This window comes from Nicotiana tomentosiformis, chromosome 11 (assembly GCF_000390325.3).
Source record: "Nicotiana tomentosiformis chromosome 11, ASM39032v3, whole genome shotgun sequence".
Lineage (NCBI taxonomy): Eukaryota > Viridiplantae > Streptophyta > Magnoliopsida > Solanales > Solanaceae > Nicotiana > Nicotiana tomentosiformis.
In genome coordinates, this window is record NC_090822.1 from 67,173,923 (window position 1) to 67,246,011 (window position 72,089).

At 38.7% G+C, this 72,089-nt stretch overlaps 3 protein-coding genes across 3 annotated transcripts in view; 2 read left to right on the forward strand and 1 right to left on the reverse strand.

The window, feature by feature from the left end:
* The window catches only part of LOC104087848 (peroxisomal 2,4-dienoyl-CoA reductase [(3E)-enoyl-CoA-producing]-like), a 4,001-nt gene extending 2,704 nt beyond the window's left edge, over nt 1-1,297 (forward strand). Inside the window, exon 5 of the mRNA XM_009592409.4 lies at nt 853-1,297. Coding sequence (XP_009590704.1) covers nt 853-1,007 — 155 coding nt within the window. The 3' untranslated portion in view covers nt 1,008-1,297. The remainder of the gene's footprint in view (nt 1-852) is intronic.
* Nucleotides 1,298-15,442: 14,145 nt separating this feature from the next.
* On the forward strand, nt 15,443-19,416 carry LOC104087849 (peroxisomal 2,4-dienoyl-CoA reductase [(3E)-enoyl-CoA-producing]-like). Its single transcript, XM_033653892.2, has 5 exons — nt 15,443-15,723; nt 16,410-16,569; nt 17,237-17,406; nt 17,503-17,725; nt 18,924-19,416. Exons 1-5 carry the CDS (start codon nt 15,538-15,540, stop codon nt 19,076-19,078), a joined length of 894 nt encoding a protein of 297 aa, XP_033509783.1. The 5' UTR covers nt 15,443-15,537; the 3' UTR covers nt 19,079-19,416.
* Nucleotides 19,417-20,159: 743 nt separating this feature from the next.
* On the reverse strand, nt 20,160-24,781 carry LOC104087850 (uncharacterized). Its single transcript, XM_009592412.4, has 8 exons — nt 24,239-24,781; nt 22,766-22,825; nt 22,351-22,599; nt 21,975-22,051; nt 21,322-21,398; nt 20,973-21,105; nt 20,696-20,892; nt 20,160-20,596 (listed from the first exon to the last, which is right to left on the reverse strand). The coding sequence occupies exons 1-7, from the start codon at nt 24,663-24,665 to the stop codon at nt 20,737-20,739; spliced, it is 1,179 nt and encodes a 392-aa protein (XP_009590707.1). The 5' UTR covers nt 24,666-24,781; the 3' UTR covers nt 20,160-20,596; nt 20,696-20,736.
* Between the last annotated feature and the right edge of the window lie 47,308 nt (nt 24,782-72,089).

Consider the following 72,089-nt stretch of genomic DNA (forward strand, 5'->3'; position numbering starts at 1 on the left):
ACTACCACATCTAGATTGTCCTTTTCTTCAGGAAATATATGCTACCAATCAGGGTGGACCTAGTGTATATGTGTTGGGTCCAGGATAAGTCCATAACTTTTGACTCCAATCTTTAATATTTTAGGGGTAATCAATATTTGAACCAATTACTTTAAGCTCCGACCTTGAAATATGTGTGTTATAATCCATATTCAAACCAAACTGATTGTAGCTCCGACCTTGGATATGTATGTGGAATATCATATTCTAACCAATTGTTTTAGAACAGACCTTGAATTTGTGAAAATTCATTAATATTGGTATATATCAATAGAACCAAACTCCACTGGTTCAATAGAGCAATGGGTGCAGTAATTTATGTCGAAAACTGATAACACATCCTGAATCATAACCTGCTTCCTATGAAAAAGAGGGAGAGAAACCAACACCAACCATTGTTTACCCTGTACTTAAAACAGGTTTGTCCTTTTTGGTTACAGGTTGAGTTTCTTTTGAACTTTCCACGGTGCTCTCTCTGCCAAACTTGTTCAATGATCTCCTGTGTGTTTACTGTGAGATAAGAGTGTGCTACACTTGAAAGTGCATACCTTGTTCATAAACCTGCAATTATTGCTCTTTCTCCTCCTTAATTGTATTGGTTTTAAACATAGGGCAATTGGAAAAAACTCATTCTTTTACTGGAAAACATAATTTTCCCCCGAAAAGTATGCAAATTTCCACAAGGCATCAATGTGTAACATCCAGTCTACTTGCAGTTTAGGCTAAATCAAGACTTCAATTAGAAACCCACAATTTGCTTCTGGCTTGTGATAATCTCCATTTTTTTTTCTTGCATATGCTTCCTGCTTATAGGCAAATATATCAACGGAACCACCCTTATTGTCGATGGAGGACTCTGGCTGAGCAGGCCCAGACATCTACCTAAAGATGCAGTGAAGGAGCTCTCTCGAACAGTTGAGAAAAAATCAAGAAATGCACCAGTAGGAGTTCCTCCCAGCAAGCTGTAAGTTCATCAGCAAGACATTGTGGTTAAACAGCACTTGGGGAGGTATTACAGTTTTTAGCGCATCAAAGAGCTCGTTGAAATGCTCTACTAGTATTATTTATGGCTAATGTCCATTGACATACAATTAAATATATAACACAATTGGAAGCGAGTTTATCAGCAGGTTTAGTACAGTATTATCTTTTTACTAGTGATATAACCCGCTCTTCGCTCGGTTGTAAACGACATATGGCTAATAATTATTTTTAATACTATTATGACTAAAAAATCAATCTTTTACTCTTTGATCAATATTATCTTCTCTAAGCTCCAACTGCAATTCCATCGGTTATTCTACTTATATATTCAAGGTTGATAATACCAAATGGGAAAAGAAAATACAGCTCAACAAAGTCAACATCGAATGAATGAGAGATAATGCCTTCTCAAGATACTGTATAAGCCAAAATATATGCTCTCTATTACCAATTAAGTTCTCATTTTAAAACTACAAAAAAAAATATGAAATAAAAAAAGAAAAGTAAAATGAAGAACAAATAAATCTGAACCTCTTGGCCATCCCGCGTTAATAATGATACGTTAACAATCAAACAAAAGATCAAAGCCCCCGAAATCAGGGAATAACTGTACACCCTCTAGTGCATATTCCGTTCTCTATATTTCTATTTTATTAATTTTATTTTTTCATTCACATAATCACATCACATACCGTAAGAGAGAATTCCATACTCTAAGAGAGAGTTCCTCTCATAGAATCCTTTGAATGGTAACTTTTCACCTAGATGAAGGACACATAGACATACAATCTAAATTTTCTGTTTCAGAAAATAATTTTTTATCAATTGCATGTTCAATTTCGACGAAAGATACAATGCTATATGGACCGCTTGATTTATTCAAAAAAATATGTCTGAATAGTCTTGTAGTATACATAGCGCACAATATTCAAAAGATTTCTCTTACCTCTAATTATTAGTCACAAAATAGAAAATATATGTCCTTTCAATTATATAATCCCACTACACTACAAAGAGGAATTATTCTCTTACACACTTACGATTTGAATAACAAATATAACATTAATAATGGATTGTGAAGGCAACTTTTTCCACTCCAAAAGGGATGTTTAGCCACTCATAACGAGAGGTTATGAACGACTCAATCAACATCTTCCTTGCAGATTAGACCAGGACAAATCAATAGCAGGTGTCAAATGGTAATGACTGAACATCTCTTTTTCCACATTTCATCGTGTGAGGATACTATCTCACATCTAAAAAGACAACTAAGTAGAAGCGTTAGCACACTCCTCACAGAACATCTCACACAATAGAGAAAAAATCAATAGTCCCAATGCCTAGAAGAACACTAAAGACTTCATCACGATGAAATAGTGAATTCTATCAGAATTTCTAAGCAAATCATGCCAAAATTGATTGTCAAATTCAACTGTAAGCAACATGAAAGCTCTCTAATAAACTTATTTTGAGTTTAAGACTCAGTAAAACATGTTCACATAATTAATTATAAAGATGCAAATTCAATATCTGGATAGAATATTAGAGAAAAACTAACCCCATCAATTTATAGCAATCAATTAATAATAAATGTTATAGTCCAAATAGCTTACCGTTGGAAATCAATTGACTTATATTTTATCCTCCCTATAGACCCAGACTAAATCATCCTATACTCTATGAAAACATCTTAAGTTGAGGGCATTAGAAGTTAAGAAAAAAAGGCAACTCAATGCATTGCCCATAAAAGAAAAGAGAAGCAAAGTCCCAATAGCCTTTGACTCACTAACTACTCCAGTATTCCAGGTACGTAAATAGGTAAATGAAGATTAGAAGCGTCCAATCATTCCTTAACGACCCGCCTAGTCGTTTTGGAGCATTTGCATTCCGTTCAGCTATTTGAAATCTTGATTAGTTTCGTATGATGTATTATGACTTGTATGAATCGTCGGTTTTGGTTTTCAGGTGTTTTGGAATTAGTTTGGAAGAATGAATTTCATGATTGAAACTTCAAGTTGGAAGAATTGACGAAGTTTGACTTTTTAGTATTTAACCTCGGATCGGAGTTTTGATGATTCCATTAGGTCTGGATGATGATTTTGACTTGGGCACATGCCCGAAACTTCATTTGGAAATTTCTAGAAGGTTTCGGCACTAATTGGTGAAAGTTAAAAATTTGAAGGTTTGGATTGTTCATAAGTTTGACCGAGAGTTGACTTTGACGATATCGAATTCGAATTGTAGTTCCAGGAATTGGAATAGTTTCGTTATGTCATTTGGGACTTGTGTGCAAAATTTGAGTTCATTCCGAGTTGATTTGATATAGTTTGGCACGAGTTTTGAAAGTTAGAGGTTCAAAAGTTCCTTAAGTTCGATTTGAGCTGCGATTCATCATTTCGATATTGTTATGTGTGATTTGAGGCGTCAAGTAGGTCCATGTTATGTTATGGGACTTGTTGGTATATTTGGACGGGGTCCCGAGGGGCTCGGGTGAGTTACGGACATGGTTCAAATCATTTTTATCTCTTGTTGCATTACTGAAGATTTCTGGTGCTGGTGTAGCCGCATCTGCGGAGTCTTGGTCGCAGAAGCGACATCGCAGATGCGGACTATTCATCGCAGAAGCGGGAGAAGGCTGGGTGCGGAGTCTTCACAGAAACGGATGATTTGGGCGCCTCTGCGGCATCGCAAAAGCGAAAGTCTGGAACGCAGAATCGAGCTAGAGTGCAGAAGCGAGTTTCTCTTCGCACCTGCGGTTGCGCAGAAGCGGAAGGAGATCCGCAGGTGCGAGGAGTCAGGTGTTTAGTTGTTGTTGCAGAAGCGTAAATGTTGTCGCAGAAGCGACGTCGCAGGTGCGAAAATGCCTGGGCAAATTCTATTTAATTCGAGGTTTTGGTTCTTCTATCATATTTTGATATTTGGAGCTCGGATTGAGACGACTTTTAGGCGATTTTCACCATATGGATTGGGTAAGTGTTCTCCACCCGGTTTTGATTATATTTCATGAATCTATCCTCATTTTTGGCATTTGGTTGATGATTTCAAAAGAGAAATTGGGGGTTTTGTCTAAAATTTCGTAAAGTGAATTTTTGAGTTTTAAGCATCGATTCAGAATCAGATTTGAGTGAAACTAGTATGGTTAGACTCGTAATTGAATGAGTTATCGTATTTTGTGAGTTTTGTCAGATTTTGAAGTGCGGGCCCGAGTTTGACTTTTGGGTTGACTTTGGGCTTTTGATTAAAGATTCGACCTTTATTGATTGAGTTTGTTTCCTTAGGCATTTTTTGATGTATTTGAGTTGCTTATGACTAGTTTCGAGCAATTCGGAGGTTGATGCGCATGGGATGGTGTTTCTAGAGTATTGTTTGGCTTGCTCGATATTAGATTTGGCTTGTTCGAGGTAAGTAACACTTCTAAACTTGGTGTTGAGGGTATGAATCCCTTAATATACATGTTATATATTTGGTGTTGAGGTGACGCGCATGCTAGGTGACAGGCGTGTGGGCGTGTACTGTGTGAATTGTGTCTTAGTTGATTTTGTGGTACTGTGTAGCTACCTAAACTTGTTTTTATCCATAAAATTTTTACGTGCTAGAGTAATTGAGCTGTGATCCATGTTTAGGCTATATACTTATTCTGCTTGGACTCATTGAGGTCATTTCTGTTGTGGAGTTATTTGCTTAAATTACAATCACATACTCAGTCATATTCATTCATTTACATATTATATCTCAGTCTCTATTATCATTTGTTGTCACATCATGTTATCATTGTTTGGGCTGATTGGCATGAGATTTGTGAGCCCGGGATACTGGAGAGGTTGATGACTGAGTGAGGCCGAGGGCTTGTTTGTGAGTGACATTGATGGGATTGGGCTGCGCAGCGGGAACTATTGACGCATGATGGGATCGGGTCGCACGCCACAGCATGTCCTGTGGGCTTTATATATATTATTGATGGGATCGGGCTGCATGACGCAGCAGGCCATGATGGCTTATATTAGCGCTTGGTCAGGATCCGCCCCTCCGAAGTCTAACATACCAACATTGAGCGCAATTGTTATTGATTCATGATGGAATCGGGATGCGCGCCGCAGCAGGCACCGTACAGTGTTGAGAGACTGGGTGTGCTGAGTGATTGAGCGTGATGAGTGGGAGTGTGAGACAGTAAGATTGAGTACTCCGAGAGTATGAGTACATGAGTTCATCACTGGGATGCATTGCATTGACATGTATATTTGACATACATGCATAGAGATGCATTTCCTAATGCTATATGGTATTGTGACATTCATGACTTCACATGCATATTGATATGTAGTCATAGAGATGTACTTTCCTCATGCTAGCTGAGATTGAAATATCTTATCTGTTGTTGAAAGTTTTGGGAAAAATCACAGTTTTCTGACTTACTCATATTTTGGTAATTTCAGTGAAAGATTTATGTTTTACTGTTATACTTGAAAAACATATCTATTTCCCGTAACTGTGAACGAGCTGAGCATTATATCTTTGAGTTATTTCTTGTACTACTTTTATTATATTGTTGTGAGTTATTGTTGGCTATTGGTATTGGACTCTGACCGTTGTCCAAGCTCGTCACTACTTTCAACCTAAGGTTATGTTTGTTACTTATTAAGTACATGAGGTCGGTTGTACTCATACTACACTTCCGCACCTTGCATGCAGATTTTGGAGCTGATGTTGCTGTGTTTGGCAGAAGCTGGCAATGAATATGTACTTGCGTTCTGTTTATAGCTGCCTCTTATTCATGGTAGCTTTAGACTTATGAAAATCTATTTATGTACATTTCAGACAGATGATGTACTTATTTCATACTAGCTTTGTAAACTCTAAATCTTAGAAGTTCATGATTTGTACTACCAGTCATTAAGAAATTCTTTATATAAAAGTTCATTATATTATCATTATTTCTCTCGGTAAATCTCATTTGAATTAGATTGTTGCTAATTGGCTTTCCTAGCAGGTTGGGCTAGGGGCCATCACGACTAGTTAAATTTTGGATCGTGACAAGTTGGTATCAGAACTCTAGGTTCATAAGTTCTACGAGTCATGAGCAAATGTCTGTAGAGTCTTGCAGATCGGTATGATGACGTCTATGTCTATCTTCGAGAGGCTACATGTCATTTAGGATAAACTTTTCATCTTTCTTTCCTTATCATGCGGTATTGATTCAGCTTGAAGCGTATCTCTTTGAAGTCTTTCCACTCACTCGTATGTGTATGTGAGCGCTCGGTATTAGCTGTGCATCGACGGCTTGTGGAATTCCATGAACGGGGTACGAGATGTGGTTTCTGTGTTTTGGTGATGGACCAGTCTGGAGTACTTGAGGCCAGATTTAGACCGCAGCTTAGGCTCGATAGTTTCAGTTATGTAAGCATGTGCTTTTGGACTTATATGTCCGGTGGTGTCCTTATGAGTGGAATTTGTGGCTCGATGAGTGGTTGGATGGCTATATGATAAGTATGATGTGACTGCGGGCTGTATTCAGATGGTTTGAATGTGTTGGGAAAGTTTGCTTGAGATGTGAAAAGGACTGTTGGATGCTCGATTTCTTTGGATGTGTTATGCAATCTTGAGTTACGAGTGTTTTGAGGGACTCTTTCATGTTGTTCATTTGGGTAATAAAGTAGATTCTCATGTATTGCTATTGAGTTTAGACTCGGGAAGATTAAGTGTTGCATAGTAGTTGAGGCTGTGAAAGGGCGTAGATAAATTCTAGTTTGAGGCTATGCAGGTGGGTTACCTCGTGCGAGATGTTCTGAGGTTATGTGATTCTTATGCCGATTGAGGAAAGTTTCTTCTACCAGTGAGTTAGGTATTGCGATTTGGGTTTGGATTGGTTGAGAAAATTGACTTGACTGCCACGAAGGTGAATGCGAGCTTAGCAAATGATTTGAGGTATTATATGGTTTATGTTACCTGAGCTTATGAAGGATTTAGTTGAATCCCACTGCGGTATTATGGCAGTAATAAAGTATGGGCATTGTTAGTTACCGAGTGTTTTGATATATGGCTTTGAGCCAAGTGGGGGAGTTTGTTACCGACGATTTGATTGCATGGTTATGTGTTGTAGTGGTTTCGGTATGAGGTATACTTCTGTATCGGTTATAACTTGCAAAGGCTGGTTTTGAGGATGACTTAATGAAGGAAATATCGGGGTACATGGTGTATTACACTTTATGGGTCTTTGAGAATCATAGAATGATTAAGTTAAGATTCATGAAGGATGTGGTGCACATGGAGTAGGAATTTACTCGATTGATTAGAGGTGTGGATTACTTCTTTGGGTATTGCCGTGCTAATGGGGCACAGGTCGTTCAGCCTATTTGGGCAGTGCAATTGAAATTTGAGCAGAGTGGATGACTCTCGAGAAGGTTCTAATGGATTCGAGATTTATATGTAGCAATTGAGAATTTTTCGGATTTGTATATAGCTAGAATTTGAGATTTACATTGGATGGTGTCGAGACTCACGGTATTTCTATATAATTATGGATTCTACATTTCAGTATCAGGAAGGAAAAGGAAACAGTTTTAGGTTCACATAAGGTCTCTTCAAAGTGGGTATCTCAATTGTGGTAATTTGGGGGGTGCTAAGAGGAAATACAATGGCTTATGGGCCTTAGGGCGGTGTGGTTTTATGCTAGGATCTCTTGTGGTGAGTTTTGGGTAAGGATCGTATTGTTCTGACAAGGAAAAGTGTTAATTTGAGGGTAATTCGGAAAGAAATCAGAGAAATAGGAAAGCTTGGTAGTAGGTTGGATCAGCACAGTAATGGATATGATCGGTTCTTTGGGTACTTATGATGTGGTGAGTCTCTACAAGTGTTTTGTGGCAATACTCTTGGTTTGGCGACCATCGTGGCTTGGTTGAGTTAGAGAAATTCAGTTTTGATGGCTTGGTTATGTGCAAATGGGTTTCAAAGAGTTCCCAATGGTTTCTACCACGGTTTGAGATGGATATTTCCTACCGGCATGAGGAGCATGTTGCGTATTGTGATTTTCTCTTGGATGAGATCAAATGAAAGGTTTCTGACTAATCGGGTATGTATTCTGCTGGTGACTCGGAGTTGATTACGGGATTCTCATGTTTTTATATAATGGCCTGATAGAGGCGGTGCGTGGTATGAGATTGGGATTTGCATGTGCAAGTATACAGTTCAATTTTAAAAGGAAGGTCATGAATTCTTAGACAACATGGACGGTTTCAGATGATTAGATAAATGCTATTACTACTTGGTATTGCCTGAGAAGGGTATGAATTTCAGAAGGCGCACTGTGGTTTGACTTACGGATGCTTCATTGGTATTGCGGTACTCGCCTGGTTGATCGACTGCTGATGTTCAGATTTTTGCTATGTGGCACGAAATAATTATGGAAGTATTCCTCGTAGGATGATCGTGCATGAGAGATGTGTTAGATATTCAGGTGGTGGAGTTGGGATCAATTATGGTAATTCATGTGTTTTATGGATTTAGAGACTGGGAGATCTCAGAAGTAAGTTGTTTCGGGGTTGCGGACTGTGAAGATGTGGCCAAAGTTATCTAAATGATAGTACGTGCTATGGTTAGGTCATTGTGGACTTTTGGAGGACTATTTATCCATTTAGAGATGACCGGAGTTGATTTAGGGGCCCATTGGTAGGCCCGGGGAGGATGTGTATTCTACACCGGGTCGGATTTGTTGACTCGACACCGTTATTGCAGAGAGGTGTGTCATTCTATTAGAGTTGATCTTGTTCGTTTTCTGATATGTTCTATGTGTTACTCTTCTATGCAACGAGGGGTTGTGATTTGTTAGTTATATGCACGCATGATGTGGTTCTGTTCGGACATTGTAGCGTAATTTGAGCGAGATGGTTATTAGGGTATTGAATGGTTGATTGTGCCTTGGTTATGTTCTCTCTGAGTTGTGGTATATTGCGTGCTTCTCCATGGTTATGGTCATACAATTCGTGTATTTGATGTCGAATTGCGTGTAGTTGTTGATTTTGAGCATGGTGACTGGAGGTATTTCATTTGGGCTGGTGTTTAGATGGGTCACGTATTCGAGAGGAGCCTTAACTTGGCCACTTCTGGGGATGTCTGATCTCGGCCTAGAGGGGCCTTCTTCGCGGTAGAAGTTGGGGACAAGTGGCCTGATGTAAGGTTGATGCCGATCTCTGCCCGGTTACAACATTAGATGGCCTCTCCTCTTATTATCCCTGTGTTTCCTCTTGGGTTCAGACTGCACTGAGATGAGTCATCGGGTTGGCCCATTGAGGTCTTCGTCATCTTCTCTGACCTCGTCATAATAGGAGTTGTGAATCTCGTCCCAGGTGGCCGGTGTGTATTTCATCAATCGGTTGAGCAGCTTTTTGGTCGCCCTCAACCCTTCTCTGTTTAGCCCGTTCTGGAAGGCTGCTACGGACATTTCTTCAAAGACATTTGGTAAGGTCATCCTTACTCTGTTGAACCGAACAAGGAAGTCCCTTAGCCCTTCCCCTAAGGATTGTCTAATGGCAAAAATGTCGTTTACCCTGGTTTCGGGGCTGCTCTACAAACCTATTGGCGTCTCTCTTTGGTATTAATTTGGGGAGGCCTGGTATCTTATCTACCCATTCTTCATGCTCTTTCATATGTTCCTTGAGTGACATGTTCTCATTCTCTATCTCCTCTATTCTTTTTAATATGGCATTGAGGGCGTCATCACCTGCACTATCAACAGTTGTATGGGTATTACCTGGAGTTGGAGGATTTAGTTAGTAGTCCTGCCCACTCCTATGCTGGGCTGCATGGGTCTTTGGGGTTTCCACGGTCGTGCACGGGACCTGCTTACTCATCACGCTGACTAAGGTGTTAGTTAGCCAGGCCTCTAGGAGTTTTTTATGGCGGGTGGTGCTCCTTTTTCTGCGGACGTGGAAGATTCTTTTCCGTTGGGTTTGGTCGTTCTACATAAGGGTGTCGACGACTTCTTGAGCATGGGAGATGGCATAGGGGTCGTTTCTTCGTCTTGTGTTTCATACCCTTCGTCGATGGCACTCATTAGATTGAGCGGGATGATGTCTGTCGCTCTAGCTCCTTTTCCTCGGTCGGTTTTTCCTTAGTTACCTGCCATGGAGTCTTTGTATGCCAAGAGAAAGGAATAACCATGCAGTGTACTAGGTTAGCAAATTATGAACATTATAGATATGAATGAAAACTAATAGTGTGACTATGAAATCCCAACAGAAGGCGCCAAGCTGTATGACCAGAAAAATAGATTTCATTTTTATACAATTAGATTTGTTGAAAAATAGGGTTAATCATAGTCAACATTAATATCCAAGGATAGATCTAGTATTTTACGGTGAATATTTAATATATAACATTAAAGAAAACAACTTTGGACAATAATGGAGAAATAATGACTTGAAAATACAAAAGAGAGAAATAAATGACAATAAATGAATTTCAAATAATGAATGAGACAGAGATAACCCGTCAAGGATGAGTTCCCCAGATGTCTTTCTCCTAACGATGGATGATGATAAACAGCCGTATATTTCGATCTTTCTTGGATCGGGGAGGGATAAATGAAGGAGGGTGTTAAGTCAAGCTTTGTTTCGATTCAATAAAGTGAGAATCTTGTACAAAGAATGTTGATGAAATTCTTTACCAAAGATCCAAAATCCTTTTTTATAAACATCTCTTCCTATTTATAAGAGCGCATGGGCCACAAACCCTAGATAGTAAAAGGGAATCTAAATTCCAAGGCTGGCCATCACCTCATATCCAGGATGAATGCTCGTACTTGTCATCTTTCAAACCAGTTCGACCTCGATACCGCTTTATCCTTCACCTCTGACCTCGATATTTCGGAGTCATGTCGACACGTCACCACCATCGTATGCTTTATTATAGTTGACTGGGCCAAATATGTCAAATAAAGTTTTTACTCATACACATACCAGGATGGATAGGATAATAAATGAAGATATCTGGGCCAGAGTGGGAGTGTCTCCGGTGGAGGACAAGATGCGAGAAGCTAGGCTTAGATGGTTTGGGCATGTGAAGAGGAGAGACACAGATGCTTCACTAAGGAGGTGTGAGAGGTTGGCGCTGGAGGAGCTGTGGAGAGGTAGAGGTAGGCCGAAAATGTATTGGAGAGAGGTGATTGGGCAAGATATGAAGTTTCTTCAGCTTACCGAGAACATGACCCTTGATAGGAAGGTGATCAAGGTAGACGACTAGTAGGTAGTCAAGAGTATTAGTGTTAGACTTGTATTTCTTATTGTTAGATTTATTACTTATTGTTTCTTTCATTTTGTTTCTACTATTTTTTTGTTGTTATTGTTTGGTGTTGTTGCTTTTTTCTCGTCTTTTGTGAGCCGAGAGTCTATCGAAAACAGTATCTCTATATTCAAGGTAGAGGTAAGGTACACACTAGTTGAAGGACCTTACTTGTAAGTGGCCCCACCACATTAAGAGGAGGATCCATTTGCAGTATTGTGTGGTGTGGTGATAATCCCAAGGCGGATGTCCGTTGATTACAATTTTCATACACGAACATGCTAATAGTAACCCACATAACAAACACGTTCTTACATTTCCAGTTCCGTGGAATTCAACGGAAAACAAAAAACAAACAAACAAACAAAGAGGGCTTGTTGTACCGCCCCACATATTTTCCGACCAAATTTGCCACCTAAAGGGCTGCAAACCGAGCCAAACTTGGTTGCCAAAGACCAGAAGGTCTTTGCATATGGAGGCAACAATCCCACAGGCAGTCCGGACCTTTATGGAGGCCACAATGTGCCAGCAAAGTCACATGCAGCACAACTGTATAGGACCACAGCCTGCCAGGACAATCATGGAAATAACTGACTGCCAGCAACGGCATATGCTGCACAGCTGGGTAGGACCATAGCCTGTCTGGGCAATCATGGAGGCAACTATCTGCCAGCAAGAACTGGGGCACAACAGCTGGACAAGACCATTAGCACATGGGCTGCCAACATATTCATGGAGATCACATGATGCCAGCATAAAGCAGTGCACCACAGCTGGACGGGTCCACAGCCAGCCTAGCTGCCTGTGGACATTCATGGTATATATAGACATGTATATGCCTTGTTAGAGGGCAGATCTCACACACTTGTATTACTTTCTTTTGTATATGAACTAAACCCGAAAATTAGCCTTGGCCTCCCATCTTTGTGTGTCTTTCATTTCAATGTCTTCCAACCTTTGAGTTTGTGTGATTGCCTTGGTTCAAGCACGACACTGTGCTTATTATTGGTTAGGACTGAAGCAAGAGTAGTAGTTAGGCTATCTTGTTGTCCTCACGGAGCCCTCAGAAAAACGGTCCAGTGACAATTGGTATCAGAGTGAGGTTAGTTGACCATGGCAACTGATGGAGATGATGTTACCTTAGACAACATTCGTGGGAGAGACGAGTCACCAACAAAGAGACCGAAACCAAATAAGAGAGGAATGAGCAAAGTGCGAGATCCCCCATAGCCGTAACAAGTGAGGCGCCAGCTTTTGTGTTAGCCCCCACAACAGGTTGGCCGTGGTGAAGATTGTGAGGCTTCTACCTCAAATCTCTTAGGTGTAAGAATAGATCTCATTGAAGCTCGTTTAGATGCTTTAAATCAGCACATGCAAGTTGTTGAACACAAGTTCAGCTCACTTGAGTCTACTACCCTAGATGGACTAGGAGACGTCAAAGAGACGTTAGATTAAGTGATTGATGAGCAGAAGGAAGGACTGACCAACCTTGATCTTAAGTTGACCAAGGCTGTATCGGCATTGTACGGGGAAATTGAAGTCCTAAAGCAACAACTACAGGTAGCAAGGTTAGCCGGTGGCACTGGACATGTAATAGTGCATGAAACTACAATCGAGGGCCAAAACCAAAGGAGTTTAGGGGCAAACGAAATGCTCAAGAAGTAGAGAACTTCATCTGGAAGATGGAAGACTACTTTGAGAACCTTAGCATCGTTGATGAGGTTGCCAAGATCCGGGTAGCAATGATGTATCTTGCCGACACCGCTATGCTTTGGTGGAGGAGGAAGAAAACAAACATGGAGAAGGGAACTTGCTCCATCAAGAGCTGAGAACAGTTCAAGTTCGAACTGAAGCGCCAGTTCTACCCCCAAAACATTGTCAATGAGGCACGTAGGAAGTTGAGAGAGCTCAGGCAAACAACTTCCATTAGTGAATACATGAAGGAATTCACTAAACTCATCCTGCAGATTCTGAACATGGCAAGCGAAGACTTGTTATTCACCTTCATAGATGGCCTTCAAAACTGGGCCAAACAGGAATTGCAGCGGCGTCAAGTCCAAGACGTCGATGAAGCTATCGCGGTGGCCGAGTCCTTAAATGATTTTAGGACTGAAGCCACAAAGGCAAGGGACACCAACTTCCAACCTAGTGGAGACCATGGGCATCGAGACAAGGGCAAGTAAGTTGTTGCCTCGGACCGCGATTCCAGACAAGAAGGCAACAAGGCATCTCACTGGCGTGACCAGTATAATCAACGGAAGAAGGAAGTTGGTCCCCGCAATGGTTGTTACATCTGCAATAACACTAGTCATGGTTACAAGGATTGTCCTTCTTTGAAGAAACTCAGTGCCTTAATTGCGGCCGAGCAGAGGCTAACAGAGGAGAGAGATTCTAAGTTGATAAACAAGCCGAAGTAGAAGTTCAACAACCGTCAGGCATAGCTCATCTTGGCAACATGATACTGGGCGCGGTACTAGCCAAAAAGCCTGCTTTGAAGCAAGCTACCCAAGGAAAGCATGACATTGACAAACTGGTTCACTCATTAGGCAACGATGTGATTGGAAGGGAGCCTAAATCGAGAAAGCTAGGATCCCTGTTCGTGGATGCAAGATTGAACGGACAATCTGTTCGTATCATGGTAGATAGCGGCCCGACACACAACTTTGTGTCGGAAGCAAAGGCTAAGTCACTTGCCCTTGTGTTTGGTCCTAGCAGTTCCGTGCTGAAGACCATAAATGCCAAACCCACCAACGTGAAAGGAGTTGCCCGTAATGTGTAACTCAACTTAGGAGCTTGGCAGGGAAACGTGAGTTTCTTTGTCGCTTCCCTGGATGTGTTTGATCTGGTACTAGGGCTGGACTATTGGGATGAAGTGAAGGCCTTCATCTGCCCATATCTCAACCAGATCTACATTTATGACCTGAGGGGTCCATGTGTGGTACCGATAGTTCGAGTGCCACAAGTTGTTAGTCAATTGTCCGCGATTCAAATCGTGAAAGGCTTCAAGGAAGAGGGAGCAATGATTTTGGCAGTCAGGACAGAGACTAAGGAGGTCAAGGTGGACGAAACCTTGACTCCTTGTGAACAACAAGTCCTTAAGGAGAAGAACTTCATACCGTGGGCGAAGCCACCTGCCATGGGTCCGTACATGGCGCCTTCAGAGTTGGAGGATTCAAGGAAGCAACCTGAAGAGTTGCTTGGGTCGGGGCATGTCAGTCCGTCAGAGGCACGTTGTGGAGAGAAGGGTGATATGGAGCGGAGACAATCAAGCCGACCAAATATTTTCGTAACTCCTTCGGTCGTCTACAAGGAAGTCGAGGCCATTATCAACCATCGAGTGATACAAGGAGTAGGTTGGGGCAATTCAAGCGCCAATTTCTTGTCCGTTGGAAGGGGCAACCGCTAGAGGAGGCATCGTGGGAAACATATGAGGCGCTATGGCCGTTCAAAGATCAAGTTCACGATTACTTGAACCGTTGTGGCGCCGCGGTCGTCGCCATTTCAAGTGGGGGGGTGTACCGCCCCACATATTTTCCGACCAAATTTGCCGCCTAAAGGGCTGCAAACCGAGTCAAACTTGGCTGCCAAAGACCAGAAGGTCTTTGCACATGGAGGCAACAATCCCACAGGCAGTCCGGACCTTCATGGAGGCCACAATGTGCGAGCAAAGTCGCATGCAGCACAACTGTATAGGACCACAGCCTGCCAGGACAATCATGGAAACAACTGACTGCCAGCAAAGGCATGTGCTGCACAGCTGGGTAGGACCACAGCCTGTCTAGGCAATCATGGAGGCAACTATCTGCCAGCAAGAACTGGGGCACAACAGCTGGACAAGACCATTGGCACATGGGCTGCCAACACATTCATGGAGATCACATGATGCCAACATAAAGTAGTGCACCACAGCTGGACGGGTCCACAGCCAGACTAGCTGTCGGTGGACATTCATTGTATTATGTATATATATACATGTATATGCCTTGTTAGAGGACACATCTCATACACTTCTATTTTCTTCTTTTGTATATGAATTAAACTTGAAAATTAGCCTTGGCCTCTCATTTTTGTTTGTCTTTCATTTTATTATTTTTTAACTTTTGAATTTATTTGATTGACTTGGTTCAAGCACGATATTGTGCTTATTATTGGTTAGGACCGAAGGAAAGTGCTTATTGGTCAGGCTATTTTGCTGCTCTGACTAATCCCTCCTAAAAACAGTCCCGTGGCATTGTACTTGTAATGGAGTCTCCTTTCAAGTCAGACATACTAAAAGGGAAAGTAGCACTTTTGACCGGAGGCGGTTCTGGTATCGGCCTTGAGATCTCTACTCAATTCGGCAAACATGGTGCCTCCGTTGCCATCATGGGCCGCCGCAAGACCATCCTCTACTCCGCCGTCTCCTACCTTCAATCCCTTGGTATTCCTGTAATATTCTTTTTCCCTTTTCTCCTTTCCTTTTACCTAATCATTTTTGTTCATTTCTTTGTAATCAGCGCTTTTACCAAGCAGTAGCTGTACGCTGTCCTTTTACCTGATTTCGCTTGTGATCATTTAGGGTTATATATTTACAAAGTACAGTTATTTGGTTCTTTGCCTTCGTACAGATGGGTCAGCTTATTTATCAGACGATTGAATCAAAGTAATGTTGCTTTACCTTAAAAGTGCCACTTCATCAGTCGTTTAGATTGGATCTTTATCGTTTTTTATTTAGAAACTTTTTAATGTGTTTTTTTTTGTGGGTAAATAACAGAATTTTATTACCAAATGGCGTTCAGTATAGGTAACAATAAAATTGCATATGGACAACCCCAATATGCAGTAAAAAAAGAAATAGCAACAACTCATCAAAACTACCAAACAACTTATCTAACAATCTGCACCATCAAAGATAGAAGTTAACATAATCACTTTGTCTTTAATAACATGTTCTTATAGGAATGTGATGCCATAGAACTAAGGGTACTTTTGGTTTGTTATAATATTAAACTTACGAGTCTAAAGTCCATTATTACTTAAACTCCATGCACAGTCAAATACAGAGGGACAGTGAGTACTACTTCAGTTGTGATAGTGTCGTCTTACCTTCCTTTGTTTCCATTGCACATCACTAGGCAATTGGCTTTGAGGGGGACGTGCGAAAGCAAGAAGATGCAAAAAGAGTTGTAGAGTTAACTGTCAATCATTTTGGGAAGCTTGACATTCTTGTCAATGCTGCAGCTGGCAATTTCCTTGTATCTCCTGAGGATTTATCTCCAAATGGCTTCAGGACAGGTTTGTTTCATAAAGATTTTGAACAGATTATTAAGCTTCTTATGTATCAATGCACAAGTGAACCTTCTAAGACCTTAACATCCTGCTGATATGTGCAATAAAACAAACCCCATTCAAGTAGGAAGGAAAAGAAAGACGGACAAGATTAGATGACGAGTATTCAATAGATTCATAGCAACATTCGTGAGACCTTAAAATTCATTCGTAGTTTCTAGTCCTTGGTATATTAGGAGCTTTTCTGTTCCAGTAGCTGACTTGGCTTAAAAATCGTTAGAATCACCTCTATTAATTCTGGCCAGCTTCTTCAACATGGCTACTATTCTTGAAGTCGATTCAATGTTCAAAAAGGTGAGAGGTTAAACACAGAAACTAATAACTATGTCTGGACATGAGTGTGAAAAATTCCTCTCCAAACCTTCTGTATTGTCAGCTTCTCTTAATCTATTTTCCCAAAACAAGCGTGGAAGAGAGGAAAGTTTTCCTCTGTTTCTCCATTTATCTCGTGGGCTTATCAAGAAGCGTGAGGTATAAAATGGAGGTTGAGTGAGGGGAGTGCTTGTGTAAGAAAAAGGATAGGATTTACCTGCCTCTCTGATTTGAAGTGAGGAGAATGCTTTAACAATATTACGTATTGATTCTTTTGGTATGCTCATGATGGCTTTTGCAGTACTAGATATTGATTCTGTTGGTACATTCACCATGTGCCATGAAGCACTTAACTATATCAAGAAAGGAGGACCTGGGAGGAATTCGACTTCAGGTGGAATAATACTGAACATTAGTGCTACTTTGCATTACACTGCATCTTGGTATCAAATCCATGTAGCTGCTGCCAAGGTTTGAAGTTTTAGCCTTGCTTCAAGTATAGTTTGTGTTCATTTTTTATTTTTTATTTTTATTTTTAGTTCTCGTTTGCATCATCTCTCTCTGCAGGCTGCTGTTGATGCAGTCACTAGAAATTTGGCTCTAGAGTGGGGCACAGACTATGATATTAGAGTCAACGGTATTGCACCAGGCCCCATAGGTGATACTGCTGGCTTGCGTAAACTTGTACCGGATGAGATAAACATTAAGACCAGAGAATACATGCCTCTGTACAAACTTGGGGAGAAATATGATATTGCCATGGCTGCTCTGTACCTTGCATCAGATGCTGGTTGGTACCTGATGCTTTTTATACTCGTACTAATGTATGATGTGTTAAATGGGTCATATTGATATTGATGATACTAAATGAATTTCTAGATATGAAATATTGATCGGCATAGATATATTTTATCATTACTGACTTGGTTCATATTAGGTGACATACAGTTTCTACCTCTACCCTCACTCTTGCCTCACCACCATGTCCAAGTTCACTATTGCTGTGACCAGTTGGTGTCAATTCTTCCTATCCTCTCGTGGTGTGTCTCTTCCTGTCACTCATGTTCAGTAGCTTTTGTAATGAGGAATTCACTTTGCCACTCTTTTGCTCTGCACGGGATGGTTGGACTTACTTGATTGACTCCCGCTACCACTTCTACGTTTTCCTTTGCTTCGGGTAATATATGCTACCAATAAGGAGAATGTAAATGCATTCGGTCCGGATAAATCCACAGCTTTTCACTTCATCTTGGACATCTATGTGGAAATCCATATTTGAACTAAATGCTTTTAACTCCAACCTCGAAATTTGTGTGTGAAAATCCATATTCAAGCCTGCTTTAGCTCCGACCTTGAATATGTAAGCGAAAATTCATATCTGGACCCACAGCTATTAGAACTGACCTTGAATTTGTATGAGAAACTTCAAGAGAACCAAACCCACTGGTTCAGGAGAGCAATGGGCGCCGTGATGTCGGTCAAAACTTCGAACCTACTGATAATACATCCTGAATCTGCTGCTGCCTCCAACGAAAAAGAGGAAGAGAAACCAACCATTGTTTATCCTTTACTTAAAACATGTTTGTCCTCTTTGATGACTGTTGCGGTTGTATAGAACCTTGCAACTGTGTTCGCAGTTATTTGATGATCTTCTGCGTTTACTGTGAGATAAGAGCGTGCTATAGTTGGAACTTGGAAGTGCCTATCTTGTTCATAAACCTGCTTTTATTGCTATTTCTCCTTAATTGTATTGGTTTTAAAATGTTTATAAACATGGCAATTGAAGAAAGCACGTTGCATACTGGAAACCATATTTTTTTTCCTGAAAAGGATGCAAATTTACGTGCATGCAGTTACTGCATCAATATGGAACATCCACTTTACTTGCATTTTTAGGCTAAATCAAGACTTCAATTAGAAACCCTCGATTTGCTTCTTGCTTGTAGTAATATCTTTTTTACTTTCTTACATATGCTTCCTGCATGTAGGCAAATATATCAATGGAACCACCATTATTGTCGATGGAGGACTCTGGCTGAGCAGACCTCGACATCTACCTAAAGATGCAGTTAAAGAGTTCTCTCGAACAGTCGAGAAAAGATCAAGAAATGCACCAGTAGGAGTTCCTTCCAGCAAGCTTTAAGTGTATCAACTATATTTATAAGACATTGTGGTTCAACAGCATATCGGGAGGAATTAAAGTTTAGCTGCAGCAAAGAACTTGTTGAAAACCTTGACTACATTATTTCTGGCTAGCGTCCATTGACATAAATTTAAGTATATAAACACACAATTGGAAGTGAGTTTATTAGCATGTTAAGCAACTTCCTCAGCAGCTAAAGTTAGTACTGTCTTTCTCGTGAAGAAAACAGTTAGTACTATCTTTTTGTTTTGTTTATCGTGCACTAGTAAATAAAGACAGGTAGCCAACCAGTGCGTGTACATTTTTTAAGAACAAAAGATTTCCAGCAGGTGTTTCAATTCATGTCCCAAAGCATGCGCTATTCGATTTTCTCTTGCCCAAGGACTTCTTTTGTCCTTGCACCTGATCCAGAGATGCGGCCACATTTCAGGCACCTTCCCCTAAACAAAGCTGTTGGCAGCTAAGACGCTCACAATCCCCTCATCAGGCTAAGACGCTCTTAATGAGAGAAGGTCGCAAGATAAGGTTGAATTCAACAGTAATTTGTATGAATTATATTTCCAACTAAAGGAAATGAATAGTGTAATTGTAACAACACATTCAATAGGAAGACGCCAGATTTGGATTGACTACGGTATTATTACGTTCCAAAAACCATCATAGCTCATTCCCTACCCCAAAGGGAAGGATTAAGCAAGAGCTGAGATATGGTTGCCAAAAACTACAATAGAAGTCCTAACAGATTCCCAATCTACTATTCCGCAGAAGCATTGCTAAAACTAAGTGGGCTTGGGAACATAGTAACTCTTAGAAGCTGAAATTGTTGAAGGGAAAAAAGCAAGAGCCAAAAATTTGAACGGCAGACAGAAGAGAAGATGAACAGCGGACACAGCGCAAGCCCAGCAGCATTCGTGCTACTAGTGGACACAGCGCTAGCCCAGCAGCATCCACTAGCAGCATTCGTGTTGGCTGTTGAATTGAAACCTGTGCACGGACGTTCTAACAGTACATTGGCATGAAAAGATAATTATTTTCCCTCCCCTAACTCAGCCTAAACATCCATTTGCTTTCTCAGCAAATATAAGTCCAAAGAGGTCATTGCTTGACTTCTTCTGCTTAAAGTATTGAATGAGCTCAGTAGTTTACACTTTTACACTGTACAAAAAGAAATTACAATGAGACTTTTCTTTCTGTCTTTCCCCTGTTGTTCCACAGCATTCTCGCCCCTTATAAAAGTTAAGCCAAATATTTCCATGGAACAGCTATATCAGAGGATACTAGATGCAGGATTCTCTCAGTTCCTAAACTTTAAGATTCTACTCAGCTCACAGCGAAAAGCTGCTCACCCAAATTTTCATTTTCATAGGAAAATAGCATGTTCCTTTTGAGCAACTATCAATGTCAAAGCTCAGACATCTCCACGGGCCCAAAGAATGTTCGATCCTTTTCTACTAGCTCCAGTTGAGGCTTTTCATAGCAGTAAATATGCTTGGACAAGTTAAAACACCTCAACAAACCCTGCAATTAATTGTCAAAAAGAAATTATTAGGGTACATTCATATATTAACAAGTAGTATTCTGACTTTGAAAGGAAAGATGAAGGAGGATGAGAATCACCTCTTCTACAAATATCTATCTATCATTCTTCTCTTCCAGCTTCATTTTTTCATAGACATGGCTTCCTCAATTTTTTTAATGACCACACTCAGACTGCATCCACTTTCAATAGCTTTTACCGCAGCTCGATGTGCATGTGTGTGCCATTTCAGCAGATTATAAGATTGCAGAACCGACCACCTTGCTTGATTTGACATCTGTTTGAAAACTTTGAATGTTGCATTATAAAAGCAGAGTACTAGATAAGACAAGCAAGTAACTTCAATCAGAGAAAGACCTGTGCCACAGAGAGTGGGGGTTCTAGAAGAATACAGATGCTTCGGAAGAGATTTTCATCATTTTCTCCACCTTCAGCCTCTCCATAAATAAGAGCTTCAGCGGCAATCCCAGCAAATAGAACCATGCAGTACCTGACAGTTTTATCTTTAATTATTTTGGTACAAGGAACCGCAGTAAGCAAAATGGCTGAAAGGGTTTCTTGATCTCATTTTTGTAAAGATTTGACAAGATTTTGTGCAAAACAACAATTAAATGGCTCGCAGAAAATCCATAGAGCTGGTTCCAGGATAGAAATGTATTTTGTCCAGGGAACTATTGTAAGCAAAATGACTGGCTTGGACGTCTACCTGTCAAATGCGGTACTACTTAACCGGCCTTCAGCAAGCTCATTTTGCAGTTTCTCATCCCAAAACTGAGTTCCTGCCTGCATGAAGGAAAAAAGAAAAAGAAAAAATAGAAACGAGCAAATTTTAACTGTTCAAATAATTCTAAAATGGGTCCACAACCTTCTGTATCGAAGATGAAACTTTGATTTCTAAGAAAATAAGAAGCTACAGATCTCACTATTTAAATTGTGAATTCTTCTCATGGAACAAGCGCACCCGCTACTGAGAAAAAGGAAAAATTGAGGCATGCCTACATAATTATGTTTCATTGTGCCATGTAGAAAAGCAATATTATAGAAGCCATTCAACCACCGTTCTGCAATAGACAAATACGGACTAGATAGCCGCAAGAGTCTACACTACACATAGCTAAAACTTGTTCTACAACTGGTCCACTTGAAGGGTATAAATTTGGGAACTTATTGAAGACAATAAAAATAGGTTGTATCCTGTCACGGCTTAAATTGTGGTACGGTGTGCGACATCTAATGGAATACTGTTTGTGCATGTTTAGTTAGAAATAATTGTCTAGAATTCCCATCTGTATTCTGACAATTGGTCCAGCATTACACTGTGAATCAGATAGACAATAAGAAGGATCTACAGTGAAATACCTGTCCTTGAATGCCCATCTGCATTGCAACAATGGGGTCTAAAATTACACCACGAATTGGACAACCCATCAGGTATGCTGCATTCATATTAGTGAACAAATGAATTACTATAAGAGGAAGGTTTACATTTCTTCTAATGTTACAGCCAATAAAGACTGAAAGTAATAGAAAGGGCTAGAACGATATTCTATGCATTTGGTGTTTGGGAAAACAAGGCTAATAATATCTATGGGCACGTCATCGTACGAAACTTAAGATCCCCAGAAGCACACATTATCCTAACTTAATCTCATGAAAGATGGATGAATCTAATTTCTGAAGTTATTTCATTCTATTGCAGTAAATTCTGTCAAGTGTTTATTGAAACAAGGTTTACCAACAAGGAGATGGCCTGCTTCGTGGACACAAATTCGACGCTTATAGGGAGGCCAGAAGCTGGAGATTTGTGCTAAGCAGGAACCACCAAGAACTATAGCATCTAGCATGGCAAGCCCCAAGACTGCCGCAATGTTCGGCCTAATATCTATTCCTTGATTCAGCAGAAGCGAAACTCCAGCAAGAGATGCAGCCAAAAGAAAGCTAGACGTTCCAGAAAGACCCCACTTCTTTGGCGAAAGTTTGGTCACTGAACTACATAAGAGTTGAAAAGCATGTTACTAAATCAGTATTTTCTCAATCTTGAAAAAAAGTGAGAAAAAGTAAAAACCAGAGTTTTTTTGTAAATACTCCATGTAACATGCAAAGGCAGACAGTTTAAGTGCTTCAGAGAGGTGGTAAGGATTAGCACTCACCATCTAAACCAGTTGAAGACTTTAAGACGGTTGGTGTGACATCCCTTGGTCCTTCCAAAACTGCATATATAGGCAATGTTGTCTGAATTTGTGACAAAAAAATATTGCAATATGGTGATATTAAAGGTGACAACTCTTTTGGAATGTGAAAAATATAGGCAATGTTTTCTGAATTTGTGACAAATAATCTATGATAACAGAATTATTTGACAACAAAATCAAGAACGTAGTTCTTTAATTTATACTGAAGTACGGTTTTAGCTTTATAGTTTAGTGAAGGAGTTGAGTGTGTGTGACTCTAGACTATGGAAGTGTGTAACAATAAAATAAAGAAAGAGATTAAGAGAAGGAAGTTCACTCTAGGAACCAGCAAATGAGTGTTTCAAAAATTGATGACATGGGAGCAGTAACTTTCAAGCAATTGACTCGAAATTGCCGAGGTAGAAATAGAACAGAGTGAAGCAGTTCACCAGTAAGACATTGATGAATTTCGAGACAATGTTGGGATCTTTTTCTAAGTATCTGTGGTATCTCTTGGGCAATAAAATAGTACAAGGGGCTTACTCGAGTGCTGGCAAGGGCATAGGATTCAGAAAAGCTTGCAGCAGATTTGGAATACTATTCCTATATGCATACTTTGGATCTTATGGCTGGAGAGGAATAGAGCTTGTTTTGAAGAACAAAGAGACCATATTTCTAGAATCAAGAACAAGTGTTTGCAGAATCTCTTTTTATGGTGTAAGGGTAGTCTTATTGGTAGCACAAATGAGTATATGGATTTCTTGGACTTGCTAGGGGGCAGACAGTAGATTTAATCTTTATGTTCTGATCTGCATTCCCTTTGTTATTGTACTACTTGTCTTATTGGTAACACAAATAAAACTTTTACCATTTCAAAAAAAAAAGAGGCACTGATGAAATATGCTCACTATTATTAGAAATGCGCAGCTGTGATTTATTGTTGTTGTGCAGCTATGATTTATAAATATATAAGGAAAAGAGGTTCCACAAAAAGAATTTTTATTTTACATGTCTAGGAAATACTATATCAAATAAACCGTGACAAAGAAGGTGGGGTTTATATCCAATTCAGATCCATAACTGCTGCGAGACTCTAATTCAGATTAGTAACTGCGAGAATAAGCCTCTTAACAAACCAAAAATGAGCAATGTTGCTTGACCGCTACATATACCAGCAATTCTTTTATATACTTGGAAATGTTGCAGTTAGGTGTTGCAACCAGCAGAAATTTGACAAACTTCCTGGTACAATCATCCTTAATCCATCAATCAGCATTAGTAACTCCAGGAACGTACAAAAATTGAAAATCGAATAACTAATGAAAGGACTGTCAGAGCATAAATTTACTAATATCGTGGCATTTCCTTAAAAAGCTGATTAAACTGGTATGCAGCAGCAAAATGATTCACAGCTCAATTTAAATTGTGCAGAAATAGTGGAGTAGAAGTTACCAATATTGCGGTAATTTCCGAAATTAGGCAAGAGACCCTTGTCCTTGAGAAAAGCATAAGCACTTCCAACCAGCCTCATATCATCAGCATTCAAACATGTATCCAAAACCTGCCAGTCTCTTTCCAGCCGAAACCAATCCAATTCCCCACCACCGGCACGTGTTGACGAGTCTTTGGGTTCTTCAATTGGAATGTCTCTCAAGAATCGGAGAGCTCGAGACAGGTCTTTGTCCTTTACTGCTTCCTCGTACTCTTGCCACTCCCTAACAGCTCTAATTATTGGGCGACGTTGGCTTTTTCTATCATAGAATTGAGAAGAATACACCCGGCAAGGAGTTGGAATAGTAAACGCATTTGGGTAAGAGGTTAAATTATGCAGCGGAGTTAGGGCAGACCAATTTGGTGATGAAAAACGAAGTAGCATCATCGGATTGTTGTTTTGTGGATGAACGTACCGCGGAAGGACTAGCGTCAACCTCGACACAATTGCTGGTTCTTGATTCTTGAAACCCAAGCAATTTCAAGACCCGGTTCAACCCAAGCATATCATATATTTTCAGTTTAATCGTGTTATTCATATTTGTTATAAAATAAATATTATAATTATAAACTAAAGCACCAAAAGAGAAGTTGATAAGAATAGATAAGAGATGTAGAGAGGAGGAGGAAACTTTTTCTTATTTCAAGTATCTTATTATGTATATTCCATAGGAGAATAACATCCTATTTATAGGTTACAAATCTCTTCTCAAGTTACATGTATTAATGAACTCATTCGTTTAGTATTGAATTTGCCAAAGACAGTTACGAAGAGAACATCTACATATATTGAAAGTGACATCCACATACATTAGATTTATAATACTCCCCCTTGGATGTGCCTCGTTAAAACCTTACTAGGAAAACTCAATGGGAAAAATAAGCCTAGTGAAGGAAAAAGAGTACACATATCTTGTAATACGCATTGAGTGTTGCCTCATTAAAAACCTTACCAGGAAAACCCAATTGGGACAAAATATTGGTTAGGGAAAAAGAGTACAGGGCGTATTATACTCCCTCCTAATGAAAGCTTTATTTGATATCTCGGAGACGACGCATTCCAATCTTATGTCTCAGCTTCTCAAATGTTGATGTTGGCAATGCCTTAGTGAATAAATCTGTTAGATTGTCACTTGAACGGATTTGTTGAACATCTATCTCACCATTTTGCTGAAGATCGTGTGTGAAAAAAAACTTTGGTGAAATGTGCTTTGTTCTATCTCCTTTGATATATCCTTCTTTAAGTTGAGATATGCAAGCAACATTGTCTTCATACAATATCATTGGAATCTTCGTTTTTAAAGGAAAGACCACATAATTTTTGAATATGTTGAGTCACTGATCTCAACCATACACATTCTCGACTAGCTTTATGAATAGCTATTATCTCTGCATGATTGGAAGATATAGTAGCTAAAGTTTATTTTGTTGAACGCCATGAAATAGTTGTACCCCCACAAGTAAATAAATAGCTTGTTTGAGATCGGGTTTTATGTGAGTCAGACAAATAACCTGCATCTGCATAACCAATCAACTGTGAATCGGATTCACAAGAATAAAATAATCTCATATCAATAGTCCCTCGGAGGTATCTAAAAATATGCTTAACACCATTCCAGTGTCTTTTTATTGGAAAGGAACTAAATCTTGCTAATAATCTTACTGCAAAAGTTATATCTGATCGAGTATTATTTGCAAGATATATTGGTGCCCCAATTGCACTAAGATATGGAGTTTCATCACCAAGAAACTCTCCATCATTTTCATGAGGTCGAAATGGATTTTTATTTATATCAAGTGATCTCACAACCATCGGGGTACTCAATGGATGTGCTTTATCCATATAAAAATGCTTTGGAATCTTTTCGGTATAAGTTGATTGATGGACAAAAATTTCATCTTTTATATGCTCAATTTGAGACCAAGACAAAATTTTATCTTTCCAAGATCTTTCATTTCAAACTCTTTCTTCAAACAGTCTACTGCTTTTGAAAGTTCCCCAGGAGTTCCAATGATATTTAGATCATCAACATACACAACGATTATAACAAATTCAGATCCAGACCTTCTTATAAATACACAAGGATAAATTTGATCATTATTATACCCTTCTTTCAGCAAATACTCACTCAGGCGATTATACCACATTCGCCCTGATTGTTTCAATCTATATAAGAATTTTTGAAGCTTTATTGAACAAGTTTCCCGAAAACTTTTATTAGTTTCAGGAACTTTGAGTCCTTCAGGGATTTTCATATAAATTTCGTTGTCTAATGTGCCATACAAATAGGCTGTGGCAACATCCATTAGACGCATATCAAGTTTTTCATAGACTGCCAAATTTATAAGAGACATGAAAGTGATTGCATCCATCACAGGAGAATATGTCTCCATATAATCAATGCCAGGTCTTTGCAAAAATCCTTGTGCCACAAGTCGTGCTTTATATCTAACGACTTCATTTTTATCATTTCGTTTTCACACAAAAACCCATTTGTATCACACTGGCTTTATTCCTTCAGGTGTTCGGACTATACGTCCGAATACTTCATGTTTTTCAAGTGACGCTAATTCTGCCTGGATAGCGTCTTTCTATTTTTGCCAATCATTTCTCTGTCTACATTCATCGACAGATCTTGGTTCAAGAACCTCATCTTGTTGCATTATTTCAACAGTAACATTATAAGCAAAAATATTGTCGACAATAATATTATTTCGGTTTTACCTTTTTGCCTTAGAGACATAACTTATTGAGATCTGTTCATTCTTATTATTTTCAGGTACCTGGACCTTCTATGAGGTCTTATCATTTGTTATGTCACAGGGCTCTTTTTGAGCAATTACCTCCATATTATGATCTCCTAGATCATTTTCTCCTTTTCGCTTTCGAGAATTTTTATCTTTGGAACCAATTGGTCTACCACGTTTCAATCGTGGCTTAGACTCATTTGCATTTATAGATTGTCCAACCGGGACACAATTCGAATAGGAGCATTAACAGCTGGAATATGTGACTTAGGCACCCTTGGTAGGTTAGTGAATGCATCAGGTAGTTGATTTGTAATATTTTGCAAATAAATTATCTTTTGAACCTCGTGTTCACATTGATTTGTTCGAGGATCTAAATGAGATAGTGATAATGCATTCCAATCTATCTCCTTTTGCAGCTGCTTATTTTCTCCCCCTAATATTGGGTATACTGATTCATTAAAATGACAATCAACAAATCTTGCCGTAAATAAATCTCCAGTTATAGGTTCCAAATATTTTATAATAGAAGGAGATTCATACCCAACATATATCCCCAATCTTCTTTGGGGTCCCATCTTTGTGCATTGTGGTGGAGAAATTGGAATATATACTGCACATCCAAATATTCTAAGATGGAAAATATTTGGCTCCTGACCAAAAGCCAATTGTATTGGGGAGACTTTATGATAACTTGTGGGTCTGATCCGCACAAGAGCTACTGCATGCAAAATAGCATGGTCCCATGTCGAAATGGGAAGTTTTGTTCTCATAAGCATTGGTTTAGAAATTAATTGGAGGCATTTGATCAATGATTCCGCTAGACCATTTTGAGTATGAACATGAGCAACTGGATGCTCAATTGTTATCCCAGTTGTTATGCAATAATCATTAAAGGCCTGGGACATAAATTCACCAGCATTATCAAGACGAAGTGTCTTAATTGCATATCTGAAAACTGTGCTCTTAATCTTATTAATTGAGCTAGTAACCTCGCAAAGGCCAAATTGCGGGTTGATAACAAGCACACATGTGACCATCTTGTAGATGCATCTATCAAAACCATATAATATTTGAATGGTCCACATGGACCACATGGAGGGTGTATGGGCCCACATATATCACCCTGTATACGTTCCAAAAGTGCAGGACATTCAACTCCAACTTTAATTACTGATGGTCTAATAATCTTCTTTAGTTTGAAGAATCTTCTGGTTCTTCAATGAATGACCATGTGAATTCTCAATTATTTTGCGCATCATATTATAACCGGGATGGCCCAACCGGTCATGCCAAATAATAAAATTATTAGTAAACTCCTTGTTTACTATGGCATGTGATTCAACTATACTAATATTAGTGTAGTATAATCCGGAGGAAAATACGGGAAGATTTTCAAGCACATACTTTTTTTTCGCTTTTATTGTAGTAATATAAAGGTATTCAACCTTTTCTTCATTGGTGGTCTCAATATGATAGCCATTTTGGCGAATATCTTTGAAACTCAACAAGTTTCTTTGAGACCTACTACTATATAATGCATCATTAACAGCCAATATAGTTCCTCCTGGTAGTAATACACTCACTTTTCCAGAGCCCTCAATTAATTTTATACTATCGGATATTGTTATGATATTGGCTTCTTTCATAATTAAATAAGAGAAATATTTCTTATATTTTAATATGGTGTGCGTCGTAACACTATCCAGAAGATATATTTCTTCTTTATTATTTATACGGCCAACTGAAGATTGGAAAGTTTTCATATTCTTCATAAAGAAAAAAAAATACATCATAAGTAATATTGAAAAATTTAAGAACAAAAGAAACTATATTTAGGAAATTAAATACTGACAACATAAAAAGTTTTATTCAAAACATGAACTTCATAAAAAGAAATACATTTATTCTTATAATTTTTTCCAATAATAAGTCTTCAGTTATGATGCTCAAAAAAGTCTCCAGCTTCTAAATGAGTAATATCTGCAAGACCTTCAAAAATATCATCTTATAGGCAATGTTTGCTTCAACTTTATCATGATTATTCATAGGGCCTGCCTCAACATCATTTTGAAAAGTCAAGTGAGTCTCAACTTTATTTTATTTCCCTTTTATAGATGCTTGATAAAGTTTGACAAAATATTCAGGTGTACGACAAATTCGTGCCCAATGATTTTTCATACCACATCGGTGGCAAACATTACCTTTGCCTTTCGAAGGATTATTCTGAGAATCCTTATTGTTCTCTTGTTTATAACGACCACCATCATGGCGATTGTTATTTCGCCCCTTGCCACGCCCACGTATATTTATACGGCCACGATAATTATTTTGTCTTTTTTCAGACTTTGGACCTATCGTTCCCAGATTCGCTTCTGGAAATGGAGTTGATCCAGTGGGGCGGGCTTCATGATTTTTTATTAAAAGGGCATTATGTTGTTCAGCCACCAAAAGGCATGAAATTAACTTAGAATATTTCTTAAAGCCCTTTTCACGTTGTAACACCATATTTGAGACATAAAAAGTGGAGAGAGTCTTTTCCAGCATGTCCTCATCATTCATAGGTTCCCCACATAATTTTAGTTGGGAAATTATTCTATATACAACAGAATTATATTCACTTATGGTCTTATAATCTTGTAGTCGTAAGTGCATCCACTCACGACGAGCTCTTGGCAATATTGTGGCCTTTAGGTGGTCATATCATTCCTTCAAACTAGTCTATAATTGAAATGGATCTTTCAAGGTTAAATATTCACTTTTTAACCATTCATCGAGATGATGGCGAAGGAAAATCATGGCTTTCGCCTTATCCTGACTTGATGCTTCGTTTTCTTCTTTAATAGTGTCACCAAGACCTTTAGCGTCAAGGTGAATTTTAGCATCAAGTACCCATGGTAAATAGTTATTCCCAGAGATGTCAACTGCCATAAATTCAAGTTTTGACTAATTCGATATAGTGAAAACTATCATAGAAATAAGTGAATTAGAATGACAAGAATTATTATCAATTCAATGCAGTACATAATCGTGTATTAATATTCTACATGTAAAATTATCAAACAAACAATTATGTGCAGTACGATGATAAATTAGTATTTAATATTACCCACAAACTGTGACGTGTATTAATATTTGGATGTGAGCTTAATTAGTCTAATTATTATAATTCAGTTTTAATACTTATTTATTTATGTGTAGGATTAAACTTCTTCGTAGTTTATATAATGAAATAACAATTTAATCGAAACTTATTATTTTTATACCAATGTAATTATTATAATCATATTCAAAACAAGTTATGCATATGATAATTAAATTGCAGTTTAAAGAAGATCCTAATAGAAACGTTATAAACATAGGAATGTTTACCTGAATCGGAAAAGAAACTGACTACCTCTTTTAGGAAGAAGATAAAATTCGGATGAAGCACATAACCTCATTTGGTTAGAACCTCGTGCTGATAACGTGTTATAAAATAAATATTATAATTATAAACTAAAGCACCAAAAGAGAAGAAGACAAGAATAGATAAGAGATGTAGAGAGGAGGAGGAAACTTTTTCTTATTTCAAGTATGCTTCTTATGTATATTCCATAGGAGAATAACATCATATTTATAGGTTACAAATCTCTTCTCAAGTTACATGTATTAATGAACTCATTCGTTTAGTATTGAATTTGCCAAAGGCAGTTACGAAGAGAATATCTACATACATTGAAAGTGACATCCACATACATTGGATTTATAACAATATTTGGATAATACTATCTTTTAGTTATATATAGTTAAACATGTAATACACCAAAAAGTAAAAAGTTAAGTGAACCTACCCAACTTTACTCTTCTATGTACAAATTTAAAAATCAAGAGATTAGCATGTCGTGTCACCAGACTTAAATCAGTTAACTTGAAAAAAAATATGCAGAAGATGTGGTGTAGTGAATGAGACTAATCTTTCCTTAACCAGAGGTCTCGGGTTCGTATGGAAAAATCCATTATACGACACAATTTAGAAACAAACAATCACCATATCTCTATTGTGTCTATTGAACGAGTATAGAAAACCTAATATCAATTACCTCATTGAAAGATAATAAGTGAAAACTATTAGGGATATTTTCCTATATATACTATGATAGGAACTTATTAATTTATTTTCTCGAGGTTTTGTAGTTTTCAAAAAAGTATCTAGTTTTTTTCTACAAATTGTATACATTCCCCCCTTAAAAAACTCTCATCCCATGATTAATACATTCAATTAAGGGATTCAATTATATCCTTTTCTTTTTTCATACTTCTCCTCATTTCATGCGTCCTATTTTTTTCAGTACGCAAATCTCCTCTTCTCTCTCTTCGATAGTTGCACGTCTTCAACAGGAAGCTTGTAATTTTGCTTCAGTTGTTGAATGATTTTGGTTGGAACCTTCAAATACTTGATATAATGCCATACTACATATTCTATATTCCTATCATCCTTATAATGTTAGGAAAATGATACCTAATCTAACAAATCCAATAATACAGAACTGATTTCCATAATATATACCAAAAAATACTTTTTCTTTGCAGTTAGAAATCTATACACACGACATAAAATGTCATGAGATGACAAAAAAAATCAGTTGCTAAAAGTTTCTTCAACAATTCAAAAATTGTTAAACTCTAGTAAAATTATTACTAATAGGATAATGGCTCATATACAACCCAAATGTGAAATTGGTCATAAAGTTGCAATTACTCATCACCATATACAATTATCATACATTTGTGATACAATTTCTATAACAATTATGATACAGATACAATTATGATACAATCGTGATACAATTATGATCTTCATCTTCTTCAAGTTTCAATCACAGCTCTAAACTTAAATTCTGATACAATATTGTATTATAATTGTATTAGGTATTATTTTACATATTGATATATCAGATACAAGTCAAATACAACCTTGATATAATTGTGATACAATTATCATACAATCGTGATACAATTCAGAAACTTTTCTTCTTCGAGTTTCGATATGAAATTTTCCCTAAAAATAACTCTAAACTTAACCAATCTCCCTCATAGTTGAGATATAAACTCCAAGTTATATTCTCAATCGTTGGCAAGAGTACCCAATCCAAACAAATTACAAATTCGTAAAATCCAAATGTTGAATTCAAAATTTTGAAACTTTTTAATGGTTGTCAATGAAGAACTCTTTGCTATTGCAATTTTAGAGATAATGTCGATGAATTTATGTGAAGAGGATGAGAACAAATCACAATTTCGTAAAACCCAAATGTTGAATTCAAAGTTTCGAAACTTTTTAATGGTTGTCAATGGAGAAATCTTTGCTACTGCAATTTTAGAGATAATGTCGATGAATTTGTGTGAAGAGGATGAGATTTGGATTAATTTGTATGAAGGAGAGAAATATTTCAAAATCTTTTTGAAAATGGGAAGAAAACGTGATTTTAGGGGCTTTGTATAACTGATATACACGAGAGTGAGAGGGGCTGACGTGGGGGAGGGGAGAGGGAAGGGCTGTATCAGTTACATCCTAGTTTTAAGGATACTCTCTTTACGAAGGTTTTGTATATAAATAGTAAATATAGATAGAGAATATAATTTTTAAGGAACCTAAAAAAAAATGGTAAATAAGTTTTTATTATAGTATAGCAGATAAATTTCCCAAACTATTGAGAATCAGGGGCAGGCCCATCTTATAAGGAGTGGGTTCAGTTGAACTGAGCCAGCAAAGTTCAAATTTTGTCTAAAAGTAACGAGAATGAAATTTTGTGGAAGCAGTTTACCTTGTAATGACCTTTCATGAAACGCCCCTTGATAAAGTATATTCACAGTCGCACAATTACTGTTACGCGGCGCCTTCCTGAAGTTCCTTGGAAGGGCGACGTAAGGCTAAGCAACCGATGTCAGTATAGTTGTTGTCCGCCAACTGAGGTCCCCTCCGTACGCTAGACTAGATTGTTAGTGCCGTATGGAAAAACCAATGTCATGAGCAATTGAAAGAGAGCAGAAAAGAGAATTGAGAATGAAAGAAAGCTTGATTGCATTGAATGAAAGCTATTACAGAAAACAAGATGGTGTCGGGGGGGAGAGACACGGAGGGAGAGACACCAGTACAGAGAATTGTTTGCTTGCTTGAAAGTTTTGATTGCTTGGTCCCCCTTAATAATGCTTAAAAAAAATAAACTAAAGTTACATGACTAGATCTATGAAAGCTGGAAAATCGCACTTAAAGAAAATGCAGCAAAACTACTCTATATTTACAATGAAAAGGACTTAGTCTTCTACAAAGCAGCAACAAGTCCGTTGGCAGCAACTTTGTCTTTAGCATCAGGGTCTGCGCGCGCGGCATTATCTACGCGCGCGGCATTGTCTACGCGCGCAGCGCTGTTGGCATCTGCTTGTGGATGGGCGCTGGCGATGGCTATCGGTGGGGCGACAGAGACACATGCGCGCTTCTCACTTGGAGCTGCCGAGACCATGGGGCCGACCGTGGCGACGGGCATTGGGAGGCTGGCCAGGACGCCACGGGGCGCGTCCAAGGGGTCATGGGGCATGGTTGGAAAGCCGCCCATGACATTCTCCCCCACCTGAGTTGGCGACGTCCTCGGCGCCTTCCTTGCAAGGTAATCATCAATCAGGCTCTTGTAGGCTTTGAGGTTTGTTCCCCTCTCCCAAATATTCTCCTCTGCATCACATCCCTGCCATTTCACCAAGAACTCCTGGTGATCTTTTCTTGAGGCGTGAATCACTCGATCATCAAGAATAGCTTCAGCACGCCTTTTCCCGGTTGAATTGGGGCCTCGAATACTTGGTATTTTAAGTTGGCTTCGTGAAGGATCCTCCATATCTTCCCGAAAAGGTTTCAGGAGACTGACATGGAAAACAGGATGGATTTTCCACCAAGCTGGGGTATCCACCCGGTATGCAACTTTCCCAATGCGCCTTTCAATGGACAAGGGTCCAATATATTTTTGCAATAGGCGAGGGTCATGGACCCCTGCAAACAAGTACCGCTTTGGGATTTTGACCATCACTTTGTCTCCCACCTGGTATTCCACAAAGCGGCGATTCTGATCAGCATGCCTCTTCATCCGCTTTTGGGCTTTGACAAGATAGCTCCGCACTATCTCCAAATTTTGCTTCCATTCTTTTGAGAAGCTGGCAGCCCGAGGAGATTTTGACATGTTTGGTGCGTTCACTGTGTGTGGGAGTAGCGGTTGCTGTCCGGTAACAATTTCAAAAGCGCTTTTGTTGGTACTTGAGCTCTTTTGTGAATTGAAACACAGTTGAGCAGCATCCAGAAGCTTCACCCAATTCTTCTGCGATCCGGTCACAAAGTGCCGGAGATATTCCTCTAGCATGCCATTGAATCGCTCCGTCTGGCCATCAGATTGCGGATGAAAACTTGAGCTATGACTCAATTTTGACCCGAGGCACTTAAAGAGTTGGGTCCAAAAATTGCTAGTGAAGCGTGAGTCGCGATCACTAACAATGTCTTTAGGTAAGCCCCAATATTTGACGACATGAGAGAAGAATAGTCGAGCTGTATCTTCTGCTGATATATATTGTGGGGCTGCTATAAAGGTAGCATACTTGGAAAACCGATCCACCACAACCAAGATAGTTGTGAGATCTCCGACCTTGGGCAATCCGGTGATGAAGTCCAGGGAAACGCTTTCCCAAGGTCTTTTTGGTACAGCTAGTGGTTCCAAGAGCCCTGCCTGCGTCAAGCGGTCTGACTTATCTTTCTGGCATACTAGACAAGTCTTCACATACTGAGCGACGTCATCGACCATTTGAGGCCAATAATATGCACGGCGAAGTAATGCCATGGTGCGTTCCTCGCCGGGATGACCGACCCACAAAGTATCATAGCATTCTGCAAGAAGAGCCCATCGCAGATCTCCTCCTTTAGGAACATAAAGTCGGTTCCCTTTCACCTTCAGGAACCCATCTTCGGTGTAGAACTGGCGAGTCTTGCCCTGTCCTACCAAATCAACCAAATACTGTGCAGCAGGATCCTTGATGAGTAGATCCTGTATCTGGTCTTTTATGGTGGTGGTTACTTCGCTTCCCTTTAGGGCGGCGAGTACACACATCGATGCTAGATCAGCTCTCTGACTGAGTGCATCAGCAACATGATTGGTCTTTCCACTTCGGTACTCCAGGTTGAAGTGAAATTCTGCTAGGAGTTCCTGCCACCTAGCCTGTCGACCGTTCAGCTTTGGCTGGTTCATGAAATGGCTAACGGCTGTGTTGTCTGTCTTGACCACGAATGGGGCTCCCAGTAGATAATGCCTCCAAAGGCGTAAGCAATGAACGACAGCCAATAATTCTTTCTCATGGACGGTATAGCGCCGCTCTGCATCCTTCAGTTTCCGGCTCTCGTATGCTACGGGATGCCCTTCTTGTAGCAATACTCCACCAAGTGCATAGTCGGAGGCATCCGTTTGCACTTCGAATGGCTTGGCCAAGTCAGGGAGGGCCAAGACTGGGCTACTAGACATAGCCATCTTCAATGCGTCGAAGGCCTCTGCCCGCTTGGGGCCCCAATCCCACGGGGTGGCCTTCTTGAGAAGTTCTGTCAACGGCACTGCAATGAGGGAGTAACTTTTCACAAAACCGCCGATAGAAGTTGCATAGGCCAAGGAACGACCTCAAGGCATGTATATCCTTAGGAGGCGGCCATTCTGTAATGGCCTGAATCTTCTGCTGGTCCATCTTGATCCTCCCTTCCTCGATGACATGTCCGAGGAAGTCAATTTGTTTCTGAGCAAAGGAGCACTTGGATAGCTTCGCATATAATTCGTGCTCCCGCAATCGGGCTAGGACCTTCCGCAAATGCTCCAGGTGTTCTTCCAGTGTCTGGCTATATACCACAATGTCATCCAAATAAACCACGACGAATTCATCAATGTATTCTCGGAAGACTTGGTTCATCAAGGTGCAAAATATGGCTGGCGCGTTAGTCAAGCCAAAGGGCATAACCAGGAAGTCGTACGACCCATATCTTGTCATACAGGTCGTCTTGTGCTCATCACCATCTGCAATCTGAACTTGCCAATAACCTGTCCTCAGGTCTATTTTGGTGAATACCGTCGCACCACCCAGTCTATCAAACAAGTCTGCCATTAGCGGAATAGGATACTTGTTTTTCACGGTGATTTTGTTTAGAGCCCGGTAATCCACACAGAGTCGTAAACTACCATCATGTTTCTTTTAGAATAGCACAGGGGACCCGTATGGGGATTTGGAGGGCACGATGATCCCTGTGTCTAGCATTTCCGTCAATTGTCTCCAAAGCTCGGAGAGTTCGGGTTGTGACATTCTGTACGGTGCCCGGGCAGGTAGCTTCGCACCCGGCACCAACTCAATCTCATGGTCCACAGTTCGCCTAGGCGGAAGACGCTTTGGCATGTCTTGTGGCATGATGTCTTCAAATTCCAGAAGTAACTCCTTCACGGGTGCAGGAATGGGACCCGAGGAGCGTTCTATATCTTCCATGCAGAGGGTAGCCAGGAACGTGGGTTCATGTCTTTTTACCCCCTTCTTCAACTGCAAGGCCGAGATGTTCTCGGCTGCCATCTTCATGGGAATGCACGGAATAATGCAGGGCTTGGCCCCATTTGCTCCCATCATCAGTAGCATGTCTGCATACGGTGCGGGCATGGTATTGGTCTGTCTCAGGAATTCCAACCCCACTATTAACTCAAAGTCATCTATGATCACTACGCGCAGGTTGAACTTTCCTTCATAAGGGCCAAGCTTCACTGGTACTTCTTTGGCTATTCCACCCACTGGTTGAGGTGGTGAGTTGATAGCCTTCACACGACCTTTGCCCTTTCCTACAACTAGTCCAAGACGCTCCACCTGAGTCGAGGCTAAGTAGTTGTGGGTGGCACCCGTGTCTATCATTGCCCGAATGGGCTTGCCATTTACCTTCATGTCAACGAACATTAAGGTCCTCTCTTGATGAGGAGGAGTCCTCAAATTCGCCTTCTTATTTCCTTTCCTGGTAATTGGACAGGGGTCCTTCTTCTTGCGGATACCGGCACTGGTTCCCGCTAAGGGCTCAAAAATAGAGCCAATAATTGCATTGAATGCACCTACTGGCTCGGTCTGGCCCGCATCATCGGCGTCGTCATCCGTCCCATCCTCAAAAGCTTGATGGGCGTTCATCTGTGCATGTGGGAATTCATTATTCCAATGTGGTCCGCCGCAATGACGACATCCTGAGGGGGGCTTCCTCCCCCGATCATTGTTGTTAGATGCAGTACTAGTACTGCCGGGAGAGGGAGCCTTGGATTTGGGTGCACTCCGGTCTCCTCCACTTCTGCTAGGGCCACCAGTGTTTGGTTGGCCCCCTTTGTATCCTCCTCGGACAGGCTGTTGAGGCCTATCCTTCCGGGCTTCCACTTGGTAATCCCCAAGGCACTCTGCTGCTTGGATTGCCTTAGGCAACGTGTCTACCCTTTGTCTCTGCAACTCCATCCGGGCATAAGGTTTCAACCCTTCCAGGAAGGTGAAGAGTTTGTCTTTGTCCCCCATGTCACGGATGTTCAGCATGAGCGCGGAGAATTCCCGCACGTAATCTCGCACTGATTTGGTCTGGCGGAGCTCCCGCAACTTTCTCCTGGCATTGTACTCAACATTTTCGGGGAAGAACTGTAGGCGTATGGCTGCCTTCAGTTCCGCCCATGTGTCGAGGGCATCTTCACCTGCCTTGATGGCTTCGTACTTCACCCGCCACCAGAGTTTGGCATCACCCTGAAGATACATGGCAGCAGTTGCTACCTTCTTAGCTTCTTCCAGGCTTCCCACGGCATCGAAGTATTGCTCGATGTCGAAAATGAAATTTTCCACTTCTTTGGCATTCCGAGCTCCACTGTATGGCTTTGGCTCAGGAATTTTCAGCTTTTGTGCCATGGGGGCGAGGTTCACACCACCCCCAAATTGGTTTCCGCCTCCTCGAAGTAGGCCTTGTAAAGCAGCATTGACAACATTGAGCTGGCCTGTCAAGTTGTCAATGGTTTGTTGCATGGCAGTCACCCTGTCTGCCTCTTGTTCCCTGTTGGCTAAATCCTCGGCACGCTCCTGCTGGAGGACCTCAAATTTACCAAAAATTTCAGCTGCCTCTGTGGCTGCTGTTTGCCGGTCTCCTTCAGAGTCGCGGCTGATGTTTTCTATGTCAACTTCGGCCTGGATGAGTCTGCGGTCCAGGTCGTCCAACCTTTGCACTAGGCTGGTTTTTAGATCGGGCACCATTTCCACGATGGGCCGTAATGCGTCAACCGTTCCCTCAAGGGTCGCGATGCGATCCCCATAATTCACCATGGTCAGAAATGGTGGTAATTGCAATGTGATCCCTCGTCCGATGTCGAGCCTAGGCTCTGATACCAACTGTTACGCGGCGCCTTCCTGAAGTTCCTTGGAAGGGCGACGTAAGGCTAGGCAACCGATGTCAGTACGGTTGCTGTCCGCCAACTGAGGTCCCCTCCGTACGCTAGACTAGATTGTCAGTGCCGTACGGGAAAACCAATGTCATGAGCAATTGAAAGAGAGCAGAAAAGAGAATTGAGAATGAAAGAAAGCTTGATTGCATTGAATGAAAGCTATTACAGAAAACAAGACGGTGTCGGGGGGGAGAGACACCAGTACAGAGAATTGTTTGCTTGCTTGAAAGTTTTGATTGCTTGGTCCCCCTTAATAATGCTTAAAAAAAATAAACCAAAGTTACATGACTAGATCTATGAAAGCTGGAAAATCACACTTAAAGAAAATGCAGCAAAACTACTCTATATTTACAATGAAAAGGACTTAGTCTTCTACAAAGCAGCAACAAGTCCGTTGGCAGCAACTTTGTCTTTAGCATCAGAGTCTGCGCGCGCGGCATTATCTACGCGCGCGGCGCTGTTGGCATCTGCTTGTGGATGGGCGCTGGCGATGGCTATCGGTGGGGCGACATAGGCACATGCGCGCTTGTCACTTGGAGCTGCCGAGACCACGGGGCCGACCGTGGCGACGGGCGTTGGGAGGCTAGCCAGGACGCCACGGGGCACGTCCAAGGGGTCATGGGGCATGGTTGGAAAGCCGCCCATGACATTACTTTTGTTATACTCTAATTATTTTGCTTGCTGTTGTGATAAGACTTGCTACTATTTTTTTTTTCTTGTGTTATATTTTGAATTCTCTTAGCGTCCTTCGAGTTCTTCTTTTTATCCCTATATTCCTGTTATTTTTTATTGTTATTTTGTTTCGGTTTTCTGTTTGCATTACTTAGTGTTAGTTTTGTATTTTTGCTTTGGTTGTCAGATTCCCCTTCCCTTTTCCCTCCCTGAACCGAGGGTCTACCAGAAACAATCTCTCTACCTTTTAAAGGCAGGGGTAAGATCTGCATACACTCTACCCTCCCCAAACCCCTACACTAGGTTTGTTATTGTTGTTATTGTTGTTGTTGTTGTTGTTTGTTGTTGTTATATTTTGAATATTTGGTATAGTGTATAAGCTCATTTCGTTTATTTATTTGTATTAGTCGTAAGACCTTATATCAATGTATATAAAAAAATTAAAAATATGTAAAAATTATTAAATAATATATTTAAATTATACAATAAAAATTTAAAAAATTTAAGCCCTTAAAAATAAGAATATTGGTCCTATTTAGTCAACAAAGTAGAGAATGACCTAGCAAAGCATGAATATGACCAAGATAGTTTTAAAAGCTTAGTGATCTATTATGTATCTCTTTCTTTAATTTTAATTTAGTATCAACATGATCTTCTAGATACCATATATTCTAGACATGTCAACTAGAAAAAGAAAAAAAATTAACGATGGGTAAATTATATAGTTAATTTGACAAATTAGAGACAAATATTAATGATTGCTATTTTTTTTAACAATAATTACTATCTCAAAACGTAATGGTAGATATTTTTTTATAAAAATACTTGCCATAGTAAGTTTTAAAGAATAGGAAAAAAACAAATTTAATAACCAAACTTTTAAAGACATACTTATAATATAGATTTTAAGAACAACAAATTGTTCATATGAACGAAAAATAAAGAGGTAAATTGTAACGACCCGACCGGTCATTTTGCTTTCTAGAACCCCATTTCCCTAAATAAGACTTTCTGTACTTGCTTTTATTGATTTATGACTTGTGGGGATGGTTGGTTCGGGATTTTGAAGAGTTTGTGTTGAAATCGCAACACTTGGTTCCTTAAGGTTGGCTTAAAAGGCCAAGTTTGACTTCGGTCAATATTTTGAGTAAACGACCTCGAAATCTGGATTTAATGGTTCCAATAGGTTCGTATGATGATTTTGGACTTGGGCGTATGTTCGGATTGGATTTTGGATGACTCGGGAGCGTTTTGGCGCCTAATAGTGAAAGTTGGTTCTTGAAGAACTTTGAAGTTCTTTAAATTTGGTTTAGAGCGGATTTTTGTGATATCGAGGTCCAAATGGAATTTCGATATCGGAAATAGTTCCGTAATATCATTTAAGACTTGCACTCAAAATTTGGTCTCATTCCGAGTAGTATAAGTACGTTGCGTCGCATTGCAAGTAAATTGAAGAACTTGAAGTTCAAGGTTTGATTTAATTGGGTTTTGGGGTATGATTCTTGGTTTCGTTGTTATTTTTCGCATTTTGAGAATTCGAGCAAGTCTGTATTATGATTATAGACCTATTAGTGCCTTTGGATGGGGTCCCGAGTGGCTCGGGTGAGTTTCGGATCCCTCGGAGTAATATGCAAGAAACCAGAAATACCGAGTTATGGTTTCCTTCTTCGCGAACGCAAAGGGACCATCGCATTCGCGTAGAAGGAGTTGGGGCTGGGGGGAAAATGTGCTACGCGTTCGCGATAGCTAGTCCGCGTTCGCGAAGGTCTGGGCCGTGATCTTCGCGTTCGCATGAGGCGACTCGCGTTCACGTAGAGTAGCTGGGTTGGGCTGGGGGCCGCTTTGTCCTTCGCGTTCGCGAAGCAACCCTCGCATTCACGAAGGGTAGGCCAAGCCAGCCTCCGCGTTCGCGAGACCTTGGTCGCATTCGCGATGAAGGGCCATCAGAGGGCCTGAGTTAATTGCCTTCACGAACGCGAGGCCCCTTTCGCGTTCGCGAAGAAAGGGAGCAACTAGGCAGTGAGTTTAAAATTAGGACTTAGGTTTTTGTTTGGGTCATTTATTACACTCTTGGGCGATTTAGAGCTCTTAAGGAGGGAATTTCGACCTATCTTTGTGAGGTAAGTAATTTCTACCTAATGTGAGTTTAATACATAGTTTATGGGTATATTATAACATGTAAATTAGTGAAAATCATGGGTTTAGAGGAAAACCTAGGTTTTTGATAAAAATAAAGTTTTACCACGAAAATGGTTATGGAACTTAATGAAAATCATATATTTATGTTCCTAAGGCTAAAATTTTCGGAATCCGGGCAGGTGGGCCCGGGGGGTGAATTTTAGGAATCTTACATTTAGGGTTGAGAAATTACTTAAATAGTAGGGATATGAACTTTTAGGCCTATATTGATTAGTTTCTACACTATTTGGATTGTTTTGGATTGTCTGGCACCAAATTAAGGGTTTGGGCATAAGCTTGGACCGGAAAGTAGGCCTTAAAGCGAGGTAAGTCTCTTTTCTAACCTTGTAAGAGGAAAATTTCCCCATAGGTGAACTTGATTAATATATGATTATTTGTAGGAGCTACGTACGCACGAAGTGACAAGAGTTCATACGTAGCTACTATCCTTATTATGTCCGGGTAGTTCTAGGCTTACACCATACTTTGTGGGTGCCGTTATCTGAACATAATTGTTTATTTGCATTGAATGGAACTAAGTTGAGGATTTCAAGATTTCAAAGGTTTCAAGTAAATTAATATTTTGAAAAGAATTGAAAAAAATTACGTTATATTTATATTTAACCGCGTCACAAGTATATTCCGCGAGCGGGGTGATTATTTTCACTACTCTCATGGGAGCTGGCCGTTCGCCTCGACAGGTTAATAGATGCATCTATGTTTCACGCCATTCGACCCTCAGTAATGCACAATTTACAATTTTATGTTGGATCGGGCCGAACGTCCTCGATGGAATTTGTGTGTGATAATAGAAGTGGAAGCCCTTTTTATAATTGGTATAAGTACTGTTTTAGAGATCATTTGTTTAAAACGAAGGAAGTATTTTGGTTTCTTAGATATGATGGAAGAACTGTACAATTATTTCTTGTTATGAGTTTATTGTTAGATATGTATATCATGCTTATTTAGAATCACATATTATTATATTGTTGGCCCTAGTGAGTGTCGAAGTCGACCCCTCGTCACTACTTCTTCGGGGTTAGACTAGATACTTATTGAGTACATATTTTTATGTACTCACGCTACACTTTTGTACTTGATTGTATAGGATTTGAAACAGGTGCATCTGGCCACCAGTCCGGCGCGTAGACTGATTTTCGAGCTCGAAACTTTCCGGTAAGCTGCCTTTTTGAGCCGTTCTGCAGCAGCTGGAGTCTCTCTTATGTTCTTTTATTTTCTGTCTATTTCCTTTCAGATAGTAGATTAGCATTGTTTTGTATATTCTACTAGATTGCCCACATACTTGTGACACAAGGTCTTGACACACATACTAGTAGACTTATGGTTTTGGTTTGCTAATATAATTACGATTAGTACTAATTGCTTCCATTTATTTATGTTAAAATTGCAAACTCCTAAATCTTTTTTTAAATAAGGAAAAAGCTATCGTTTACAAATTTATCTAAGCGGGAAATCACTAGTTGATCAGTGTTGGCTTGCCTAACAATAGTGTTGGGCACCATCACAGCCTATAATGGAATTGGGTCGTGACACAAATTGGTCTGTATGAAGAAAATACAAGTTCAAAGAAAAAAATTGCTTAATAGTTCATACACATTTTGAGAGTAGCTTTCAAATATTACACATATAATCTAAGAAGAAAATACTTAGTTATTTGTTCATTTAGGGTAGTTTTCAAATATTATTAAAAATAATAAAGAAATAATATTATTTAAGTATGAAAGGAGGTCAAATATTAATGATATGAAAGTATGTCAAAATAGTATATTCATACTTGACTTCAAAGTCATTTATTGTCGGAAACTAATACGTTTTTGAAAGTCCGATACAATTTTAGAGATGTTGTAACTGGATTGGTTTAGTTTGTTGGAGAAATTTTTAATTATTTATTCCTTATTCGCGTATTTTTTTTAATCCTAAATAATAGGACTTTATATATAGTTTAAATATGGAATAATTTAATAAACAAAATTTTAATAGATTTTAAAATCCTAAATATTAGGAAAGTAGCCTAAATTATAATGTTATCCAATATAAAATTAATTTTTAAAGGGTAAAAAGGGCGAACGATTTCGTTAAGGGCATTAATGATTTTAATATAGTATAGATTAATTAGTGAAGTTTATAGCTTTCTTTTTCGGTATCTTTTGTTTGTAACAACTTTGTAATTATTTTTAAATTTCTCTAATTTTTTAGAGTGATTAGATTTTTAAATTGGTTAAATTTTTCATAATAATTAATAAATTTCTAAATTTGTTAAAGTAAAATTTGTTAATCTACATAGATAAATTTCTTAAATAATTTAAGCAAATAGATCTTTTGAAAATTTATAAAAAAAATTGTCCAACTCGGTTTACTAAAATCGTCTCGTTTAAAATGACTTTGTTTGAGGTTACGTTATGAACAAAAGAGAACCGAAAAAAAGGAAATGAAAACGAGCAATGCGCATCTTTTGTTTATCCATCTGCTTATACTATTAGGTGCAGTCGCCTCTGTTTCAACCCAATTAAACAAAATCTTAGATCAGAACTATATAGGTTATTAACCCAACAACCAGAAGCAACTATATAAAGACACTTAATTCACATGCACGAGTGTCAACTCACAAGAAAAATGATAGGCTGTGTTTTGACAGAAGAAAGTGAGTTGCAGATATGGAACTCAACGTTAATTTTAGTAGGCTTTTGTAATTAGTTTTTGTTATAAGAAAAATCAAATTATGGTGGATGTCTACTTTTTCTCCATGATCTTTTTAAATACTTAATGACATATTCAATGACATATTTCTATGCTTAATGACATATTCAATGACATATTTTTCTTCACTTTTCATGCCTATATAAAGGCCTTGTAATAGATAGGAAAATACACACAATTGAAGAAGAAAATCTCTTCCTTCTCTCTATCTCCACTTTTGTTCATGTTTTACTAAATTGCTTTTATTTCATAACAACATGTCTTGTTCATGTTTTACTAAGTTGCTTTTATTTTATAACACGTTATCAGCACGAATTGCTCATTTCATGATCTTCTACGTCAAGACTATGTAAATTATAAGAAGACAATGAGATCAAGTATAATTAAAATGTCTTGGATGATAATACAAAGATAAGTTTTACATCCATCTAAACTCATTCATACTTTCATATCTTTGCATTAACTTTATGTGCAATGTTTAGTAAAAATATTTTTTTCAATTGTATCCAATGAAATAAAGAACTGAAAAGGTATGTCTTTATTTATTACATCTCTTATAGGACAAAGATAATATTCCAACGTATATATATGTTCTGACCTTTTACATACTATGATAGATAACTATTAAGGTAATTTAGTAATAATATTTTTACCATAACATGATGTATTTCATTGAAAGCAAAATTGACATATATCCTAACTAGCATTTTTGTTGCAGAGGAACTGTTTCAAGATTGAAATAGTTATATATGTCTTCTTGAAAGTTAATTTACTTATGTCTATAATTATGAAGTAATAATATTTTAAAGGCTTGAGTGCGAGTCCTAGTGAATTTTGGCCTATTATGCCAAAGATTGAGGGTAAGACGATGGGTTCAAGTCCCAACGCACTATGTTGATGAAAATACGTTGGATTCAAGTTCCAACGCATTATGGCCTAGCATGCCTTTATATGGGTAAGGCATTGGGTTTGTGTCCTAATGCACCATATTGATAATAATAATAACTAAAGAAAAAAATATAATTTTCATGAAAAAACATGAAGCTTGTCCCACTTGATTTGCTTCATTCTTGAAATGAATGTGATAGCAGTGCATGATAAGTCTAAATAAAGACAAGTGGTTGACCAGTGAATGTGGGCGTGCGAAAGGCCAAAATAATAATAGTTATCACTATGGTAATTATAAAAAGGGAGAAATTCATTGAAGAGAATGTGACTTGTGATAAATATTGAGATTGCATACTCATTCCTGAAAGTGAATAAGAAAATATATATATGATAAAGATTATGCATAATAATGTACTTGTGCATAGTTGGATAAATACTACAACTCACCTCTAAGAGAGGTTTGAGATAAAGAAAGATAATGAATATTATTGTGTAGTTACATGAATATATCATTGATCGCATGCATGTGATACGCCAAAAATATTTTGTCATGCCTTATGAAAGTTATTAAAATCAAAATTAAAGCAAGAAATTATTTTGCTTGTGATGATTTTGAACATGACAATTATTATGATATGATTCTTTTGTGAAGGAGACATTCATTATATGGATGGTGTGAGAAAAGATCGTGTAGTACAAAAGCAGTAAAGAGCTCTGAAAGAACTAATTTGTTACTACATGGAAGAATGAAATTGTTCATGACATTAATATTGTAGTAAGTCTCAAAAGAAATATTTTGATTTACAAATATATTAGCCAAAGTGGTTGGCATATTGAGACTATAAATGAAAAGAAGATTGAATATCTTTATATTACTATAATCATACCGGGTAAATATAAAAGGTTACCTGACTTTTCTTCTATTTGTACTACATAAGTATAAGCATGATGATGCAATCACAAGACACAAGTAAACTAGAGGTTTACTGAAATAAATATTAGTTGACATGACCGGTTGACCATCTCGGTTCAATTATGATGCGAAAAAATTAATTGAGAATTACATTGGCATATATTGAAGAAATATAAGATTCTTCAAGAATTCTCTTATGCTTCTTATTCTCATGATATACCAGTTAAGGTTGGGATTGAATCTATTTCTGGAACGAATAAAAGGTGATAAATATATGAGCTCAGTCACCTTCCATGTGGACCGTTTACTATTATATGATTTTAATAGATGCATTTATTCTATGGTCACATGTGCATTTGTTATCAACTTGTAGTTTGACTTTTGCAAGATTAATTGCTCAAATTATTAGAGCACAGTTCCAGAATATAAATTATGATGATTTATCTTGATAATACTGGTTTAAATCCAAGTTGGTTCAGCAGAAATTGTATGCCTCCAATTATATCTAAACCATTGGTTATGAGAACAAAATTGCCAAAATAAAATTTGGTATGTGATGTATTATTTAATATACAACAACACTTATACGCATCTAGCCAAGTTATGATAAGTTCTCCCTATCACAATCGGTTCAGGGTCAGGAACCAAATAATTTCCATCTAGAAATATGAATGTGCTATATGATTTAATTATTCCACCACAATGCACAAAGATGGATCCCCAAATAAGACTAGGGATATGTGTTGGTGATTCCAACAATAGGAGGAGAAAATGGGCAGCTGAAAAAAGTAATGCATGTAATGAATTATTATGAGTACATCGAGATCCTCGTACGAGAAAATGTGAACTTGAAGTTCAATTGATAATTTATTTGCAAAATATTGTCAGATGTATTTGCTGACCTAAAGCTAAATGTCATATTCAGCTGTTAATGCTCAAAATAAAATAAAGTTCATAATTAATAGAGTCCATGGCATGCATAAAGCATAATAGACTAATCGGTTCCAAAGATAAAACTCCTTGAAGAAGGAGATAAGCAACTGTTCAAGATGGTCATAATAAGGAGGCAAGTGCTCTAGAAGAGCACCACGACATAACACTTCATAAGACCTCATGGGAGAGGCTCAAGTACCTGAAAATAATAAGATAAAGAGATCTCAATGAGTTATGTCTTTATTGGATAATAGTAGAACCGATATAAAATGATCGCCGATGATATTGTTAATATAATGTAGCGCTCAATATTATTAATATTGACGAGGATCTTGAGCTCAAATCTGTCATAAAATTTGGACAGATAAATGATTGTCCAAATGAAAAATACGCAATGAAAATTAATTTCACATGAAAAATATGAAGTTGGACGGATAGTCCCAACACCTGAAAGTATAAAGCCAGTGAAGGTATAAATGTGTTCTTGTGCGAAAAAAAAGGGTCAAGTCGATAGACATAAAGACGACTTGTGTCATAAAAATATTTGTAAATATCTTGGCATTGATTATATGGAGACATGTTCTCCTGTGGTGGATATCGCCATTTCAGGTTTTAATCTGGCAATACAAGAAAAACGTGATATGCGTATAATGAAAATTATTGAAGGATTTAATTTGTTCTGAAGCATATTAAGGTTTCCAAGAAATTTATTATATAAAGCTTCAAAAATCCTTATACGGATTGAAACAATTAGGGCGCATGTGGTATAATCGCCTGAGTGAGTACCTGTTGAAAGAAGGGTACAAGAATGATTCAATTTGTCCTTGTGTCTTTATAAAAAGATATGGATCTAAATTTGTTATAATCGCCGTGTATGTTGATGATTTAAATATCATTGGAACTCATAGGGAGCTTCCTAAAGCAGTAGAGCTTCCTAAAGTAGTAGACTATTTAAAGAAAGAATTTGAAATGAAAGATCTTGGAAAGACAAAATTTTGTCGTGGTCTACAAATTGAGTATATGAAAGATAAAATTTTTGTCCATCAATCAACATACACTAAAATGATTTAAAAGAGATTTTATATGGATAAAGCACATCCATTCCGACCTCATGAAAATAATGAAGAGCTTCTTGGTCCCGACGTACCATATCTTAGTGCAATTGGTACACTAATATATCTTTCTAACATTACAAGGTCTGCCATAACTTTTTAGTTAATGTCTTAACAAGATATTGCTCTGCTCCTACAAGGAGACATTGGAATGGAATCAAACACATATTGCGGTATCTAAAAGGGACTACCGGTATGGGATTATTTTATGACAATAATTGCAGTCCTGATCTTGTTGGTTATGCCGATGCTGGGTATTTATATGACCCACAAAAGGTTCGATCTCAAACAGGCTATGTGTTTACATATGGAGGCACTGTCATATCTTGGCGATCGACTAAGCAATCAATCGTGGCTACTTCATCTAATCATGCTGAGATAATTGCTATTCATGAAGCAAGTCGATAATGTATATGGTTGAGGTTTATAATACACCTTATTCGAGATAAATGTGGTTTGAAGTGTGACAAACTACCCATAATTTTGTATGAAGACAATGTAGCATGCATAGCCTAGTTGAAGGGAGGATTCATAAAAGGGGATAGGATAAAGCACATTTTACCAAGATTATTTTTCACACATGATCTTCAAAAGAATGGTGATATCAATGTGCAACAGATCAGTTCAAGTGATAATATGGCTGATTTGTTCACCAAATCTCTACCGACGTCAACCTTCAATAAACTAGTGTACAAGATTGGGATGCGAAGGCTCAAGGATGTGAATTGATGCTCTCATCAGGGGGAGTTAATACGCGTTGTACTCTTTTTTTCTTACAAGGTTTTGTCCCACTGGGTTTTTCTTGCTAGGTTTTTAACGAGGCAATCAAAAGGCGTATTTCTAAACATGTGTACTCTTTTTCCTTCACTAGACTTTTTTCCCATAGGTTTTTTTTTCTAATAAGGTTTTAACGAGGCACATTATCTATGGACATCCAAAGGGGAGTGTTATAAGAAAAATCAAATTATGGTGGATGTCTACTCTTCCTCCATGATCTTCTCAAATGCTTAATGACATATTTCTATGCTTAATGACATATTCAATGACATATTTTTCTTCACTTTTCATGCCTATATAAAGGCCTTGTAATAGATAGGAAAATACACACAATTGAAGAAGAAAATCTCTTCCTTCTCTCTATCTCCACTTTTGTTCATGTTTTACTAAATTGCTTTTATTTCATAACAACATGTCTTGTTCATGTTTTACTAAGTTGCTTTTATTTTATAACAGTTTTAAGATTTTAAGGACCTGAATTGTTAACTTTTGTCAGATATTAAAAATTATTTTCGTTAGGTATTATATATCAAGGACCAAAATGGTCCAACCCCCACACATTAGGGACCATTTTGATCATTTTCTCGAGAACCACTGTAGGAATATTAGTTGTTTGTTCCAAACAAGTGACAACCAATGAGAATGAGAGGTGATATGTTGTTTGTTATTTTTGTTCCCATAATCAGATGAACCTTTTTAAAGCGCCCACGGGTAACACTATTAGACAATCTATCAAAACTACTAGATTGACTAACAACGAGGCCGAGTAAGAGGCCATGATTGCAGGTCTCGAGCTAGCTAAAAGCTTGGGTGCATAAGTCATTGAAGCCAAGTGTGACTCTTTGCTGGTGGTAAATCAAGTAAACAAAACCTTCGAAGTTCGAGAAGATAGAATGTAAAGGTATTTGGATAAACTGCAGGTAACTTTGCATCGTTTCAAAGAATGGACCTTACAGCATGTACCTCGAGAACAAAACAGTGAGGCCGATACACTTTCAAATTAGGGATCATCGGCTGGGGAAGATGAGATCAGCTCAGGGACTGTCGTTCAACTCTCGAGATCCATGATCGAGGAAGGTCAGACCGAGATAAACTCTACAAGCTTAACCTGGGATTGGATGAATAAGTATATTGAATACTTGGAGAACGGAAAGCTCCCATCGAACCCTAAAAATTCGAGGGCTCTACGAACCAAAGCTGCTTGGTTCATATTGACTGCAGATGGAACATTATACTAAAGGACATTCGATGAACCATTGGCAGTATGCTTAGGACCAGGGGACACCGATTACGTCCTACGTGAGATTCACGAGGGTACTTGTGGAAATCATTCCGGTACCGATTCATTAGTTCGAAAAATAATCAGAGCAGGATATTATTGGATCGATATGAACAAAGATACAAAGGAGTTGTTCGAAAATGTGACAAATGTCAAAGGTTTGCACCGATGATCCATCAGCTCGGAGAGCAACTTCACTCAGTCCTATCCCCATGGCCATTCATGAAATGGGGAATAGATATCGTCGGCCCTCTGCCATCGGACCCAGGTAAAGTTAAGTTCATTTTTTTTTATGACTGACTATTTCTCTAAATGGGTTGAAGGACAGGCGTTCGAAAAAGTTAGAGAGAAAGAGGTTATAGACTTTATCTGGGATCATATCGTATGCCGATTTAGGATACCCGCTGAAATAGTGTGTGACAATGGGAAATAATTTATCGGCAGCAAAGTGATGAAATTCCTCGAAGACCATAAGATAAAAAGGATATTATCAACACCGTATCACCCTAGTGGGAACGGACAGGCCGAATCGACGAACAAAACTATCATTCAAAATCTAAAGAAAAGGTTGAACGACGCCAAGGGAAAATGGAGAGAAATCCTACCCGAAGTTCTTTGGGCGTATCGAACAACATCAAAGCCCAGTACGGGGGCAATCCCATTCTCCTTAATATATGGCTCTGAAGCCTTGATTCCAGTCGAAGTCAGAGAACCCAGTGCCAGGTTTTGATATACAATAGAAGAGTCAAATTATGAGGCTATGAATACTAGCCTCGAATTATTGGATGAAAACCGAGAAGCCACTCTCGTCCGATTGGCCGCCCAAAAGCAGCGGATCGAAAGATACTATAATCGAAGAACCAAGCTTTTCCATTTTAAAATCGGGGACTTAGTGCTAAGGAAAGTCACCCTCAGTACCCAAAATCCAAACGAAGGAAAACTGTGTCCAAACTGGGAAGGACTATATCAGGTTCTCAAAAACGTCGGAAAAGGATCCTACAAGCTCGGTATTATAAACGGCAAACAACTATCAAGCAATTGGAATGTATCGCACCTAAAATGATACTACTGCTAAGGTATGACCCTCCCATATTCGTTTATATTTCGAAACTAACCCTTGCAGTAGTCTGATCAGGAGCAAGGATGGATCCTTCAATACGAAGCCCTAGGTCTGAAAGCACGCGTTACACTCTTTTTCCCTTAGACCGGTTTTATCCCAAACAGGTTTTTCGGCAAGATTTTTAATGAGGCAACCATTGATCGTGCTAACTTAGAAACAATTCAACAGTATCCGAGGCCTCTTTACAATCGACCTCGAATACTGGGGGGGGATTAGCCCTCAAATATATCAAGTTCGATGCAAGAAAGTTACTTCATAACAACAGGGTTCCGATAGGAAAAATTGTAAGAGCCAAATGGTCAAAACGAACCATGCTCATGTAGTTGGCCCGAGCCCTGACGCAAAACATGAAAACATGTATAATGACTTACAAAGAAAGTTTTTTACCGATATCTTATATCCAAGAAAAATTCCTCTATTTTGAGATTTATTATGCAAACAGGATTAAGGTAAATCAACGAGTTCGAGCAATACTCGCTCAACTACTAAGCCTACAGGCTACATTACCTCGAGTTCGAATCACTCACTCGACTACTAAGCCTACGGGCTACTCTTATTTCGAGTTCGAGCAAACTCTCACTCGACCATTAAGCCTACGGGCTACATTACTTCGAGTTCGAATCACTCATTCGACTAATAAGCCTACGGGCTACATTACCTCGAGTTCGAATCACTCACTTGACTACTAAGCCTACGGGCTACTCTTATTTCGAGTTCGAGCAAACTCTCACTCGACCATTAAGCCTACGGGCTACATTACTTCGAGTTCGAATCACTAACTCGACTAATAAGCCTATAGGCTACATTACCTCGAGTTCGAATCACTCACTTGACTACTAAGCCTACGGGCTACTCTTATTTTGAGTTCGAGCAAGCATTCACTCGACTAAGCCTACGGGCTACATTACCTCGAGTTCCAATCACTCACTCGACTACTAAGCCTATGGGATACTCTTATTTCGAGTTTGAGCAAACTCTCACTCGACCATTAAGCCTACGGTCTACATTACTTCGAGTTTGAATCACTCACTCGACTAATAAGCCTACATACTACATTACCTCGAGTTCGAATCACTCACTCGACTACTAAGCCTACGGGCTACTCTTATTTCGAGTTCGAGCAAACTCTCACTCGGTTATGAAGGCTACAAGATCCAAATTCGATCAAGAATATACAACGGAGGCGAATCAGGAAAAGAAAAGATCTTTATATAAACAAGAATATTTACAATGTCCGAACAGGACACTACACAAAAAAACCAAAATGAAAACTAAGGGCTAAGTTTCTTGGTTATCTACGGGGGCAGTCTCTTCTCCATCGGGCTCCTCCCTGCTCTCGGACCCACTCTTGCTCCCATCATTACCATCATCATCATCACCACCATCATCATCATCGAAATCCAAGGCTTCAGCATCGGCTTCAAGCTCTTTTGCTCTTTTTATCTCTTCGGTAAGATCGAAGCCTCGAGCATGGATCTCTTCGAGGGTCTCCTTCCGAGATCAGCATTTAGCAAGTTCGGCAACCTAATGTACTCGAGTATTGGCGGTCTCGGCTGCCCCTCTTGTTTGTACCTGAGCAGCTTCAACATCCGCCCGATAGACGGCCACTAATGCATCCGCATAGGACTTTGCCTTTTCGGCATCAGATTCGGCCTTGGCAAGTTCGGAGGCCAACCAAGCCTCGAGTTCCTCAATTCTTCTCACTTGAACCGAGCTCTTCTCCTTCATGCCTTGAAGTTGGCTTACAGTCGATGACAATTGGGCCCGAACAATCTCCTTTTCTACAGCAAGACGGTCTATGCCATCTTTCCATCCCATGGTCTCCGCCCTTATTATATCAACTTCTTCACAAAGCTGCCCGATCGTCTTGAGTTTTTTCTGCAGCTGTGAGATCAAAATATTAGACTCCGATCCTGAATAAAGCACGTGAGTTCTTAATATTATCATTACCTGCTCGGTCAGGTCGGTCTGGTCTTGATGAGCCTTGGCCAACTCAGTTCGAAGTCCTTTGATTTCTTCTTTTCTTTGACCGGAAAGGAGTCTGAGGGCGTTTCTCTCCTACGTAGCTCGTCGGAGGTCGGCCTCGAATCGATATAGCTCAGCTCGAGAACGAGAACATGCTTCTCGATAAACCGACATGGCCTGCAAAAAAAGTAGAAAAGAAGTTAGAAAAGAATAGCAAACATAAAAAATAATATCAACGAAGAGAGTTAAAGCTTATCCGATTCAGAGCTTGCTGCACTTCGCAGAAAAGGCCTGACATATCACTAGGGCCAGCAGCGTCCTCGACCCTAGTAACAAATCACTGAAGGGGTCCTTCCCTTCATGAGATCGGCTCATCTCGAGGGCCCCCAAAGCATGGGCTTCCCGAATCACCACTTTGGAAAAGGCAGGGAGAGTGGGCGAGTCTCCGATTACTATTGCCCCAAGCAACTCACTTGGAGCGTTCTCCTCAGTTCGGAGAGCTTCGGGACCGGCCCCTTCCGATATACCCACCGTTTGTTGACTTCGGTGGGAAGCATCCTCGATCTCTAATGATTTGGGGACTTTACCCGAACCTTCCCCCGACATCTCCTCAGTCTGAGATGGAGCTTTATAAATCACCATCGATTCAGCTGCCTTTGGGGCATCGATGGATTTAGTCATTCGGGTCACCAGCACGGACCCGTCGTTTTCTTATTCTTCTTCGTCTTCATCCCTTAGATGCAGAACTGATTCTACAGTAAAAGGAATGGTATTCTTCCTCGGCTTTTGAGCCATCCTCATCTTTGGTTTTGGATCTTCGGAGGTGGAGGCCCTTTTTCCTCTTATTGTCCTTCACCGGCCTTGGATCAGAGGCCGAAGCCTCTTTCTCGATGGATGAGGGCCTCAAAATCGCATCTTTGCCCATACTTACATACATGAAAAATTAATTTAAATATATGGAAAGCATCTCGTTCAAACTACCAAAGATACGAGAAAGAAGCTCACCGTGATTTGTGGCCTCCCATCGGCCCTTTGACAAATCACGCCACAAGCGCTCGGCCTATGTGGAGGTCGAAACTAGATCTCGTACCCAGTTCTTGAGATCGGGGACTGCACCGAACATCCAAGGAACCGCTGCATCACGAAAATGGGGATATCGATGAGAAAAGGAACGAAGGTGCAAAATAGTAAGAGATAACAACAGAATTGCACTTACGCTTCATGTTCCACTCCTCGGGAAAGGGCATCTTTTTAGTCGGAATCAGGTCCGAAGTCTTTACTCGAACGAACCTTCCCATCCAGCCTCGATCTCTATCCTCATCTATACTCGAGAATAGAACCTTGGTAGCCCGACACTAAAGTTTTATTAACCCGCATCGAAAGAGGCGAGGACAATGCAATCGGATGCGATGGTGGAGGGTGAAAGGTATCCCCTTGATTTTGTTAACGAAGTAACAGATCAAAATAACGATCCGCCAAAAAGAAGGATGGATCTGGCCTAGGGTTATTTGGTATTGACGGCACAAGTCAATAATAGCAGGGTCGAGGGGACCTAACGTGAAAGGGTAAGTATACACACTTAAAAACCCTTTCACGTAAGTGGTGATATCTTCTTCAGAAGACGGGATTACTATTTCTTTATTCTCCCAACTGCAATCTTTTTTTAGCTGTTCGAGGTGCCTCTCGGTTATCGAGCACATATACCTCGATACATGCTCACATCGGTCGGGAACCGATGAGCCTTTGTCGACCTTAAAATCAGATGTAAGAACACACGCCCCAGGAACGCATTCCTCAGGCCGTGGCTCCACTGGTGTTTTGCCGGCGGCAGACTGTGAAGAAGAAGCTTTTTATTTTTGAGGAATGATTTTTGATGTTTTCGCCATTCTTTTGGATTTAAAGATCGAGAATAAAAGGAGGTAACAAAGATTTGGTGTTTTTGAAGAAAGGTTTTTGCAGAGAAGAGTCACAGATTTGCAAGTGAATTCAGAAAGTGTGAGAAAGAAGTTAGAAAATTTAGAGTTTAAAGATGTAAAAGTGATTAAAAGTGAAAAAGGGTTATTTATAGGTATAACAATGGCGGTTCAATTTCGATAATGGCTGACCACCGTCTGACACGCATTAAATGCCTTGAAAAACTAAACCGATGGGACAGCTCTCACGTGCGTCATGATCGAGTCCAATGTGAACGCCAGCTTATATCTGATCGAGCCATTGTGAAATCATGTCGTTTCTCGCTACATCCTTCCCGAGAAACGATGGGACTATCTGTATACGGTAAAAACCGGTTAGTCCTTCGTACGACTGGTTTAAATGGTAATATATTAGATCAGAGAAGCGTCTTCATAGTATCAAGTTGAGGTCCGAAGTTAGGTCACCAAGCTTCAAGCCCGAGGGACTGATCAATGTCGAGCTCGATATCATTATCGAGCTTGAATCCAAGTCAAACTATGATGCAAAGTGAAGTTATCGAGCTTATGAGGCAGAGACCGACCAACACTAACCCCGAATCAATACAAGGATCCGAGTCAGAATCGAGCTCGAGTCAAGATCGAGAGTTCGAGTCAAGACCGAGAGCTCGAGTCAATATCGAGCTCATAGACAAGAGCCGTTACAATCCCACTAGAGGAGAGAATCCTGGCAGGAATTATGGAAAAGTTGATTTATCATGGGTCTCCCACTATGTATATTTAATTATATCTAGAGTAAGATCCCTCTACTATAAAGGGGATGTTTATTATTTCTGTAAAGACCAAGTTTTTGCATACATTGTAACTGAGATATCATACACCCATATATTGAAGAGTTATCCTTTTTTAGCTTGATAAATTGATTCATCTTGCCTAATCTGTAAATTATCTTCTTCCCAACTTTGCTTATTTTTCATTCTCTATAGTCAACATTTGATATTTCTATTTATTCTTACGATTTATGTCAAGTTATACCACATACCCTTAGAACTACGTACAAATTTAATTCAATCCGTTTTTCAGGTAAACAATTGTGTTCTTGTTGTTTTTGGTGTTATGTTGAATTGGGGGAAGTAAATATTATAGGGGAGATGTTGCCTGTTTTATTATAAAATAAGCTTGTCGTTCATTGTGCGATAGTTGTACCTTCCGTAACTTAATAATAGTATTATTATTATTGTTATAGATTAAGGTGAGACGAGACGAGCTCAACATGGTTATTAGACAGATTGTGATAAGGTATGTTAAGGCTAAACCTTTTCTTCATTTTGGCATGATCTCGTAACTACATGATTTTGATAACGAGACATAAAGAGAAATTCGTTCTCCTGAATTTATTTACATTATCCTAGTCTCATAAGTTATAATATTCTCCCTTATTGGGACTTTATATTCAGTTAAGTATTGTCTTCTTCCAGTATAGCTGAGTGCCTATGAGCGAGCCTACTACGACAGAGCAGTTACACTTATTGAGCCTTATAGGACCGGACATATATTTGACTTACTATATTGAGAGAGTTGAGTCAGTATCAGCAAGTAAGCATATCTTCATATTATCTTTGACTCCCAGGTACTTCAATTATTATATTATCAGTTCAGTTTCAACTTTCAGTTATTTTGTTGCTTTACATACTGCGTATATTATTTTGACTGACGTCCCTTTTGATGGGACGCTGTATTTCATGCCTACAGGTCCCGATAGACAGCTGGATAGACCTTCCTAGTAGAGAGAGTCAAACATCAGCTTTGTTGCTGAGCTCCACTTCCTCGGAGTTACCAGGTCTAGACCTTGAAGTCCATTTTATATATACAAGTTTGATGGGTAGGTCGAGGCCCTGTCCCGACCATGATACAGTTCAATTATCTCTATAGGTTTGTAGACGAGTCCTGTGTATTTTGTATATCAGTATTATGGCCTTGCCAGTCCTGTGTACATGTTCAGTTTGGTATTGTTGGCTGTAGACGTTAATGGCGGCCTCGTCAGCCTTTACAATTATGTATATGAGATTTTGGGTATGTTTACCCTCAGATGAGAGAGACATTATTTTCAGATGATTCAGAATATATCCACATCGGCCTCGATTGTTATTGCCAGCTTGTAAGTAGGCCTCATTGGCCTAAGTTGAGGGATACCCCTCCACAGTTCACGGTTATAGAGTGGTACGCTCAGCCCTTGTATGGCACCGAGTGCCGGCCACACTTCCCCAAATCAAAATCGTGCTATAGAGCTGAGTTACAAGAGTTCTATCCAGGAGTTATGTTTGTAAATGATATAGAGATGCTTGCAATTTGAAATATTATAGCTAGCCAGAGGGCTAATATAGCAGCGGGTAAGGGCACTAGTAGAGAGAAAGTTCTTGAGGACGTAGCCCTGTTTGAGGCCCTACCAGATCGTGCATACCAGATGTGCAAATTTCCAGCTTAAGACCATAAGATGGGAGTATCAAACACACCCCGTGAATAGTAGGCCATGGGAGTATCAGAAGGTAAAAGTATAAGTTTCAACAGGTGACATAAGCAAGGTGAAAAAGGGTACGAGGTACCCAGTTAATGAATATTATCAATTTTTACAATTCAAGCAACAAAATATAAGCATCCTGAGTTACCTTTAACAATAACATGGGTATGTACAATTGGCCACACCCATCTCAGTTATACCCTATGTGAGCTAACATATATAGTTTAAAAGAAGGATGGGATATCAGGATCCAGACGGGGTTAGAGTAACCCAAAACGGTGGTTGGATTGTTTGTGTTAGCTGATATTTCCGAAGGATATTGCAAACATGGTAATAGTTTTATTTGTTAGACACCGAGGTGGTGCACCATAGAATAGTCCAGTCAGATATGAATACAAGAATGTTCAGAAATTTTAGAAGATAGGTAGTGGAATCCTAGAAGGGATAATTATTTACCACCGTATGGCTCTCGTCCCAAGTAAAGAGAGAATATTAGGCGATCCGAAGAGCCAGTGGATGCAGCAAGGGGAGCTAAAAGCGAAAGAATATTTTGTTGAAGTTTTCATAATAAAGTGATAGACAGAAATATTACCATGAGAATAAGAAGAGAGTAAGTGAAACATTATGATTAAGATGTGATAAATGGGTGATAACGATAAATCAAAATATGACAGGATGACAGACTCTATAGTCAAGTGAAGGAAAAGACAATAGGTGGCAGACCATGAGACAATAAAAGAGTATATACCATAAAGTCATATCCTTATTTCGAGGAATGAGTTGGTGACTCCAACATGATTACCAGAAGGCTAAGATAGACCCCAGGAGTAATATAAATTAGTAGGGGCTAGTAAACAAGATAAAATAAAAATGAACTAGGGATCGAAGAATTTGATAGTGAGAATTTCAGAGATCGCGTTCCAGCAATAAAATAATGGATAATAGAAGAATAACCTTTAAAGGTCACTCAGGAAGACACGTCCCCAAAGAAAGCACTGTGAGCAGAGTTAATCTTAAGGGACTAAGTGTGTCGGGTACCCTAGGTGTCACTCTCGTTCATAAGAAATTCAGTTATCACTGGTACGGAAGGGTTACCGCAAGCGGAGTAAGGGTTATTGAAAATCTGGAAAGACACCGAAGATGAAGAGGTAAAATATTTATATGTAAATCTTTGTAGCATTAAATGTTAATACTCCCCTAAAGGGGGGAAGATGGTATGATATGGTATTAAGTCAGAGTTAAGTGGTTCAGGTAATTATGGAATAGTAAAGGAAGAATGCGGTAAAAAGGCGAAAGGAATGAGATTTCATTTATTCAGATCCTACAGATATGTTACGACTCCATAACATTATGCAAACACGATGCTGGGGAGAGGCAGTAAGTGTTCCCAGCGAGGATGTTATTGATAAACAAGTGTGAATGGACACATCATACATAAGGAACCAGTGCGAGGGGTAAGTTAAGACAAATGACATAACCCAAGAGAATTACACGGGATATAGATATGAGAATGGACCAACGAGTAGTTAGTAGTTGATTCAACAAGAGCCTAGTTATGGTTAGACAAGAGGATAAAGATAAATCAATAAATCGTGCAAGGTAAACGTAGTGAACCCCAACATAGGGAATTCAGTCTCACAGATATGACATCGTAATCCTTGAGAAATATTCAGATAGAAGTTGGGGTAGTTAAATGTACTATATAAGTGTTACGGAATAAACGAGAGGGCCACTGGGGAGACAATCAAAATTTTAGCTCAGAAGTAACCCTACGAGCACTATGGTGCAGAGGTAAGTAACTAAGGATAAATATAGGTAAGTAAGAATATCAAAACTTTTGTCGGGTATACGATGTAATAAGCTTACAGCTTTACAAGAGTTAGAGGGTCATCCCTAAGTGCTACAACTAAAGACTAGCTAAGGAAATAAAGAAGAAGCCTTCAACCTAAGCATAGTGACCTAAAAAGAAATGATCTTGTAACAACAGTCTCACTACAACATCGTATGCACTCTATAAGAAAGTGGCACCTATTATGACTAATGAACGGGAAGTAAAATCAAAAGTAATATTCGAGATCATATAGGTTGCACAGAATTCCAATATGTGTGGGCACTACAATAAGCCAAGTATTCATGCAACAAGTGGCAGAACGACCAGAAAGAGTAATTGCTTACATTTAAAGATAACTGAGAAGGCTTCGATCTATGACCCAAAGTTTGTCACATTATGAGCGCACTTAAGATTTTAGAGTTTTATCCATGCAACATATATATTGACATTCTTACAGTTATAGGAGGCTATGGTATAAGTTAAAAGAAAGAATTGAGTCCACGTCACAGACAAAGGCTTGAATTATTAGAAGGTTATATCATGTATGTTCTATTGTGTCCACGAAAGGCCAAAGTAATAACTAATACGTTGAGACACATATCGGAAGATAGATTAAGCCTACTTAAAGTCTGAGAGAGAAGAGGAAACTAAAGAGTTACGTCAGTTAAGTGAATCCAGAGTTTGATTATTAGACCAAGATAATTATAGAAATTATGACTCAAAATATTGCAGAATCACTTTTAATATCAGAAGTACAAGAGAGATAGTATAATGGCCATACTCTATAATAACTCTATGATAAAGCTAGTTAGAAGAGTACCAGCCTCATAAGAAGTCAGTATGAAGCTCTCGCCAAATTGTGTATGCACCAGAGGTATAAGAATTATAATAGAGCTTTAAGGTGTGGATGTGAATTCCACCTATGTGGAAGGGAGGTTATGAAAGCGATAGAAGATACGATACAAGATTTAAAGGTAAGTAAGGTAAAAGTAAAGACGGTGCGAGATTCTCAAGTGTAGAAGTTGTGAATAGTCTAGATTTCAGATAGAGGACTGGAAGTGACGTGATTCAGTATCCAACAATGATAGTGGTGTCGTTAGTAGCATATATTTCAGACTATGATTTCTAGGTACCGAGAGGTGTAGTTAAGAGAGTAAATAAGAGTTAGAGATGACGTGATGTCTCGCTTGAAGTTCCAAAATAACATAAGGAAACCTATGGTGCTAGCAAGTTAAAGGAAGGTTGAGAGTAGTTTAAATAAATATGTGTAGGTCGCAAGCTAAAGTATGGTAGAACGACAAAATTTTAGGTAGACAAAAGTAAGGATAAGAAAAGGCGAGTGAGAAGGTGACAAGACTAGGTAAGGCCTCAGGATTAAGCCCATAAAAACAAGAGAGCTGATGGTTTCATAAGTTATAGAAAGCTCTATATAGCCTGAACAAACGCGGAAAAGTCTAAGACTAGGAGTATTTAGAAGAGATGAAATGTTGCCTTGATAGTAGAATAAGGGTGTAATTGTGATATATGAGAGGATGACGTTTAGGACTTTGATTGGGTAATGATTCAAAGAAAAGGGATTTCATGAATTGCACGGGATTAAAATACTCCCATAAGGTGAATCACGTTGAGATGCTATAAAATATGGTTATTCAAGTATAGTATCATCCCTAGGTGGATCAGACAAATCACTTCAGATATTTCCCGATGAGAAATGAGCCCTAGTGACAATGTATTACGTAAGAGGTTTCAAGTTATCAGTGGTAGATTATAGATAAACATTAAGGTGAATCAACAATAGATGGATAAAAGTTCGAAAGTATAAGAGGAGATTAGGATGCCATTCTTTGGATGAACAGTAATAAGGAAGCATTAAAAGACTTAGATTTATACGTATAGGATAAGTAGTGAGAGGGTAACCTGGAGTTGAGTAGCAGACCTCGGTAATACTAAATCGAAGCAAGTGTTATGGTATAATATAACCTACCTAGATGTAGTAAAGCCATAAGCGGAGATAACCAAGGCTATGAAACAAGATATAACAATAGTTGTAATTTCGACAAAGTACCAAGCGAAGAACTTTAGTACACCTACAAATGCCTAGAGGGACAACTTGTCATAGTTTTGTATATGTTCATAAGGTGGGGCCTAGAGATTGGCTAAAAGCTGGAGGAAAAAGGAGAGGAGAGTCGCATAGGTGCACATACAAGGAAAGAGTCGTACAGGGTGCATGACAGAAGGTAGCAACAATCACGAGATGGGAAGAATTCCTACCATAAGTCGTGGTGTGAGAAAGAGGACTAAAGGGGGGAATGCCCTGACTTTTGGATTTATTCATAAAATAGTTGCCTAGATGGAAAGGACAATATTAAAGTATTCGTAAGAGCTATAGGTTATGAAACTGACAAGCGCATCAGTCAACATTCGATGACGAATGTTCCAAAGTGGGGAATGATGTTACACCCCATATTTTCGTACGTGAGAGTACGTCGTAAGTCAATTGATGTAAGCTTAGAAATGAGATCATCTTTGAAATTATATAACGTAAGTTAATCATTTTACCTTGGAGGTTACAAATATATAATATCATGAATAACAAGTACCAAGAGGGTTGTAAGGCTTAGAAGTTAAACGAATCGAAGAAAATAAGTTTCGTCGAAAGTCGACAAGTTGGAAATGTTATAACATGTACTTTTGGGATGTGACTATGGTGCTTAACACGATAAGGAGGTTATGTTATGATTTATTTTAGTTGTATGATAGTCGTGTATTACATTTTGAAGTCAAGCGAGTTGTGGAACAAAAGTTGGCAAAGGTCATCACAAGTTACATTCATAAATGTGCTGAAAATTAGGTTAAATATAGCTGGGCTTTTCTCCTAATATACTTGGAAGTACGGGATGATACACCTACCAAATTGAATATCTACGAGTCTAGTTTCTAATTAATTAACCCGTTCATTGATACGACATCGGAGTAAAGTGATATTTATATTTTTGTGAGAATGCACAGACCGATAAGTAACAAGTCACCTACTTGCTTTGGTTCAGCCAAAGAGCCCTTTAAGGGTTGATTTCCTTCAGATTACACTCATTATAGAGCAAAACAATTAGAGATAAGCCCCTTCAAATTCTCCCAAATATTCAACACAAAACGGACGAGCGCAAAATCGGTGTATAAAACTTAGGCTCGCTAGTCAAAGATAGTATAGTGTTAAATCGTCTCCACAGGGATTGGTTTAAATAATGTTCTAATAAATCTTCAGCTCAACACTATCCAGGATAATAAACCCTTGATTTATGTTATTATCGACTACTAATAAAACTAAAATTATCTATTCTAAGAAACTAGTGGCAATTTAATGACTCAGTAGCAACGATTGAATATCAAGGTGAGAAGTAAGGGTTGTGATAGGATATGTGATCAACTATTATTCCAGGTAACTTTGTGTTAAGTTCACTCTTAACTTCTATTGACTCATTCGATTTCAATAAATGATTAGGCTACCTTAGGGATTCAAATTCTTCTTCCGAATGAATGAGAGCCCCCTTAATCAACCTAATAACAGGTCCTATGAACATATGCACAAATACAATGAATGAATGATCTTTTGAAGAACGCATCTCGACTATTCTTCTAAACTGGGTTAATTGATAACTCTCTAAGCTCTTTCAATTACCTATGAGAGGCGTAAAATTAACCCAAACAATATGGTCCAATGCAAATCGCAGCAACATTTCTCTTTCGATTAAAGTAATACCACAATTAGCCGTGCAATTCAGTTAATAACTCATTCAATGAATTCAGACGATGAACAAAGAGTAAAACCCAAAATAATAGTTGAATCACGACATCCGTCAACAACCCTAAGAATGATTACTCCATAGTGGAGAAGTTATTCATCACAAGAGTGTTAGAAGAACAAGAAGACATTACAATTCCCAGAACCAAACAAACTTCCGTATTGAATGAATTGGATCAAGTATTTTGCGTTTCCGTTGCTTCCTTCCATCTTCTCTCTCCAAAAGTTGCTCTCAAAATCGAAGATACCCTATTTTTAGACGAGTTGGGCTTCATATAGGTCAAAAAGAGTCGCATCCGAAATTACAAAAATAGGCTTGGGAAAAGTTTTCGGAACTGGACGTGCGCGGCTGCGCACTTGGGCCTGTGATCGTGCATATGGCCGCGCACTTCTGCCCGTGTACTACTTCATTTGCACGCTCAAGTGCACGCTGGAGGGGTCTCATGCATGGCCACACACCTGGGCCTCCTGCTCACTCTTCGTTTCTCCCGTTAAGTGCACTATTTCCTGTTGATCCCCGAACACGATCCCAACTTAATCATTGGATTTTTACTCAAACTTCAAAGGTCCAAAATATCTCGAATTATCTCCACAACCTCATCGTAACTCGGAATCGCTCCTACAAAGCATAAAACACACACTCAGTGCAAAATAATACTATTTAAATCTCAAATACTGCAGCGAATTAGAGTGCAATCAATGACCAAAATACGCAATTATAGCCTACCATCAAAAATCCTAAATGATTTTCTCTTCTTTTCAAGTTTTAGTTGGAGGAAAACCTAAGGGTTGAAGAACCAATAAAAAAGCCAAGACATTCACCAAATAAGGAAAGTATACTGCCCTCTTTCATCCATTTTTTCTGCTATAAAATTAGAGAAATTTGTTCAATAATTGTAAGAACTCACGGGACGATGATCGGAAGTCGTGAGTTTGAGTTATTCAACTTGTAGTGGAGTGTTTTGTGGGCTGTTTCATGTTGTTGTTGGGTTGTCTATTTTGCTGCTATTTTATGGAGTTTTGGAGGAGAAAGGGTGTGGATAAATATCACATAATGGCAAAATGGTGGGTTGGTTGTTCGTCGTATATTTTCAGATTGTTTGACACTACTATGGTTATCGTTTTGTGTATGAAGTGATTAAGGTGTGTGTGATATTTTGTGGTATTTTGTGGTGGAGATAAGGTGGAAAATGATGTATACATGCTGTTATTATTGTGTTCTTTTTATTGTTGGTGTGATGTTGAATTGGGAGGATGTAAAGATTATAGGGTAGATGCTACCCGTTTTATTATAAAATAAGCTTATCGTTCGTTGTGTGATAGTTGTACCTTCTGTAACTTAATGATAGTATTATTATCATTGTTGTAGATTAAGGTGCGACGAGAAGAGTTTAACGTGGTAATTGGACAGATTGTTATAAGGTATGTTAAGGCTAAACCTTTCCTTTATTTTGGCATGATATCATAACTACATGCGTTTGATAACGAGACATAAAGAGAAGTTCGTACTCCTGAATTTATGTACATTATCCTAGTCTCATAAGTTATAGTATTCTCCCTTATCGGGACTTTATATTCAGTTAAGTATTGTCTTCTTCCAATCAAGAGAGCAGATGGTAAGTTATATACCGAGCATACTGTAGCTAAACGCCTATGAGTGAGCCCAGAATGGCCGAGATACAAAGCCTAATATGACCGAGTGCCTATGGGCGAGCTACTACGGTAGAGCAGTTACACATATCGAGCCTTATAGGGCCGAACATCTATTTTACTTACTATATTGAGAGAATTGAGTCAGTATCAGCAGGTAAGCATATCTTCAGATTATCTTTGACTCCCAGTTACTTTCAATTATTATATTATCAGTTCAATTTCAGCTTTTAGTTATTTTGTTACCTTACATACTCAGTACATTATTTAGTACTAACATCCCTTTTGCTGGGGACGCTGCACTTCATGCATGCAGGTCCTGGTAGACAGCTGGATGGACCTTCCCTGTAGACAGAGTCAAACATCAGCTTGCTCGGTAAGCTCCACTTCCTCAGAGTTACCAGGTCTAGACCTTGGAGTCCATTTTATATATACAGGTTTGATGGGTAGGTCGAGGCCATGTCCCGACGATGATACAGTTCAGTTATCTCTAGAGGCTTGTAGATGAGTCATGTATATTTTGTATATCAGTATTATGGCCTTGCCAGCCCTGTGTACATGTTCAGTTTGGTATTGTTGGTTGTAGACGTTTATGGCAGCCTCGTCGGCTTGCACAGTTATGTATATGAGCTTTTAGGTATGTTTACCCTCAGATGAGAGAGACATTATTTTCAGATGATTCAGAATATGGCCCCATCGACCTCGATTGGTATTATCAGCTTTCAGGTTGGCCTCATTGGCCTAAGTTGAGGGATATCCCTACACAATTCACGGTGATGGAGTGGTACGCTTGGACCGAGTATGGCACCGACTGTCGGCCACACCTCCCTAGGTTTGGGGCGTGGCAATAAGCAAAATATTGATTTTCCAGAAATATATCAATGAGATTGAACACTGTGATTATGAGAATAATTAAATAATTTTCATATGGATTTATAATGTAGGGAATGGGGGTTTAAATAGTAATCTTATTCCTAACGGATTGCTTTGCTCAGCTCCTGCATGTTACTATCCTTTATTGCATTGCATATTACGCAATTGATTCGTAATTGATGGAATAATAATGACAAATCTGCCTAATCTGGGATTAAATGATTCTTTCGTTATTCGTAATTATGACCGACCCTATATACCAGACCTGAGGTTATTCTTTTATGATCAGTACTGGGGCTAATGATTACAACATTAATATGTTAAGCACCGAATGCATTTTACACGTCATTCTTCATTTTTTTGCTCATATGTGTTGCACTTTAACTGATCTATGTGGCGAGTTTATTTTTCACTAATACAGATTGCCCCACTTTTCGAATAATTACAGCTGATTATTCGGGAAGTGGTAAGGAATTTATGACGAAAATGTTTGCCGCCTCTTCTCGAGACTATAATGACATGCTGCAGAAGTGAAAGGACATATGCCACCTTCATTTAATGCTTGAGACACATGGCATTATATGATTGGTTCTGCGATTTGCAGCAATTTTCTAGGCATTGATGGCCAGGTGACTTCGAAGTGATAGCCTCATGATGATGGTTTGTGATGACATAACTCCTCCCTATAAATATGAAACTAAAACCCTCAAACCCTTCTTCCACTTTCCCTTGCCTTCATCTTTTTCCTAGAATTCCCTTGCGCTTCTTTTCTTTCTGCTTTTAATCATCTTCTTCATCTTTGTTATGGTTTCTCAACCTTCTGCTTCTTCTAACATTGCTACTTCTCCTAGTCGTGTTGTCTTAATCGATGATCTACCAAATGTAATGGCAGCCCTCATTAGGTCTAGGAGGAGTTGGGGAAGACTCTGCAACCTTGGCTCTATGGCGAGCAGAGGCGGTGCTACTTCCACTAAAGGAAGTTCTTCTTCTATCAAAACTTCTTCTATTTCTAAATCTTCTTGTAAGAGCAAAGCAAAAGATACCTCAGAATCTTTGGTTGAGCCTTTAGTCTCTGAAATTATCCCTCAAGCATTTAATTTAATTTTGTTGTTGATTGTGCTGAGTAAAATAAAAAGGTTAATCAGAAGGATTGCGTAATGATCCGGCTGATAATTACCCCTCACTTGTCAAACCTGGTCATCTTTTACTTGTTCGAAAAGATTTCTATTAGAGACCCAATTTTTCACTTGAAGCTCCTTGTAAAGACGAATGAATAACTAGTCATCATAAAGTCTATTCGTTTGTTTATACTTACTCATTTACTCTCGGGTTCCAACATGTAATAGACCCGGTAATTGAAGACTTTTGTCGCCATCGAACGTTTGCCTAGGTCAAATAGGACCTATAGTTTGGAGGGTCGTAGCTTGCCTCTGCTATTTAGCAAAATTAGTTTCGACAAACTTCACCCTTTGCCATATCCTTCATTTATATTTTCCCAAGCTTTTTTGTGCTGGTAATTTTACCCTTAGTGCTCATAGTAAGCGAGTAATAGTTGCCCCCCATGATGCTCAGGACTGTGGGTGGTATTGTCTTTACATGGTTGTTCCTGCTCACGAGTTGATTGAACTTGGTAGTCGTCCATTTCTAAAGAAATGGAATTACATATGTAAGTTTATTTTACCGTCCTTAAGTCGCTTATATGTAACTATAACATTTATGTAACTTTGTACGAAACGTTTGCAGCAACTATGGAAGTATTTGGAGAAGTCGCGAATTTCTATGTTTGGGTTACAACATGCTATCTTTTTCTCCAATGGGGCAAAAAATATGGAAATTTATTTCCAAGAAACGTGAGTGGAAAGTGAAGACTCACGGTAAGTTTCTTGCATTGTATGTATTTTTTGGTCTTTTCACTATATAACTCCTTATTACATTTGTGTAGGATTTGAAGTTCGTGGAACTGTTCCAGCTATTAGACTTGAGGACAACATGGCTCAGAAGCGTATTTTGAGATTGGTCTCGTCAAAAAGAAAGAGAAAAGAGGCCCCTGCTTCTGATGAGGAGGAAGAAGAAGATGTTAATTCTCTTAGAAAGAGGAGAAGGTCTAGCAAAAAGTAAGTTTATTTGAAGGTGATCGAAGTAGTCCCTGAATCATTTACTCTGAGACTCAATTAGCTTGATCACGAGCTTGAAGAACCACCTTTGGTGGTGTTAGATGATGAAGCTTCTAATCCAGCCCCGGGTTCTATCGAAGCTTTGTTTGATCAAGGCTTTGGTGACTTTGACAATGAAGATCACCACACCGATTGTATCAGTGGTGGTCAATCCTCCACAATTACGAAACCAGTCCCTACTGTTCCAGCTTAAGATAACATCAGTCCTTCTAGAAAGGAAAAAATACGGCAAGTGATTATAGAAGTTCCAGAAGAAAGAAACCTTCTGAGTCAACCTGATCGAGTTGTCCCTTAGCTGAAAAATCTCATTAGTCCTCTTGAGAAGAAAAGATTGAATTCTCACTCCTCAATCACCCTTGCGAATGATATGATTTATTTGGATCTTTGTGTATACTTCTTTCTTTTTATTTTTTGCACTTTTATCTTCAAAGTTTTATGGTAATTCATACTTCTTTTTACTGTCATAGATTAACTTGAGGGGAACAGAGTTGATGGACATAATTTCTTGGTTCAAAAACTGTATTGCTAAATTATCCGTGGAGGCTAATGATTGGAAGGAACAATTTGAAAGGCTGAAAAAAATGTCTCGGATCAAGAGAATGAGTCTCTTCAACAATAAGTTGAGGTGGTGATTGCGGAATTGGCAACAATGAAAGCGGAGGTGAGGCAGATGGAAGGAAAAATGAATAAAATGGAAGCAAGCTTCGTTGAGCAGTACTCTAAAGCTACTGAAGAGGTTCAGAGCCTAAAAGATCTACTTGATCAAAATGAGGTGTATGTAGATGAATTAGTTCAAGAATACACCCAAGCCAAACAGAATCTCCATGCCTCTTCAGAAAGGTTTATGTTCTTTAAGTCTAATTTTTGACCTCTGAAGGCTTTTACGAGCTTGCCGATGCTGAAAAATAAAATTTATATGTGAAAATTGAGAAGTGGACTGAAAAATATGAAACCCTTGAGAATAAAGTTGATATGGATGTGAGTTGGACATTTCTCCATATGCGCTTTGATACTTTGAATGAAGCTCATAACGAGGTTTTCGATGTCGATGGTGAACTTGAGAAAGCCAAAGAAGCTATTGAAACGACCTAACTATCTATGAGCTTCTTGATCCCCAAAGAAGAATCTCCGAAGGGTAAAGAAAATATAGCGATGAAAATGAAGATATTGATTCATATCCCTCATCCACGGGCCTCCAAGCTGATCCTGCTGAACCTTTGCAAGCTGCTTCTTCACCAACTCAAGTCGTTCCCGGATCTGAAAGTACTTCACCTGGCCGTTGAGCTTTATTTAGCTTTTATTTTTGCCTTGTAAGTCTAAGTTTTTATTTATTGTTAAGATAATTTTGTAAGTTTTTGCTTTGTCATTTTTATAACTTTGCTTGCTCAAACTTCCGAGTCTTTGTTGCATTACTTTTATACTTTGTCTAAGTGAATGCGTTTTGATGCCGTAATTGAACACATAGTGTCTTAATTTAAAAGAGGTCTCTTTTATGTGATCGACCATAATGAAAATTACGTCTCATCTTCATGTTAGTATAAAACATCCTTGCTTACAAGTATTGAACAACTTGAGTTGCAAATTAAGTTTAAATACATTTTGAGATAAATATTTATTTATGAATAACATAATTATTTTACAATTGCCTTGGTTGTAAATACAACATCTTTTCCACCGAGTTTCACGAGTTTCTTCGCCACCGTAAACCTTACTCCATTAACTTCCTCTCCCTCGGTTATGACATTCACTATCCTTTTTGGTGACAGAGGTCTGGGTGGTTCCTCATTTTTTTGTTCTTCATGTAAGCATATTTACCTTTCTCACTGAACAATTCAGTAAGGCAACCTTTCTTCAAGATATAATCAACTTCACCCTGTGAAAGTCTATAGTCTGTTGTTTTATGCCCTTGATCATTGTGAAATTCGTACCAAAACTTCTAACTCTGTTTGTTAGGATCCGACCTTATTTCTTTGGCTACCGTACCTTATCTCCCATATTCCTCAGTACCTTTATCAACTCTGATGTACTTACGCTGAAATTATAGTCTGCTAACTTTGGTCTGGAACTGTAATCATTATATTTTGTCGTATCCACTTTCTTACCAGCTCGTGAAGAAAAATTCATTATCTCTTTGCCCGAACCTTTGATTAAATCGTACCTATTCAGATTTTTGTATATTATACCATCATGTAGGTCCTACGCAAAGCTCGTACCTGTTTATTGAATTTCTTCGATCAAGCTCGAATCTTCTAGGAATTGCATCGATTTTATCTCCTAACATGTTTTCAACTTTCGATTAAACCACTGCATCTTCTTCTATATTAAGCTTTGTACTATACCAATTGTAAACATCATCTCACGTAGTTAGTGAAAATTTATGAACGCTCTCTTTAAACCTTCTTTGCTGCCTGTGAACTTTTTTCATTCAAATTTCTAGCAAAGCTACATGGGTGGTAACAACATTCTCTCCCACTGAAAGCGATCCACAAATTCTCTAAGTAGTTCCGTACTTCCCTGTTGTATCTTAAAGATGTCCTCCATTCATTTCTTCACTTTTTGTGCTCCCGAGCGAGCTTTGATGATGGCATCTGCATGCTCTACAAATGAATCAATTGAATTTTTAGGAAGAAGGCGGTACCGTGTTAAAGCTCTTTTATGAGGGTTTCTCCGAACTTCTTCACAACACTAATTTGATCTCTTAGTTGGTCAAATCATTGCATTTGACTTCCATTATAAATGCAATCACATGATTTCGTAGGTCAAAAGTTTCATATATCAGTATTTTGAATTTATTTGATATCGGTTGTGACGCTGCACTAGGCTTCCATGGTTGATGTGAATATTTATCTATATCCAAACCTTTAATCATTGGTGGAATGCCTGAAATTTGCTTTATGTGCTTGTTCTTTTCCTTGAATTGTTTCTGCAAGTTAGAACTAAATTTTGTAGATCAGAATTACCAAGCGTACCTGAGCCTCCTGCTCCAGAATTATTTGGTACTTCTCTACTCCCAGAAAATTTTAACCCTGAATTGGGAATTTCTGCAATCGTATTTACTTGAGGATGTTGAGTTAGAGTATCAGCCATAACATTTCCTACTAAAGCACGCAGTGCCCCTCCAATTTATTGAGCAATAAAAATTTTCAGCTCATCTTACAAGCCTGATTGTTCTTCATTCCGATTAGCAGATCTCACTGGCAAATTTTTAGAGATTGTCGTGAAGAATACACTGATGAATTCCTTAGTGTCCCTCCTTGAATGGTCTTTTGCTGATTAGTTTGGTTAATTTCAAACATAATTTATTGGTAGATTTTACGATCAAAATAATTAATTTTATATTTGGGGGCACTAACAACTAATTTTTCTCTCTTTTTCAAATATAAATAATACAAAAATAAATAACAATTGAATAAAATAATTGAGAGATAAAAAGAAAGAGAAATCTTATTAATATCAGTAGCACTTCTTCCGTATAAGTAAAGTATTAAATTGCCAGAAATAGAATAATGAGATTGAACACAGTGATTGTGCGAGTAAGGGAATAATTTTTAGATTGGTTTAGAATGTATGGAATATGAGTTTAAATAGTAATCTGATTCGTAAATGATTACCTTGCTCAACTCCTGCCTGTTACTATCATGTTTGCATTTATTGCACGTTACGCAATTAATTTGTAACTAATGGCGTAATGATGACAAATTCTGCGTAATGCAATATTAAATAATTATTCTTTTATTCATAATTATGAGCGATCCTCTGTACCAGACTTGGGGCTATTCTTTTATGATTAGTACTAGGGCTATACATTAAGGCCCGAATGTATTTTACACGTCCTTGTTCCCTTTCCTTGCTGGAACGTATGACACTTTAACTGATTCTCGTGATGAGTTTATTTTCCACTGATACATCATCATGGTAGAATAATGGTTACATCTCACTGTAATAGTATTAGAGCCCGTTTGGACATAAGAAATTTTTTTCTTTTTTTCAAAAAGTTTGCACTTTTTTCGAAATCAGCGTTTGTTCATAAAATTTTTAATTTTCACTTGAAGATGCATTTTGAAAATTTTCGAATATTTGAAAAAGTTCAAAAAGGTATTTTTCAAAATTTTCACTCAAATCACTCACAAAACTTCAAAAATAACCCAAAATTTCATGTCCAAACACAACTCTAAATTTCAAATAACATTTTCACTTAAAAAAAATTTCTCTCTATTTTAAAATTTGACAATTCTCATGTCCAAACGCCCACTTAATTATACTTCATTTGTGGCTAA

Excerpts from the sequence above, each read along its gene's own strand:
- LOC104087850 (XM_009592412.4), bottom strand. The coding sequence starts at position 24,665 with ATGATGCTACTTCGTTTTTCATCACCAAATTGGTCTGCCCTAACTCCG. Across the intron at positions 22,600-22,765 it reads GTCTTCAACTGGTTTAGATG|TGACCAAACTTTCGCCAAAG; the intron begins GTGAGTGCTAAT and ends TATGTAGTTCAG. Across the intron at positions 22,052-22,350 it reads AGCAGGCCATCTCCTTGTTG|CATACCTGATGGGTTGTCCA; the intron begins GTAAACCTTGTT and ends ATATGAATGCAG.
- LOC104087849 (XM_033653892.2), top strand. The coding sequence starts at position 15,538 with ATGGAGTCTCCTTTCAAGTCAGACATACTAAAAGGGAAAGTAGCACTT. Across the intron at positions 17,407-17,502 it reads TCCATGTAGCTGCTGCCAAG|GCTGCTGTTGATGCAGTCAC; the intron begins GTTTGAAGTTTT and ends CTCTCTCTGCAG. Across the intron at positions 17,726-18,923 it reads GTACCTTGCATCAGATGCTG|GCAAATATATCAATGGAACC; the intron begins GTTGGTACCTGA and ends TCCTGCATGTAG.